This window comes from Mandrillus leucophaeus, unplaced genomic scaffold (assembly GCF_000951045.1).
Source record: "Mandrillus leucophaeus isolate KB7577 unplaced genomic scaffold, Mleu.le_1.0 Scaffold1296, whole genome shotgun sequence".
In the NCBI taxonomy this organism is placed as follows: Eukaryota; Metazoa; Chordata; class Mammalia; order Primates; family Cercopithecidae; genus Mandrillus; species Mandrillus leucophaeus.
Genome location: NW_012101250.1, coordinates 512,489 through 583,464, shown reverse-complemented (window position 1 = coordinate 583,464; position 70,976 = coordinate 512,489). Strand labels below are relative to the sequence as shown.

Genomic DNA, 70,976 nt, shown 5'->3' with positions numbered 1-70,976 from the left:
AACTGCCCTCAAACCTTTAAACAGGAAGTTTTCTCTTTCTCACATGCTCCTGGTGCTTTTCCTGGGCCCTCTCTGCGTTCCTATTCCTATCTCTCATCAGTGTCTACCACCTAAACCCACTGATGTATCTCCCAGTGCCCACACTCCCTACTCTATGCTCTGTCACGCTGCAATCCCTCTCTCATCCTTTGTCTCACTGACCCCTTATCTTTCTCCCACATACCCATTTCTTTCTTCACAACTTCAGCCTTTGTCCTTTACAGATACTCCTAAATACACAAACACACTCTCTCTCTCTCTCTCTCTCTCTCTCTTTCTCACACACACACACACACAAACACACACCTGCCAATCCCTCCCTCTGCCACCACCAATGCTCTTAAACTCACCTACTATATCACAATATCAGCTGAAGGATTGAGAAAATGGTAGGGAAGAGTTGAAAAAAAAATATCACTTTGCTTATTCTGAGGAAAGAAGAATGAAAAGAAAAGAGAAAGCTGGAGACTGTTCGTGTTGGCGTGAGGAGGTGTCACTGTTCCTACCCTGTACAGGACCCTTATATCTGCAGACTGAGAAGCTACTTGCTTCCTTCTTCTGGAGGCAGGTGTCAGAGTCACCCCTGGGATCATTGAGCATGGGGTCAATGAACAAAAGGAGACATAAAAACATTTCCCCTAGTGCCAATAGGGAACAATAACTCTAGGGATAATTAGTAGCTCCAGACAGAAAGCACATAAAGTATTAGAAGACACAGCATAGAGCAGTGACAGAGATCTCAACAATAAAATAACATTTAACAGTTAACATTTGTTGATCGATTACTACATCCCTGTCACTACATTAAGTTTTTAACATAAATTATCTCATTTAATTATCAGAACAACCCAATGAGAAAAGGCACTATTATTATATATCCATTTTGCAGATGAGAAAATGGAGGCTTAGAAAGACTAAGTAGCTGATAAGGAGAAAAGACAAAAGCCCTCAAGTGAACATGTCAAAGTGTTCTGACTCAGTCTGAAAACACTCATTAATTCCTCAGAAGGTCTAATTTTGGAGGGGTAATCTTGAAGCAACCCTACAGGGTCAATCACTGAAGATAAGTTCAAGAAAAAGCAGAATAAATGGAAGATTGATTAAAAGTTTTGCACCATTCAAAGCAAAATTTATAAGCACATAAAAAGATGCTCAATGTCACTAATTATCAGGGAAGTGCAAATCAAAATCACAATGTGATATCACCTCACACCCATTAGGATGGCTACCATAAAAAATCTAAAATTTAAATTTTAAAACAGAAAATAAGTTTTTGCCAGGATGTGCAGACACTGGAGCCCAGTGCACTGTTGATGGGAATGTAAAATGATACAATCACTGTGGGAAACAGAATAGTGGTTCCTCAAAAACTTAAAAATACAATTACCATATGATTTAGCAATTCTACTTCTGGGGATATATTCAAAAGAATTGAAAACCAAGTCCTGAAAAGATAATTGTACAACCATGTTCACAGCAGCATTTTTCATAATCGCTAAAACACAGAGGCAACTATGTCCATCAACAGATGAATAGGTAAGCAAAATATGATATATACCTGCAATGGAATATTATTCAGCTTTAAAAGGGACAGAAATTCTGACATATGCAACAATATGGATGAGCCTTGAAGACATTGAAGACATTGAGAGTAGCCAGTCACAAAAAGACAATTGGAATCATACAATTCCACTTACATGAGCTACTTGCAGTAGTCAAAATCATTGAGACAGAAAGTAAAATGGTGGTTGTCAGGGGCTTAGGGAAGAGGGTATGGGGAGTCATTGCTTAGTAGGTATAGAGTTTTAGTTTTACAAGATGAAAAGAGCTCTGGAAATAGATTGTGGTGATGGTTGCACAATATAGATGTACTTAATCTCACTGAACTGTACAGTTAAAAATGGTCAGCATGGTAAATTTTACAATATGTATATTTTACCATAATAAAAAACTGAAGAAAAAAGCAAATTTACCTTCTATGAGCATTTAATTAAAGTACTCCAACACTGTTGGGAGGAAAATAATTCTTCTCAAATCATCTTGTAACTTTTGGAGCAATGAAATAGCTAGGAATCCAACAATGGGGGAAACGGGGTGGAATACCAGTGTTAGATATCTACCAAAAAAAAAAAAAAGTTTTGTACACGAATGTTATAGTGGTTTTATTTATAGTAACCAATAATTGGGGAAAAAAAATGTTCACCAACAGGAGAATGGACAAATCAACTGTGATATATTATTCAGCAATTAAAATGAACAAACTACTAAAACATGTAACAATACAGACTAAACTCAAGATCTTTATGTCAAGTGAGAGAACCCAGATACAAAAGTCTACATGCTGTAGGATTGCATTATATGAGGTTCTGCAACAGATAAAACCTAGTCTACAGTGTAGAAATAAGAATAGCAATTGTCTCTGGGGGTAGGAAGAACCAGAGGACATTTCTTTGATGAAAATATTCTACCTTCTGAGGTGAGTGTAAGTTACATAGGTGTCTGCAATTGTCTAAAGGACTTTTGAGGGTATTAGTAAAGAATAAACAGCAATGGAAAGAATAGAAATATGAGTAAATTCTTCCCATCAGTTCTTTATAATATATGCAATAATTAGAACAAATTATAAACCATCTGATACTAAAGACAATGATATTTAAAAGTGGGAAGAGTAAAGGAACTTAAAGTAAGGTTTCCACAAAAGTTGTAAAATATCGATACTAGCAGACTGTGATGAGTCACATATGTATATTTTAATACACAAAGCAATCACCAAGAAAACTATAAAAAGCAATCCACTGAAAAACACTATAAATCAGGCGTCCTGTGGCCTGCTAGGAGCCAGGCCGTACAGAAGGAGGTGGGCAGCAGGCAAGTGAGCATTACCGCCTGAGCTCCGCCTCCTGTCAGATCCGCCGCGGTTACAGTCTCATAGGAGCCTGAACCTTATTGAGAACTGAGCATGCGAGAGACCTAGGTTGCGTGCTCTTTATGAGAATCTAGTGCCTAATGATCTAAGGTGAAAGTTTCATCCCGAAACCATCCGCCCTCCCCCATCTGTGGAAAAAATTGTCTTCCACAAAACTGGCCCCTGGTGTCAAGGTGCTATAAATAAATCAAGACAAAATCCTAAAAATGTTCAAGTAACCCACAGAAATGGAAGAAAACAAATAGAGGAATAAGACACAGCAGAAACAAAGAGAAAACAATAAAATGGCAGGTAAACCATAACATATTAATAATTGCCGTAATTGTAATGGTCTAAATACACCAATTAAAAGCAGATTGGCAAAGTGGAAAAATAAAACGTGATCCAACTATATGATGTTTACAAGAATTAACTTCAAATTCAATGACATAGATAGGTTGAAAATACAAGTTTGCAAAAAAAAAAAAAATGTATCACGCAAGTATTTATCCAAAAAGAAAGCAAGAACGCTAATATTTCAGATAAAGTGGACTTTAGGGCAAAGAAAATTACTAGTGATAAAGTCACACATTACAAAATGATAAAGTAATCAATTCACTATGAAGATATAATCCCAAGTATGTAGGCTTCAAACAACAGAGTCTCAAAACATTTTCAGAAGCAAAAACTGAAACAACTGAAAGGAGAAATAGACAAATCCACAATTAAAATTTGGGACCTCAAAAGCCCCCTTGCAGTTGAAGTTCTATCTCAGCAACTCCTAACAGAACTACAAGACAGAATGTCAATAAGGATACAGAACTACCAAAAAGTGAAATTACACAGGCTATGTTCCTGACAATACTGGAATCAAACTGGAAATCAATAACAGAGGGAGAATAAGAAAGTCTCTAACTAATTGGAAATTAAATAGTAGACTTCTAAATAAAGTATGGGTCAAAAAAACTCATAAAATAGTTTTTTAAAAAAACAGAACTGAATGGAAATGAAAATATAAAATATAAAAATGGGTGGAATGTGGCTAAAGAAATGCTAAAAGAGATTTTTAGCACTACGTGCCTACTTTAGAAAAAAGAAAAGGCCTCAAATCAATAATTGAAGTTCCTATCCCAAGAAACTAGGGGAGAAAGAGAAAAATAAGCCCAAAACAAACAAAAAGAAGAAAGTAATAAAATTAAGAGCAGAAATTAAAGAAAGTGAAAAATAAAAAAATAGAAAAAAATCAATAAAAGTAAAAGCTGGCTCTTCAAAACATCATTATAATTAATAAGCCATCTAGCAAGACTGACAAAGATAAAGAGAAGATACAAATCATCAATATGAGGAATAAAGCAGGGGAAATCTCACCGTAGATTCTAGTATTACCACAGAAAATAAGGAAATAATATGAACAACTTTATGCTCACATATTTGGCTGTTTAGAAAAAATAGACCAATTTATCAAAACCCACAAATTTTCTTTAAACTCAAGACAAAACAGATAATCTAAGAATAGTCTCATAACTATTTTTAGAATGGAATCTTTAATTAATAAAAAAAGAAATCTCCAGGCCCGGATGGTTTCACTGAAGAATTCTACTAAACTTTAAAGAATTAACACCAATTATTACATAATTATTTCCAGAAAATAGAAGACTAAGAAACACTTCTCAAGCAGCCAACATTGCCCCGAACCAAAATCAAACGAAGACCATACAGAAAACAACCGTCAAAACAATATTAGCAAATTTAATCCAACAATGTATTTAAAAAATCATATGCTACAACCAAGTGAGATTTTTTTCCAGGTTTGTAAAGTTGGTTCAACATTCAACAACCAATCAGTGTAATCCACCATATGAATAAGCTCAAGAAGAAAAACCATAAAATCATATCCATTGAAGCAGGAAAATCTGTTGTCAAAACCCAATATCCATTCATAACTAAAACTCTTAGCAATGTAGAAACAGAGAACTACCACAACTTGATAAAGAGCATTGACAAAAAACCTGCAGCTAACATCATACTAGTGGTAAGAACGGAATGCTGTTTCTGTAAGGTCAGGAACATGACAAAGATATCCACTCATCAGTCTTGTTCAACATCATACTGGAATTTCTGGCCACTTCAATAAGATAAGAAAAAGAAATAAAAGGCATACAGATGGGAACTGTCGGTAGGAATGTAAATGGTATACCCACTCATAAAATAGTTTGAGTATCTTAGCTCAGACTGCTGTAACAAAAATATCACAGACTGGGTGACTTTAACATTTATTTTACTTCTGAAGATTGGGAAATCTAAGATGAAGGCACCAGCAGATTTAGTGTCTAATAAGCAGCTTCCTGGTTCATAGCTAGCTGTCTTCTCACTGTTTCATCATATGGCAGAAGGGATAAGGGAGCTCTCTGGGGTCTCTTTTACAAGGGTGCTAATCCCATTCATGAGAGTTCTGTTCTCATGACATAAACACCTCCCAAAGGCCCATTGCCAAATACCATTGCATTGGGAATTAGGTTTTAACATATAAACTTGGGGTGACATAAACATTTGGTCTATAGCAGGCAGTTTCTTATAAAACTAAACATCTAAATATGCTACTATATATGGCCCAGCAATTGTACCTTTGGGCATTTATCTCAGAAAAATAAAAATTATGTTCCCACAGAAAACTCATATATAACAGTTCACTGAAGATTTATTGCTATTAGCCAAAAACTGGAAACACCCTGGATATCCTTCAACAGATGAACAGTTAAACAAACTGAGGCACATTTATACAATAAAATACCACTTGGCCAGGCACGGTGGCTCACGCCTGTAATCCCAGGACTTTGAGAGGCCAAGGTGGGTGGATCACCTAGGTCATGAGTTCAAGACCAGCCTGGCCAGTATGGTGAAATCCCATCTCTATTAAAACTACAAAATTAGCTGGGTGTAGTGGCACATGCATGTAATCTCAGCTACTTGGGAGACTGAGGCAGGAGACTCGCTTGAACCTGGGAGGTAGAAGTTGCAGTAAGCTGAGATCATGCCACTGCGCTCCAGCATGGGCAACAAGAGTGAAAACTCTGTCTCAAAAAAAAAAAAAAAAGAAAGAAAGAAAATACCACTCGGTAGTAAAATGAATGAATATACCAAGTCAAAAAAAAAAAAATCTAGAAGGTAACATACTGTATGATTTCATTTATATAACAATCTTCAAATGACAAAATTATAGAAATGAACAAAAAGAAAAGAGTAGTGGTTTCTAGGGGTTATCACTGGGAGTGAAGGAGGGAAGGAATGAGGTGGATATGCCTATAAAAGGGCAAAAGGAGGAACCTTTGCAGTGCTGCAGCTATTCTGTATCTTGATTGTACCACTGTCACCATACTGGTTGTGGATACTGTACTATAGTTTTGTAAGGTATTATTATTGGGGGAAATTAGACAAATATTACCTGAAATCTCTCTGTATTGTTTCTTACAACTGCATGTGAATATATAGTAACTTATAATAAAAAAGGTATGTGTATATGAATTTGGCTACAGTCATGCACTACATAATGACATTTCAATCAGACAGATTACGTATACAATCATGGTTCCATAAGATTATAGTGTCATATTTTTGCTTTACCTTTTCTATGTTTAGAGACTTACCATTGTGTTACCACTACCTGCTATGTTTAGAACAGTAACATGCTATACAGGTGTGTACCTTTGGAGCAATAGGCTATACCCTACAGCCTAGGTGTGTAGTAGGCTATATCACCTAGATTTATGTAAGTACACTCTATGATGTTCACAAAACAGCTAAATCACCTAATGATGCATTTCTTAGAACATATCCACATCACTAAACAACACATAACTGTATTTAAAAAGAACAGCTGTATCTATTGACCTAAAGAATGTATGCAATATGTTATTGTTAAATATTTAAGTGTAGTACTCAGTATAAAGTAGGTGCTCATTATTTATTGAATGACTAAAAGGAAATTATGGAAAATATATATTATTTGATTCCAAAATTATAAAAATAAAAAAATAAAAATATTTATGTTCATATAAGTACAGATGAGCATGGAGAAAGGTGTGAAAAGATGCATAAGAAGATGTTAACAAAAATTAACTTAGTAGTAAAGGAGAGGTTGGAAAGAGGAGGACAGGATGAAGAGATTATTAAAATTTTCTTTACATATCTTTATATTTTGGTTGTAGTAAATACTTGTAAAATTTGTATTTTCATAGACAATAAATAATACTTTTAAACATATTTAAATGATTTGGAAAAAAGCAAACAACCTAATAAAATGAAAAGCAAAAAATATGAATGGCATGAATATGACTGTAGGATGAGTTGAGCACAGTGATGGTCAAATGTAACAAAATTTGCAAAATGAGGTAAATGAAGTTCTTCAAGGATGTTGTGGTGAGGGCCCAAGGAAAGAAAAGAGTTGAGAGGTTTGATGACAACAGATGAAGCACAAGAAACAAGCATCAAAATGAAGAAGAAAACTCTGTGATGACATGTTGGCCAGAACTAAAGAGTCTATGGAGTCCATATTCAGGCTCCATAGACTACAAAAAAAACTCTATAATATTACCTTCTCCACACAAAAATGAAGAAGGATGGGCTAGGAACACATACACAAAGGTGGTTGGCCAATACGGGAAGTGGCAGTGACACATTGCAGACTTAAGTAATGTGAAAATGGACAAAACTGACATTTACAATAAATTCTCAGCCCTGGCCAGTGACACACTTGGAGTACAAGAACATCTACAGAGTGGCTTACATTGCTGTGAGTACACAAGAGAAGTGAGAGGAGAAAAAGGATGCTGGCCAGGAAATTACAGAACATTTCACTGACTCTCTAGGTAAGCTGGAAATCACAGTTGCAGACCTTTGGCAGGGAGGTTTGTATGATATAGAATTCACATTAGCAACTACAGAGGGGAGGCAGAAAGTCCTAGCTGTATCATGGACAAAAAGCTATAATGGAAAAGATAAGGAAGACAATTATTTGGGTGGATGCAAGAATATTCAAATAAAGTCAGAGGTCAGGAGAAAAGCCGTCTTATTTCCCTGCAGATTGTAGGCAAAGCAATGTGGCTGCTCCTTCAATCCTAAAGGGTGCATTGTCTAGGGAAGGGAGGGGGAAATGCAGACTGAGGAGAAATGAAATTACCATGAGAAAAAGGTAAAAAACAACCTGATTTAGTTTTATGAAGCTTGTATAACCCTGATGCTACATAATCATTAAGAAAACTTGTTTTGAACTCACACTGACCTAAATTCAAATTAAGATACATTAGAAGTTTTGTGATCTGAAGTAAGCCACCTATGCCTCAGCTATTTCATCTGTAAAATGGAAATAATAATAGTGTCTACCTCATAGGGATATTATATTGAGTGAGCCGATACGCATAGAGTGCCTGGCCCAGTGCCTCACTCACAGTAAGTGTTCAACACATCATAAACTGGGAGGCAGTACTAAGTGTTGTCAAGGTCTACACACTATAAAAAGAAAAAATATAATACCGTCTTTACACCGAGGATAAGAAAAAATAAATAATATGCAAAAATCACATGTCCTTGATGTACTTTCAGCTAAAATTAAAATGTTCTGTAAGACAAATGAAATTATACATAAAATTAAAAGGCAACAAACTGGAAGGTGATATTTCCAACATAAAACAAAATGTTAGCATCTAGAATACATAGAGAATTTCTACAAATAAATACAGGGGAGAGGAATACTAAATGACTAACAAATATATGAAAAAATATGTTAAAATGAGATAATATTTCTAATTAATTCAATTCACCTGAGCACCAGAACAAAAAAAAAAAAAACAGAGAAAAATAAAAATAAATCAGATTTATAAAAACATGAGTCCGATAATACAGTGTTTTCAAGGATGTTATAAAAACCAAGATCTTTCATAAAATTGCTAGTGGGAATACAAACTAGAACAACTATTTTGAAGAGCAATTTGATAATATCTGCTAAAGATAAAAATGTACATGCCTTATGACCTAGCCATTCCAATTCTAGATATATGCTCAAGAGAAGGTATCACATATGTGAAAATGGAGACATGTATAAAGATATCCATAGCAGTGTACATAGCAAGATAACCAGAAACAATTTGAACTCTATCAATGATAACTATTTGGCATAATCATATGCTATAAAACTACGTACCAATTCAAAGGGATAATAAAGATCTGTTTATTCACATAAAAAGAACTCAAAAACTTAACTTGCTGTATACAGTAGTAAATAATTTATGTAAACACTTAAAAGCACCAAGTATTACAGCAAAAGCATTAAAAGCTGAATCAGAAGAGTACACTCTGAATTCATGATAATTATTGTTTTTAAGGTGAGAGAATGAGACACTACAGGGGATTAAAAAGATACATTTTTACCTGTAATTGTTAATGTCTTTATTAAAAAGGAATTGAAAGCAAGTAGGAAAAAGCGTTAATAACTGTCAATTCTGGGTATGTTGATACATGTGCATGTTCTTATTCTTTATACTTTTATATCTATTTGTCATTTCTCAAAAGTATGACAAAAAATAAAATACAAAAAAGCACATTATAGACCAGAGGATCAGTCATGAGGTTGCTGCAGTATTCCACAATAAGGTTGTGAGGTGTAAAATAGGTTATATTACATTGGAGACAGAGAGGAGTCAGATACACAGCTCTTAAGGAGACAGGTCTTATTGGCTGTTTGAATGTTTAGTTGGCTCAGGCTTCTGTAACAAAATACCATAGACTGGGTGGCTTAAACAACAGACATTTCTTTCTCACAGTTCTGAAGGCCAGCAAGCCCGGGATCAAGCTGCCAACAGAGTAGGCTCCTAGTGAGGACTCTCTTACTGCTTACAGTGTGCTGTCTTCTCACTGTGTCCTCACAGTGTGTCTCTCTCTTCCCCTTCTAATAAAGACACTAATCCCATTCATGAGGGTCCCACCCTCATGACCTCATCTAACCCTAATTACCTCCTGAAGGTCTCATCTGCAAATACCGTAACCTTGGGGGTTGTGGCTGGAACACGTGAATTTAGTAGGGGGACACCAACATAACAAATGTAATGATAAGAGAGGCTGTTTACCCATCTGCAGTACTTTGCTTGATATGTAATGAGTTCTGAACAATGATTGCTGAATTCTGTGAATGACATTTATACTTTTCGTGGTTGTAAAGAGTCACCCATGCAATGTGAATTCAGAGGGAGGGGGATAATCATGGGAAAAGATAAAAGTGTTATCTATTACCTCAGAGAACAACATCAAGGAATTAATTTCTTGAGCAATAACCTCAACCCAATCTCAACAAGGTGAGTCACTTCAAAAGCCCTCCTCTAAATGCTAGAGAACACTTACAGGGAACTACTTGTCTTCTATTTTTAAAAGTCATTGGAAGACCATCCCAGCAGCGTTCTCCTCAGCCATTACTGGTCAGAGAGGCTTAGTCAAAAAACATCTCTTGAAGGAATACAACGATTTGCTAAGTTAAGAGAGTTTCAGGGTCCTAACCCAATTTTACAGGTATAGCTTTGCCTTGGAAACAAAGATGGCAACTGTGACCTCGGCATTCATAGAGTCACTTCTATATATGGTCAAAGTTAGTGTCAGTCCCAGAATCTCTGGATTCTGGGTAGAGGAAGGAATAAGCCTATTGCAGAAGAAGGAGACGTGGATAAGGAGCGTAGACAAGATTAAAAGAGATTTAATTAAAAACTAGATGTGATCTATTCCATATCCCTACCATAACCTGACTTCTGGAAGATCCTATTATGATGGAGAGGGAAAACATTTCCCTTCTCAAATCTACAACCTCAATGCAAGCACATCTACTATCCTCCTAGGAACTGAGGATGCCCAATGCTCCAGAGCTTTATGGAATACTAAAGATCTGCTCATGGAAGGGCTGGGAAGCATGAAGTAGAGGAGGAAAACTAATGCTAGAAGAATGGGCATAGTGGTTCCACGACTCCTTCCACATCTCCATAGGCTAGGGCAAACCTGATCTTACAGGATCTCTCTACCTCTCCTGAAACTGAGTGAAGGAAGCCTGGGCTACTGTGGTGCCATTAGTCACAAAAGGATCTCATACTGACCCAGGAATTGGGATTTGACAATTGAGTTTGCTTTAGTAGGTTTCTAGAAGAGGATTTAGTGCTGTATGACACCACGAGAACCCAAGATTTCTGATCTGTAATCTATCATGTAAAGTGATAAGCTACTTATATGTGTTCTTGCTCATGGATCATTTTAAATGGAAAACAATAGAACAGGCCCACATGGAGCCAGCTGTTATCTAAGAACACTATTCTATAGATGTTGGTGGTAGTTGCATTAGTCAAAAATGTAAGAAAATCAGAGTCAGTCTCCAGACAGAACCCTCCTATCCTATTTTCCATGTCAGTCTAACAGCAACTAAGAAATCCAAAGAGCCTCCCTTCTCCCCACCCCACCCAACTCCTCACAGAGAGCTGACACCCTGCTCTGGGGGTGTCAGCTCTTGCATATAGCCCCCACAAAGTCACAGGTGTCAAATCCCCTCCTCTAATGGTCAATGTCACAGGAAAAGACCAGACAGTTGGTTCCCAAGGTGTGCTTAGACAGCTTCTGTAAGTATGAACTGGAGCTTGGGAGACTAACCAAGGAATCTTCTAAAGACGAAGTCAATGATATCTCCCAGCGTATCTTGGATTACTGGAGAATAGGAAATACATAACACAGTAGATTTCCAAGAACCTAATGACTTCAAATTTGGACTTGTTGGGCTTATGGATTCTGTAATTTATCTTATGAACAATCTTTGCACAAAGAGCAAGTGTCCAAGACAGCCAAAACTTTTATTAGTGTTCTCTTGAGGCCAAGAGCACTTTTTCCTAACCCTCTCCTTCACGGCTCTTAACCCACCACTCCCACCTGCTCAGTACTCCTCTCCTCCCTGAATTGGTGACAGCTCACCATTTACTACCAAATAATTACAGCTCTTTGTACATCTCTCCATTCAGCAATCCTAGGATCACCTGCCAATCCCAAAATCTCCTGAACTCCTTCTTGCAGGAATGGGTGCATTTTGCTCCAACTATTCTAAAAATTCCTACTCATGTTCTAAACCTCAGCAACAATTTTTGAAGTAGTGGCTAAGAGCAAGTATGCTAGAGCCAGACTGAGTTAGTCTCCTAACTCTGCTGTCTACTAGCTATATGACCTTGACCAAGTTAATGCCTATCTCTTAGTTTCTTTTGTAAAATGGAAGAAAGAATTGTGCCCACCTCAGATGACTGTTGTGAGGTTAGGGCTTAGAGCAGTGCATGCACCCAGGAAACTCCACAAAACTTTTAACCATTACTGTGATTCAGAGATTTCCCTGACTCCCCCCGGAAGAGTGAAAGTCTTCTTTCTCTGTGCTGCCATCGTATCTGGTGTTGACTTGAGTTAAGGCAATTACCTTAACAACCCTTCAACAACTGTTTAGATCACTGTGTCCATTAGACTGTGAACTCCTTGAGAGCAGCATGGTCTTGTTATTGCCACTGTATCCTCACATGACACAAGGCCAGGCAGAAAATAGATTCAACTAGTTCTTCTATAATGCTAGTTTTGAAATACAAATAGTTCAAAGACAATTGACATATGTATTAGGGAACTGAGAATAATGTGAATTTCATGTTTTCTTGCATGTAACTCCACTTTCAAGAAAGTAGGTGAACACAGAAAACTGAACGCAGCTGAACTGAACTGAGTAAGAAAGCTCAACATGCACACATGCATATACCTCAAACATCGATCAGCTACTTCAGTTCACCACTTGTGTTATGAGCCACACCCATTCACATCTGGTATTACAACTTTCTGACCAATTTCATTTCATTTTATTTATTTTTTAGAGACAGGATCTCACTCTATCACCCAGGCTGGAGTACATGGCATGATTATAGCTCACTGTAGCCTTGAACTCCTGGGATCAAGTGATCCTCCTGCCTCAGCCTCTCGAGTAGGTAGAATTACCGGTGCATGCCACCATGGCTGGCTACTTTTTTGTAGAGATGGGCTCTCACTGTGTTGCATGGACTGGTCTAGAACTCCTGGGCTCATGATGCTCCTGTCTTGGCCTCCCAAAGACAGGAGGGATTACAGGTGTGAGCCGCTGTGCCCAGCCCATCAGTGTTGTGCCCCTACCTTCATTTTTCCAATAGGTCCTGTGGTCTTTATTGCATAACTTTACATAGTGTGATGAGTTTAACAATATGTCTCCTTATAATAAAAAGAACTGTATTCAACCGACTTGTGGTTGATGGTAAATAACTCTTTTTCTTCGTGGATACCTAAGACTCCTGAAACTGTAGGAACCCCTATTCATCAGCAAAAGCTGTTTGGACTAGCAGTCTGTCCCACAATTAAAAGCAATATATATTTATTCATAGCTAACTACATGCCAGACTTGTGGTGAGCAGTAGAGACACTGTGGCTAATAAAAAGCAACATCTGCAACTCTTTTGGTCTAGTGGGAGACAAGAATTGAGAGACAAGAAATTACAACAGATTGGGCTAGATGCTATTAAAGAATAAAGCAACGAATTTTCTCCAGGAAGGAAAGACCTCCCTGAGAAAGTGTTCCTTTCCCAGATCTTTCCACCCGATAGTCTCTTTCCTGGCTTGCCCCCATTTCTGCCTCCTTACTGTACTTCCTGAGTCACCAGCCCATCAGCACTGAGCAGAGAGATACAAAAAGAGTTAATGTGGCACAGGTGGGAGGGAGAAAGGCCCTGAGGGAAGCAGGTAGAACAGCCACATAAAGAGCCCCACAGGCACTGATTAAAGCAAAAAGAAGCTGCCAACACACAGTGCTTGAGATCTTTCCCAGTCAAGCCTTCTGCTGGTAATTTCTTCCTCATTCATTTATCCATTCAACATGTATTAAGCTTCTTGGGTGGGCTAGATCCTGGGAGAAGTCAATCTACTCGTGCTGCCTCCTCCAATGTCAGAGATGCTTCTTCCTCAGATGGCTGCTACTCTGAGTTGAGTGCCATTTTCTCCATGTCACCTCCTCTCCCTCTGGCATGCCAGGAATGAGACTCTAGTGGGACCCACTTTCGTATCGTGAAGAAGGAAAGGAAACGGAGAAGAAAAGTCCTGCTTCATACTGCCATCTCTCTCTCTGTTGCTCCCCAGCCCCAACTTCAACTCTCCAGCTGGTGTTCAGCATCAAGTTCAGAACGTAAGCACCCTGCACCCCAAAAACCTAGCAAGTTTTCCCTTGCCACACCAAGCTCCCAGATTCACTCCAGATTCCATCTGCCTCCCACTACGGTTTCTCCCTTTCTTTCTACTCTGCCTCCTCTCTTCCAGGATGGTTGGTGCAGAGAATGGGCAATTGCTCAGAGCTGGGCAAACCTTAATATCACTGTACCCACCAGCTCTATACAGCTGAAGAAGCTGAGGTCCAGAGGTCTTGCCCAAGGATACACAGGCAGGGACAGGACAGTCGGAAGCCTGATTCCCCACCCTGCCCACAGCACTGGCTTTCTCCTCATAGAGACTGAGACTGACTCTATTTGGACCCTGAGGAAGAAAAGTATTCATCTCCGCTCCACCCTCTGCTGACATCCAGTTAGAAGGCTCTCTCTGGCTATCTATACCAGCCACTGCAGCAGGCAGCCTCTTCCTCACTACCCCTTCCTCCCACTACAATACGTATAAACTTTTAGGAGCAAAGGATTCTCCTATCTAAGATAGAATTTCGACTTTAATTATCCATCCAAACCCCCACTAACCAAAAGTTATAACCCTGTGATCCTCCCAGCCCTGCACTACTCCTACACATATGCCATGGATGGGTTTGTGCCACTGTGACACCCCCAAAATCTCTCCCCTTGTCTTTCCTATCAGGAGTCATGCCCCCCATGAGCCCTCAAGTTGTGCCCACCACAGAATGACAGAAACTCTACAACTCAATTTCACCTTCCCACACCCAACCGTCTTCATACTGACTGGCTTTCCAGGGCTAGGAAGTGCCCAGACTTGGCTGACACTGGTCTTTGGGCCCATTTATCTGCTGGCTCTGCTGGGCAATGGAGCACTGTTGGCAGTGGTGTGGATAGACTCCACACTACACCAGCCCATGTTTCTACTCTTGGCCATGCCAGCAGCCACAGACCTGGGCTTAGCCACATCTATAGCCCCAGGGTTACTGGCTGTGCTGTGGCTTGGGCCCCGATCTGTGCCATATGCTGTGTGCCTGGTCCAGATGTTCTTTGTACATGCACTGACTGCCATGGAATCAGGTGTGCTTTTGGCCATGGCCGGTGATTGTGCTGTGGCAATAGGGTGTCCACTGCACTACCCTGTCCTGGTCACCAAAGCCCATGTGGGTTATGCAGCCTTGGCACTGGCACTGAAAGCTGTGGCTATTGTTGTACCTTTCCCACTGCTGGTGGCAAAGTTTGAGCACTTCCAAGCCAAGACCATAGGCCATACCTATTGTGCACACATGGCGGTGGTAGAACTGGTGGTGGGTAACACACGGGTCAGCAATTTATATGGTCTGGCACTTTCACTGGCCATCTCAGGTATGGATATTCTGGGTATCACTGGCTCCTATGGACTCACTGCCCATGCTGTGCTGCAGCTGCCTACCCGGGAGGCCTGTGCCAAGGCCTTTGGTACATGTAGTTCTCACATCTGTGTCATTCTGGCCTTCTACATACCTGGTCTCTTCTCCTACCTCACACACCGCTTTGGTCATCACACCGTCCCAAAGCCTGTGCACATCCTTCTCTCCAACATCTACTTGCTGCTGCCACCTGCCCTCAACCTCCTCATCTATGGGGCCCGCACCAAGCAGATCAGGAACCAACTCCTGGACACCTTCACATTCAGAAAAAGCCCGTTGTAATGTCCAGTGGTAACAATGGAGCCTAAGAGTGGAGGTGAGGGGACACTCGGAGGGGAGTCTGGGGGTGTGAATTATGTTATCTTCATCCCACTGTCTGCATATGACTGTTACCATCATTTAACAGGTAATTGTTGTGGAGTCCCTACTATGTGCAACACTGGCATCTGTAAACTTTGACTTAAACATGTATTCTGCTTGGGAGGAGGCAGGAGGTAGAGGTCAGGGGGCTACACTACCATGCAGGAAAAATCAGTGAAGGATCATAATAAACAAGATCTAACTTAACTCCCCTTCCTGCTCGCCACCTCCATTATTTCAGTCTAAGTCTTCCCATGCTCCCACACAAAAGCTCCTCTATAGATCTCAAACTTGATGGATGTGCTTGGCACTGCCGCAGATGGTGGCGCTGTCCCTGGAGTCAAGTGCTTGGGTACCTGTCTGAAATCACAGCCCTCTCTACTCCTGGAGCCAGATTGTGTTTTCAGACTGCCCTCAGGAAACGAGGTATTATACAGGCTAGTCTCCCACCTTCTGATAATCTAAATAATGTGCCCTGTGGTACCAATTTGGCCACTTCAAATTCAAAGAATCCTCTTTTGGTCTCATCTGTAATCACTATTCTTCCTTACCCCAACTCCCACCAAAGCCCCCAAAATTAACAGCTAGAACTTCTTCCCCTTTGACTGCAGCTTCAGAGGTCAGGGGTCCACTGAAAGAAATGTTGATATCCCAGAAAATCACTGCAGCCGCATCATCTGATTGCCTGAGGCTGCATTACTACGGTTTCTTGTCAATCTGCCCTTTTGTGCACCCTCAACAAGAAGGTACAATCCCCAAATAAAATCCCCATCGGCACCCCCATTTGTCTTCGCCAACATCATTAGAAGCACATGACGTTAGTGCAATATGATAAATGAAACATTTCGCACTTCTGTACCTGCCAGAGCAAGAACAGGAAGTGTGGCGGTGTTGCCCAACAGGGGATTCATTTTCAGCTAAGACACCACACTGGAAGGGACATTGCATAACAAAAGGTCTTTAATACCATCATGGAGTTCAGCATAGGTATAATATAATAAGTATAATATGGCAGGGAGTCAGTGTTATGAGATCAGAAAAAGCTGCAGACTGCAAAGGCAAACCCAAGCTCTCCAGGAAAACTATCATAACCACAGGTATTGGAGTTAGACATGAAAACCTGAAGCGAAGAGCAACCCAGTCCGCTCAGCACAGATAGCTGGACCAAGCTGGACCACGGAACACCACACAGATAAGGAAGCTGCAGATCAGAAAAAGATGATGCCATCTCCGGTGCCACACTGGGTCTTACCAGGTCATCAATAACAAGGACTAAAGAGTCCAGAAGCTCTGTATGATTTTCAGAGGCATCATCACACTGCACATAACTAGATACAGAGGAAATCTACAGTCAACCTAAGTGTGGGCTCATTCATTCTCAAGACTAATTTTTTTTCATGAGGTTCTGAGTTTAAACGGCCTCCAAGCAATGATTTTGCAGATAACTGTGACACAATTCTAATCCTAATGAGTCACAAGTCTTGAAGATGTTCATATCCTTCTCTTACTCTAAATTCCCCTTTATTGCAGTGAGCTGTGATCACACCACTGCACTCCAGCCTGGTGACAATGAGACCCTGTCTCATAAATAAATAAGTTCCCCCTTAATAAATCTATCCTAAGAAAATAATTGACATGTGAACAAGCATATATGCAGTAAGATATTTATTGATTATAAATAAATATGTGTGATAATCCTGTGTCTCACATATATACAGGTATACGATTTTTTGCCTTTCCCCTCTGATACACGAAAGGGAAATCATCTGCAGCCAACATTCATAAACAATGAATTCTGTCACCCTCCCACTACATGAAGACTCTCTTCTAAGGCACCTTCAACTCCTGGTTGTGCACAACTTTTCAAGGTAGCTGGTTCCAGAGCTGTACGTTGTCCATTGTAGCGACTTTCTTCCTTCAAGCTAAAAATCCACTCCCTTGGACATTTGTATCTTGTTCCAAATTGAGATTGCATACATACCTGCCATATGATAGTTTCAAGAGTTTTACCACACTCTCATTCCTCATGACAACCTGAGAATTAATTATAAGCCCACAATCCCTCATCCATAATTCCAAAATTAAAAAAAAAAACTCTGAAGAAACAATATTTTTTATAACTTTGGCCCAAAACCTGACACCTCAACCATCATGATCCTATTTATAATCTTTATTTATCTTATTTAGTGTGAATATTCATACATCTAACTTCAGAAGTGTTGATGTGTTTGATTATAGGGCACTGTCCTGAATCCCACCAGGGTATTCCTTAATACAGGACATATATATATATATATATTATATTCCTTTTCTATAATCTGAAAAAAACTGAATTCCAAAATATCTGTCCCTAAAAGTTTCAAATAAGGTATGAGGGGTCTGTGTGATTATCCTTGAAGTCTGAGAGACATGAAGAGACTTGTTAAGGCTCTTTATCACTCTAAAGTCTTTGCTGTCAATACTATTCTATACTGCCCTACAGGTTCATACTGAGAACCTCATGTTCTCTGGATAAAAAGATCCATCTGTTCGTTACCCTCATGCTCTCCATTCAGATCACTCTCAGATACCCTACAGATGATCTGTCTCTCACGCCACACCAGAGGCAAATCCTATAAGCAGGACATGGCCCAAAGAGCCCAGCCCTTAGGCTCACCATCTCCATCCAGGACCCAGTTGCCATCCATTTTCCTTCAGTAACTTTTAGACTCAGTCTTTCTGAGTCAAAAGGAAAGACCGACCGACTTAGTGTTGGGGTAGATCAGTAGGGAATTTAGGGATCTTAGGGAATCATGACAATCAGGCAGCAGAAGAATGTATGGGCTTCTGACTGAGGAGTAATCAGACAGAAGTTTTCACTCCCAATTTCCCCTCTGAGCCCCTCTCGCAAAAGTCCTAAAGAGATACTCCTCGTCCTTTTTTTTTTTTTTTTTTTGTATAAATTCAAAGGGTACAAGGGCAATTTTGTTATATGCAGACTGCACGGTGGTAAAGTCACCACAGTCCACCATCCCTGCACCAATCTCATTCCTCTCCTTCTCATTCTGGAATCCCCTTGGGATCTGGATGTACACCATTCTCTATCAGTCACTCTCACTGTCTCTATATCGCTACATCTCTGTCTCCTTGCACCATTTGTCAGTTTTATCCCATATCTATGTCTCTTGTTCTTGTGTATGTCTCTCTCTTGCTCTATCTCCACCTGCCTCACTCAGAATTCTTTCCTGGAGAGAACAGAGGTGCAGCTATACTACACCAGGTGACCTCTTTTTGTCAACCATAATCAAAATGTGCTAAAGGGGCATTAGAAGGAAGGGATTTGGTTTCACTTGTCTTAACAAGAAACTTGGGGTTTCTGATTTGGCTCATCATGGCTCCTCTTATCCTGCCCATTTCCTTTTCACTAAACCACTTAGTACTTTCCATCTGGCACTCACTCCTCCCACCACACACTAAAGTGAGCCAAAGGAATGTGTTAGTTAAAGATTCAGTCCAGCAGACTTTTACCTGAATCCTAGATCCTCTATAAACTCATCATATGCTTTGAAATAATTATTTAACTTCTCTGAGCCTATTTCTTTACTTGTAAAATGAGATAACAGTAGTAACTACTTCAAGAGGATACCAAATGGATTAACTAATATAATGAATTCAAAGTATTTGGCACAGCCCCCAGCACAAAAGAGCTCAACATTAATATTTGGTATAATTCCTCTCCTGGAAATATTTGATATTAATTTCTCTTGGAAAATAGGACCACACCCACTGTAAAACCTTTGCTCAAAGACCCAGCACCCATATCCATAGCTCTATCTAAGGAGACCTGCCCTCCCGAGGCCAGTTACATCTCCTTTAGGAAAACTTTCCTAACACTCTTTCCCACCACTGCAGGACCTTTGCCTATGCCCCGACTCATACCACCTCAGCCAGCTCAGATGACAGCCAACTTTGTGGGACTGCTCTACAGAGCTATGCAGGGCTGGGCTAGGCAAGGATACCACCTACACAAAAGAGGTCTTCCTGGGCACAAAGGAGACTCTCCAGAAGGACTCAAGAGAAAGGACTCCTTGAACAGATAAGGTATGGAGTAGAAAAGTAACTACAGGAAAGGCTCTCTAGAATGGTTCTTCTTCAGCAAAACACAGTTGAGATCTCTGGGCAAAGATGCAAAGGAGATAACATATAGCTAATATTCCAGCTTTTATCTAGCTACTAGGCACAAATCAGACTAGGACATGGAGTGGAGCACGAAGAAATTTTTCCTCAAATTTACCTGCGTAATTCTGCCTTCCTGAAGATTCTCTCGTTACTAAGGCAACATTATCCCAATTACATTCTTACCCTCCACATTGTCACACTGCTGAGCACAGCAACCTCCTACACATTTTCCTGGTTTTCACTGCAATTGTAACCCACCCATTAATAATGGTTTTCAACCTAAGTTATGCATTATAATTGCCTGAAGAGCTTTTAGAAATTGTGATACCCAGGCACACCCCAGACCAATTAAATCAGAATCTCTGGCACCAGTAATTGATCCAGGCACCAGTAATTTTTAAGCTCCCAGGCAATTCCAAAGTGCAGCCAAGGTTGGGAACCACTGCTTGGTTCTCAGTATAAGTCCTGATCTACATAGTCATGCATTGCTTAACAACAGGGTATGTTCTGAGAAATGCATCCTTACGCAATTTTATCATTGCACAAACATCATAGAGTGTGCTTACACAAACCTAGATGGTATAGCCTACTACACACCTAGGCTGTAGGCTCTAAGGTATAGCCAATTGCTCTTGGGCTACAAATCTGTACAACATGTTACTGTAGTGAATACCATAAGAAATTGTAACACAATGGTATTTGTGTATCAAAACATACCTAAACATAGAAAAAGTAAAGTAAAAACACGACAATATACACTTATGGTGTCAGACCACTGTCAGTCACATATCACTTTCCAAAACATTGTTATGTGGCTCATGATTGTACTTCTCCCATGTCCTTTAGGACCCCAATCCAACCTCACAGAGAAGCATCTGCAGCTAAGATAGTAAATTGCTTCAGAGATGCTGCTGAAGGGAGGAGAGACCTGATCCTGTTTCCTTAAAGAACTCAGACCAAGAACTACACACACACATACACATATACAAACACACCCTAACAGACACCTGCATTTTCTTTCCCTAATGCAGGAGGATGGGTAAGTGACTCAAGAGTATGAATTACACGCTGCAGTGAAGCTAGGAAAGTCACTGTCCTCCCCCTATCCAAGGCACAATTATCTAGCAGGACCTCTATGATGTCATGCAATGGCTTAGAGTCCAAGACCTCAGGTCTCACCTCCCTGGGCCACCTGGGGTTCCTGCAGCAGCCACTGCCCGGCCCAATCCCTTCCATACTCCACCATGTTGGTGGGTACCCCCCACCTGCTGACATTGGATGAAGCTGATGCCACCTGGACCCTCATCAAGGATAAGGTAGGTGAAGTAAGGAGGCTAAAGAGGAAGTAACAAAGTATGACCTCCATGGGTCTGAGCAGCTTGTGAGTAGGAAGGGGTGGGAAGTCTGAAGACAATAATAACCAACATTTACTCAGTGCTTCCATATGTGCCAAGCACTGCAGTAAAGTTATTGGCATGGACTGCCCCCATTTAATGACAACTGTAAAAATAGTAAAAACGTTCACTGAAAAGCAGTGTATAGGGAATTATGAACAAAGAGGAGACACGCTAAGTCAGGGGTGAGACAGGAGATCACGAAGGCTTCCTGGAAAGAGTGACATTCTAGCTAGGCAAGCAGGAGTTATTCACACAAAGAGGGAGAGGAGAACCTGACAAATAAAAGGTACTTAATAAATATCTGAATTAATGAGAAGGGGGGTGGTGAGTATATAATAATTTAATAGTAATTAAATGTAGAGCATTTGTAAAAACAAGGAGAGGAAAAATAATAATTCATATTTGAGAACTCCTAATAATCTTCTAGAGCAGAGTTCAAAGAAGCAGTAGTAAAAATAAAGCCAAAGAGATATAAGGGCTAATCTTAGAACCTGGACTTCCTACAGAACCAGCTTCCTACAGAATCTGAATTTTATCTGAAACTCTTTCACAGATCTCCTCCACCTTAACTTCCACAAAATAAGAAATTTGGATTTCGAGGCAGATTTTTATATTTTAAGGAGCAGGACAATCTCAGCTGTATCTGGGTTGCAGGTATCCAAAAATCCTACCAAATCACTTTTCAGTTGCAGGTTGGATGGCAGGAAATTTCAGATCAGATAATTTAGAATCAGATTCTGACTATGTGATTTGAAGGAAGGTGAATTTATAACATTCATAGAAGTCAGCCTACCAGGCTTAAAAAAAAAAAAAAAAATCTTAAAGCAGTGCCTACCACACTCAAAGAAGATTTAATGGCATGCTGCTTCCATTCCAAATAGGGTAGCTGCTTACCACAAAGGCCAGCTTCCCAGGGAAGCAAAATCAGGAGAACTCAAGGTCTTCCCAAGTATTAGAGCAACTGGTTTCAGCAGTGTAGAAGGTTGGTCCTGGACTAGATCAAGCAGAATTAGACTGAAAACAAACAGAGTCTCCCACTATTAGAAAGCTATGCCATCTCTGAGTATCAAAAAACTCATTATCCTATTTAAACTGAAAATTGTCAGGAAAATCGGAGTAGAGATATGCAGGATAAATCACTGGCATTATGGGGCAAATTCAAGGATTAGGTCACCTTTAAGTGACCTGGTTTCCTGTGTCCAAAACCACTGACAGTTTACTGAACATATGGTAAAACATTTGGCTAAACAGAATGTGGCTCAAGAACTCCACATTCAGAATTCGATGGAACCAAGGGACATCTAGGAAAACAATATTCCACCATCACTTTCCTGGGATGCCCCTGGAAAACCTAAATTTGTGGGCCTAAGGTCCATACAATTTCTATCCAGAAGCAAAAGTTCTGTAGGAGCACACAGTAGTCTTAAATAGTGATTCTACCAAGAACACAGTCTCCCTAACAAAGAACTGCTGAGCTCCTTATTTTTCCTATTTTAGGATAACCACTGGAGCTGTCAAGGTCAGGGAGAGTTAGAATTAGGCAACTTAATGCCTGTCAGCATATAGGAAGAGCATATGGGGAATAAAGAGCCTCCAGGTAAACCGAGATTCACCCTTTTAGCAGAAACTTGGATAATAAGCACCAGGTATTTTAAATGTCACACTCCTATCAGAGGGGGCTCTTCAACAGACACTCCCATTTATCTTACTTGTGCAGGATCCTTGACACCAAAGGAGCAGTTACGGTGAGATTCTGATGTCATGCTTGGTGCATCTGATTTCATGGTCATGGCGCAAGCATTGCATCCAAAAATGTCAACCCACCAGTGTTCTGCTCTCTCCCCTGGAAACCCCACTGGTCCTTCTCAGAGCCCCATCCAAAAGGAAGCATTCCAGTGAAGCAAAGGAGAAGGAATAATGGGAAACTCTCCCATGCAGACCACAAAAGAACATCAGTTATTCCTTTGGCCAGGTGACAAGACAGTAGTCTACAAGCTACCTCAGCTTATCCAAGGTGCAGATGCAACTCCATAGTTAGCTACCTTTCTCTTATGCTAGGAGGCAGTACTTCCAAAACAGCTTTGTAGCAAAAAGTAGATCAGCCTTAAGGAGCCACTGGTGAATTCTACCAGAAGGCCAACAAAGAGGGCAATGCCATCAGTACGGGCATAGCCATGCGGAATTTGGGCCTGGAGGTAGGGAGTAGAGTACAGCACTGTAAGCACTGGGCTCAAATATACGAGATGCCCTAAGAGGAAACTCTGTGTGCCCTTGCTCCCTAGTAGAGCAGAGAACCAGAAACGTCAGCCACAAAATCCTGAATGGGTTGAAACCATACTTAAGTACAATTACTAGACAGGCTCTTATGTTTCCCAGTTAGTCATGAAAAATAAACTTTCCAGGGTTACCAACCCCAAAAAGGCCATGACAAAACAACAACAAAACACACACACACACACACACACAATTAATTAAAATCCCTGAAAGCATACTTTAACTAACATTATAAATATGAGGCCTCAAATTCCCTATAAAAACTACCCCTTGCAGCTAGGGTAGAAGGTATATACTATGAGGTAACAGACATGGTAAAAGAATGGACATTCCGAATCTATTTCTATGTAACCTACTATTGACATCACCCATGTAACCAGTCACCTAAGAAGAATCCTTGAAGATTTTTTTTTTCTTTTTTGCTTGAGACTCTGTTGAGTGCAGTGGTGCCATCTCGGCTCATTGCAACCTCCGCCTCCCAGGTTCAAGCAATTCTCCTGCCTCAGTATCACAAGTAGCTGGGATTACAGGTGTGTGCCACTATGCCCGGCTAATTTTTCTATTTTTAGTAGAAACAGGGTTTCACCATGTTAGTCAGAATGATCTCCAACTCCTGACCTCAGGTGATCCACCTGTCTCGGCCTCCCAAAGTGCTGGGATTATAGGCATGAGCCAGCGTGCACCGCCGAGGATTCTTTTTTCCATATCTCCTAAGTGACCAAGTTCTACTAATTCTATAACCTAAATATCTCTAGTATCTTCCCCCTCTATTTTAGTTCAGGACCTTATCATGCCTTGCCTGGAGTATTGCCATACTCTTAGCTCATCTATCACCCTTATTTTATGCCTTCCTATTAAAAATTAGCTTTCTGGCCAGGCGCGGTAGCTCACACCTGTAATCTCAACACTTTGGGAGGCCGAGGCAGGTGGACTGCCTGAGCTCAGGAGTTCAAAACCAGCCTAGGCAACAGAGTGAAACCCCATCACTACTAAAAATACAAAAAATAAGCCAGGTGTGGTGGTGGGTGCCTGTAGTTCCAACTACTCAAGAGGCTGAGCCAGGACAATCACTTGAGCACAGGAGGCAGAGGTTTCAGTGAGCCAAGATCGCACCACTGCACTCCAGCCTAGGCAACAAAGGAGACTCAATTAAAAAAAAAAAAATAGCTTTCAAAAACACCTATCTGATCCTGTTCCTCCTACCCAGAGCCCTTCAAGCAGCTTCCCACTGCCTTCAGGGCAATTCACTTGACACACACACAAGCCTTTCATAATCTAGTTCCTGTGTGCCTTTCCCTCTTCATACCATACACACAAGCATTATAAAATTATGTGTTCCTAAATGTTCCCCCCTTGGTTTATAAATTCAGGTTTTCTCACTGGCTGACTCTTATGCCTGAATTGACCATTCTCCTACCTAGATAATTCCTTCAAAACTCAAGTATCACCATCTAGAAACCTTCCTTGATCCTCTTTCTATGAAAGGTAAAGACTGTTCAATCACTTCTTGTCTCCTTCACATCTTGCTCTCTATTAATATTTTACATAGCTGTTTACATTTTTGTCTTCTCCATTAGACTAAACTATATCAGGACAAAGACAAAGTCTCATTCTTTTATGTTTTCCCATTACCTAGATAGTTTGACATGTAGACATTCAAAGTTTTGCTGCAGGAGAGCTGGGAGATAAGCAGAAAGCACAAATCTGAACACTATAGAGATGTAACTGAACAGTGAACACTGGGGGTCAATTTAAAGTAGGCAACCAGTTAACTTCTGACCCTAAGTCCCTGACCTATAAACTGGCCACCTGCAGGTCATCGAGGAGCACTTTGGGCCCAATGCAGTAGCAGTCCCTTTCCTGTCAGATGCAGTCTGCTATGACCTACTGGGTGTGCTGGTAAAACAGTCCCGCCCAGCCCATACCCGCCTGGCTTTGCCAGGTCGGCAGGGTCGGAGGGCACTGAAACCAGTGGGGCCACTACCAAGCCTCCTGGAGCAGGCAGGATCTGAGGGTGCCTTCGCCCACTGCACTCGGGAATACTCACCAAATGGCCAAGCAGAGATAGCCTATGAAGAGATGCGAATGTTGGATGGGCAGCCATGCAAGATCCGCCTACAGATGGGTGGCCTGCGCAAGAAGGTTGCCTTCCTGTTGCTGCCACCAGGGCAGGTGAGCCTACAGCAGACTCTTTCCTGGCTCCGAAGCACCCACAGCATCTATGTCATCTACCAGGTCTTCTCTTGTTCCTGGCTGCAGCTGGGGCTGATGCCTACAGCCCATGAGCCCCAGCTCCTCCAGCTACATCAGTCATTACCTGTTGCCTTCTCCTGCCTCAAGTTTTCACTGCAGTCCAAGGGCGTGCTGGGACCACAGAAGCCTCTGACTAAAGACCCATTGCTCCATGGGGCCAACTGGGTCAGACTCAACCTCAGCATCATGCCACCTCTGGCCCCCACATCAGCACCTGCTGATACACCTGAAGCTGCTGATGTGCCCCCACCTGTCCCAGCTCCACCTACACCACCTCCCCAGGAAGGGCCAGAGGGCAAACCCACCAGATTCTCCTACAAGGGCCGAAACCCCTTCCGGAGGGGGCCCCAGATACTGTCAGGTACTGCTAGGGGAAAATGATGATGAGATGGATGGGAGGGACAAAGCGAAGGAGGGAGAAGGCATGAGAATTAAGTATGTGGGGAATCCATTACTCAGCACAGGGCTCTGGTGAAAGAGATGGAATGAGGGAGCCCGGGGAGGGTGAGATGGAATGAGAAGGCCCTGGTAAGGGGATTGGGATGGCACAGAGGACCAGAGGGAAAAGCTAGGGAGGAAAAAGACCAGCTATAAGTCAAGCTGTGACTATCCCCAACCCTGGCAGAGAACTGGCTCTTCAGCCCCCGCAGCCCTCCACCAGGAGCCCAGGGTGGGGGCCCCAGGGACCCCGACGGGCACTCCATGTCCCTGCCCCTGCTGCAGGGTCTATCCTCGGAGTTCGACAGCGACGACTGAAGCTGAAGCAAAAGATTCCGGGGGCAAAGCCCCCAAGATCTGGCATAGGGGTGCTGGTCTCTAATAAACATCAGCTGCTGCTCCCCCAAACCATCCTGGGCCCATGCTGCTTATTCCTTCTGGGATCCAGAGAAGAGGGAAGAGTCCCTTCACCCTCTAAGGGCATAAGGGGTACCCTGAAACCTTGGCAGCAATGTCCTCACCAAAGAGAAAATACTCCTGACCACCTCCCCCACTATATACAACCTTTTCTGGGGCCCCAGCCCCACAGAAAAAGAATGGGAAAGAAAAATGAGCACAGAATAGAGATTTCCCTTTTATACATATTGCAACAAGTTCTCCATAAAACATTCATCTGAAATAAATTAAAAAGTCCTTTTGCCACTGCCTCGAAACATAAAAAGGAGACTGTGCCCTAGCCCCAGCCCGGGCCCAGGCCACCCATGGCCCTGATTGTCCATGGAAGAAAGTTAAGGATTGAGGGGCCCATAGCCTGAGATGAGAGGGCCAGATCCTTCCTCTGAAGTCTCCAACAAGAAAGGTGAGGTGACGGCATGAGCCTGGGAGATGGCAGCCAACTCCTTGAGAAATTCAGGGAAAATGACTGCACAGTAGACAGCATTCTTGACTCGAAGAGCCTCACCTTGGCGTTCAGGGGCCCCGCCCCGGGCAGGTAGAACTGGAGTGGAAGCCCCAGGGGAGCCCCCACTTAGGCCAAGTCCTGCTCCGTCTCGCCCAGGCTGAAGGACCAATTGTGCTGCCTGCCGGGCCCTGGTTGGACTGTGTGCATGCCGCAGGAGTAACTCCCCCAAGGATGGCCTCCGGCTCTTCACTGGGAATAAACAGGGGTATCATGAAGGTGCTGGGATCAAGGAACCTCCCTTGGACTGAGAGGGGAGATTCCCCCACCCCCTAGGTTCTTGGACTTCTCCTTTAGGGTTCTGAGGAAATGGAAAAAAGGACAAAATGGACCAGAAATGAACCTCAGGTACCATTTCCTGTCCCATCCCTGAAGTTGACTCTGAGGACTAGAGTGAGGAGTTCTTTCTCACTCTAACACCAAAAATACTACCTGCCCAGCCTTTTTCCCTCTATCCAGCCTCCCCACCCAGCCAACCATCCTTCTCAGTCTTTAACTAATCAACACTTTAGCCACTTCATTCCCAGTTAAGATCCATTCCTTCTCCATGCCCTCTGACCCTGATGAATTCTCCTCTTTCCAATCACTAATCTACCACCACCAAGCTATTTCTCCTCTGTCTACAGCATGCCCTGATTTCATGCTTCCCATCACCCTTCCGAACCAGTCAACCACCTCTTTCCCAGCTTATCTGTAACACCCAATCCACATCCTCTGCTCCTACAATACCCACAGGGGCTATATATGCAATTATAGTTCAGTGACAATTTCACTTCTGTCATACTCTACTGTCCCTCCAAAATCTGCTCTTCACCATTCACCACTTCACCATTCACCAGTCCCTGTCCTGCACCAAAGCCTCTCTCCCACTGGTTGCAGTCAATTTCAAGTCAGCTTAGACTCAAGTGAGCCATTCAAAACAATGTCCTCTTGCCTCTAACATTCTGCCTAGATTTCTGGGTCTGGATCCATATCTACTATAAAGGCCTAGATTCTAATAACAATTCCCATTTCCTACATCTAATACTGGCTACAGAAATACTATACCGATCTATTAAATTTGGCATTCAGAGTCCTTCACAATCAGGCTCACACTCCTACAATTTCTTGTCAAACTCTCCACACCCATCTTGCTTTTGCATCCACATCTATCACCCTGGAACCCTCCAGGCACTTTTCATGCACCTGTAGCTCCCTCTGTCTAAATTTTCTTCTCCCTAATTTTTTCATCATTCTAGGTGAAATTTTATAATCCCCACTTCTCTAGGAAGCCTCCTCTTGATTTGTCTTCCACTGAATCCCAATTTTACTTCCCTTAACTCAACATACTTAATTTATTTCTATGTCTTCTACCTCACACACTAACCTGTGAGCTTAAGGGCTTAGACTGTGTCTTGTCTACCTTGTCTACCTGGCCCCTCTACAGTGACCCCAGCACCAGAACTGTAGAAGGAAGAAATATTTACAATACTAGACCATGAAGAAATCATGCAAAAGAACTTTACCTGAGACTTCACAGCTGTGCAGTAACTTTTGTGGTACTCTCTTCCCAACCCGTACACTTTTCTCATTAAGCCTCCTCCTCTGCTTTCAGCGTATCATTTTGCCTTCTACTTTGATTAGTAAATAAAGAATGATGTGAAATCCCTTTCTCCTCTATACTTCACAACTAACTGGCACCTGTCAGTTTCTTCTTGCTCTCTGCTCAGTTTCCTCAAAGGGAGAAAAACAAAAAGCCTTTTCCTGTCCAAAGTTAATCCTTTTCTATTGTTCTAGATCCCATTACTCCCAACACCTTTAGGACCTTCCTACTTCTGGTATTACATTCCTCTAGTCACTCTCCAGATTGTACATTCTTTGAAGGCAGACATTACATCTTGTACCTCCCTGAATTCCCTGTACCAAACACAATGCCCGGCACACATGGCAAATGTTCAAGATACTTGTTAAGCGAAAAGTCTAGATTTAAAACTTCATAACCACATTTAATTCTTCCTCCTTCCTTACACCACTCACCAAACTCTACCAACACTTCCTTCTCATTTCTGCCTCATTAAATGCTTCCCTTCCATGTCCACTATTCTAATTCAAGCCTCCCTGGTAACATCTACATATGGCAGAAGCCTCCTGATGCTTCCTGACTCTTTTCTCCTAGCTTGACTTCATCTGAGCTAACATAGTAATCTCTCCACTTCCAGCTTTAGAACTTCCAGTGGTTTTTCACTGCCTAAAACATCCCAACTTCTACTCTGAGAAATTGAGCTCCAGCCAAATCTCTCTAGCCTTACTACCAACTATTCCACCATCTTTTAAATCCCCTACTCCAACTAAACAGTCCAGGATCTCTCCTGAAAAAAAAAGATTCCCCACTCCTTTGCCTACTTAAGTCCTACCCAGCTCTCAAGGCCCATGTCAAATGTCATGTCCTTTACTAAGGTGTAATAATATCGCAACCTAGAGACTACTCTGTCCTCTTTCTTGTCCCCAAATTCTAGAGTAGTTTTTGCTAGAACTTCTCATCTGGCTCTTAATAGATAGAACTATGTTCTATCCTCTGACCAGAAGCCTGAAAACAAACATGAAGACTCAATTTTCTATAACTCACCAGGTCTTGGCACAACATTTCACTCTTAATAAGAGCTCAATTAACCTGGGTTAATAGGCTATTTAGGGAGGGCAGGTACAGGTGTGGTGGGATAGGCCTCACCTAGGGGATCAGAACGGCGCGGGGCAGGTCCTGCTGCAGGGCCCTCAGCCCAGTCCAACTTGCCACGGGCAATGAGGTACTTCTTGGCTTTGGATAGCAGTGCTGGGAAGTCCTCCTGGGAAGCCGCAAAGTTCTCAATCTTATTCTTCACAGAGCCCAGCACCTATGAAGCACACCTTCATGACATTTCTGAGCACCTCTAGACTGATACAGTCCTTTCTAGTCCCACTGGACCTGTTCCCAGCCCACCCACGGTCACTCCAGCTGCGGGCCAGGCCCACCATGGAGCCTGGACGCACCCACGCATGCATGCATCGCACACCTGCAGCAGGGACTTGACACTGGGCTGGAAGACCATGTTGGTGTTGAGCAGGAAAGAGCGGAGCAGGGGCTGGGGGTGACAGGCCAGCTGGGCCACCAGCCCCGTCAGCAGGAAGTTGACATAGACGGAGTTCTGCAGCATGTTCTCGAGTTTGGCAAAGAGCACAGCCATGAAGGGGCCTGGGTTGGGGGGGAGGTGGGCACAAGGATACAAGGCCTGAACACAATGCACGTCACACGCATTCCTCCCCAAAACAAGAGACCCCCACCAGATGAAAATTTTTTGTATGTCAGCCTCTGGGTATGTTTAAATATCCTGTGGCCACCTATTCTGGAGGAAATAAGATGGCAGACACCATATGGACCCACAAGATTCCAGATGCCAGCTTTACACACATTCAAGCTGACGAGCCAGATCTTAGGCTCTGAAGTCTGAGAGATCTGGTTTCACTGGCTTTGCCCTTTACTAGTTTGGACAGGTCAAAACTTTCCAAGCCTTATTTCCTAGTTCGTAAAATAGGAAAATATACCTACCTCATAAGGTGATGAATAGTTATCAATATAAAGCATTTAGCCTCAGATATGGCAAATTTTAAGTGTTCAATTATAATCGTAGATACAATTACATACTCTGTTTTTATAAAAGACTCACCCAAGAGGCACAATAGAAGAACAAATAGGTTGATAAAGTAACTAGGTCCAAAAAGAATTAGGTTCCACAAAAAACGGAGGATAACACTAAACCTGCTCAGAAAGAGAGCTAGAAGACGGTGTTGCAAAGACAAAGTAACTATGTAAGCCAATTTAAAGTTAGGGAAAAAAAATCTTTGGAGGACCAGAGAAGACATCAGTTTTGTCTTTCAGAAGCTGGGAACCAAGAAGGTGGAACAGAATATGTAGTAAAAGGATAGCTTAGTGCAGGGGCAGAGAAACTGACTGAGGACAGACCCTTTGGTGGGAGAGAAGGGAAGGGAAAGGATCAGTATTATCCACTGGGAAAATTGACCTCAGCTAAGCCAGATCACCAGCAGTAGGCCTCTATAGCCATCAAGTCCTTCTGATCAGTGATTTTTTTGGCGAAAGGGAGTATATCTAAGAACTGTACTATGAATTGAGACAGAAGAATGATGGAGGGCAGGATGGAGTGAATCCTGAAAAAGATCCTAAAACATTTTTCACTCCAGGGGCACATGTCTAACATTAGCTTCAAAACAACTCTAGCTTAACAGAGTCCTAAGATACCCCATAATTTTGTCCTATTCCTTTCATTTCCTGGAATTTTCTTGCCAAAAAAAAAAAAATTCGAAAAGCTCAGATAAGTGTACCAAAGGAAAACAAGACAAAAGCTTCAACTAATACTTCAAGAGTGTGGTAAAACCTGCACGTTACCGCCTGGTGGTACTGAGCTGAAAGGAATAGAGCAGAGGCTAAATAAATGGAAAGACAGATTTTTTGTAGGAGGCAAGAGGGAATTGGCACAACTCCATGGCAGAAGCCCTGGTGCTATATGAGCAGGACGACCAGCATCTCCCAGGCCCAGTCAGGACATGAACTTATCAAGGCATGACAATCTGACTATGAACCTATGAACAACTGGAAGATGAGTGTTTGCCTTAGTCAACTTAAATCTGCTATGCACCCAGAGATCCTAGTGAAAAGCTACCACTTGCTGAGTTCTCACAATGTGCCATAATTGTAGTAAATGATTTATATGCATCTATAGCAGAGATGGAAACGTAAGGTATGCATAATCCAAGGCCTGTGATCTTAGCCTTAGCCATTATTTCTCAGAGGTGGGTTTGTTTTTTGTTTGGTTTTCTGGTTTTCCTGGCCTGAGGTTTGGAATGGCGGGGCAAGCTGGCTCTCATACAAAAACAAAGAGGAGTTAGTCCAACCACTCAGATCAAGTCGAGCTCCAGGGCATCCTTGAGAGTCCAAATGAACTCCACCAGGGAGCTCAGGGACACGTTTTGTCATTTGCCTTCGAAGAGACTGCACCCCATCTGCTTAAGACAGTCTTAGTGCTAGTAGACAGTCATGGTAACCAAGAAGGTACAAGGAAGTGAACAGGAAAAACTTGAAATCAAGTTCTTCTTTAAAGAGATGGGGAGGAAGGAGCTGAGTAGGGAGGAAAATTACCAGAAGGTTAACCCTAGGCCCCAGGAGAGCTGACAGAAAACCCAATACCCAGACACACTGGAGGGAATGGCATAGAGAGTGTTTACAGGTGCCTCTCCACACAGGACAGCACATATATCTTCCATATGGTTCAGAAATATTGTTGTGATTCACCAGGAAACACCAAACACAGAATATCCTAATTACAAATCACAGGAAATGGCCAGACTAAGGAAAGAGGAGGAACATGCACATAGGACAGACATACAAGGCTCAGATATAAGTCAATACTCAAACCAGCACAAGCATGGAAGACATACAGACAGACACAGGGACACAAGTATGACATGACATGTATCTGGAAGTGATGCAAGCAGGATGGATAAGGGACTAGGCAAGTACACAGAAATGACATGGCCAAGAGGTCCAAGAAACCAGCACAAACATGTCGAGAACATGCAAAGAGTACACAGAAGGGAAGGCCTAGGCTAAGTAGCTTACCAGTGAAGGGCTGGCTTGGCAGTTGGTTGAGAGTCCGCAAAGGGCTGCTGAGGAAGGGTCCAGGGGGCTCAGGGGGACAGGTGAAGCTCTCATAGGCCTCCTCCTCCTCAAGGGGCAGTGGAGGTTCTAAGGGGGACTCTGAGCCAGTTCCCCCATTGCTCAATGCCACCTCTAGCTCCCGGAGCTCCTGCCCAAAGCCCTCCAGTCCTGCCATGCCCTCGGAGGTGCCCTCTAGCAGTTCCCCAACTCCCTCCTTTGGCACCAGACGAACCTTCTTGGCCCCCTCAGGCCATGATCCTGGCACTCCATTGAGCTGGAGAGGGGGCAGGTGACCAGGGCCCTCCCCTGCACCCCCAGCCAGCCCCTTACTCCCCAGCTCTTCCTTCTCCCCTTCCCCCACATTGTTCCTGTCCTCCTCAGGCAGTAGGCTGCGTTTCTTAGTCCGGGAGCCAAAAGGACTGGGCTCAGGAGAGGGCCGCTCGCCATCATAGGGGGCAGACCAGGTACGACAGGCTCGGACACAGCGATCCACACCACGACGTGCCTCACGCAGATACTCCAGGTAATTGTCTTCCAGCTCTCCAGGCTCCTCTGCAGGGGTAGGCCATCGGCCAGGGCTGGAGGCTGGGGATGCAGAAAGCCCTGGTGAGCAAGGGGCTGGGCCTGGAGACTCAGAGCCACCCAGGCTCTGCTGCCGCAGGAAGAGAGCCAGACGAGATGGTGTGGAAGGCCGGGGTACTGTCACCACAGAAGAGGAGTCCACACTTGGGCTTCCAGGACCTGCAAAGGGAAAAAATACAAGAGAAATCAAGGAGACATAGGTTCAGGAGGAGAGATAAGACACCTCGGGAGACTAAGAAAGAAGACAATAGGAAGGCAGAAACACTGAACCTATTCTGACAGCTAACTCTCCAACCTCCTAATTAACCTTATCCTCATCCACCACTCCCACTCACCACCATCACCACTGAAGAAACAATGGAAACAGGAAGAGTATACGACTAGAGAGAAGAACAAGAATAGCTTTGCCCAGAAGTCCCACTCTAATTTTCTTTGGTGAGTGTTAAGGATCCTCCCTGCAAGACACCCTCATCAACCTCCCCAAAGACAGAATGTCATTCATGGCCATCTTCCTCCCCTCACCCCAGCCCATCCTTGTTACGCTCCCCCAGAACCCAGGCCATACCCGTGATGTCCTCCCTTCTCCCTGTCTCTCTGCTAGGCCCACCTCGTGCCCATGAGGCATGCTCTGGACGAGGTGGGCTGGGGGCGTGGTGCCGACAACAGCGAGGGATTAGGGAGAGAAACTTGTCAGCTGCTCGTCCATATAGGTCTACATCACGCACAGCTGGCTTCTGGCTCAGCATAACGTGGTTACATGGAACAAGATACCTGAGAAAGACAACACAAAGGGGACACAGGGTAGATCAGGAAGGAAGGACAGGGCCTAGAAGAACATCAGGCCAATGAAACTGTATGGTTAAGCCAGGCTCTAAGTGGAAACTCATGAGCAACCCCAATACAGCCCATTGCCCCAGCAATGCACAAGACTCTGAGGCTTCAGGGTCAGCCATCCCTCAGCCCTGCCCCAACAGATACCTGAGAACCAGCTGCAGCAGGACATCCTCACAGCTGAGGTTCAGGAGGGTCCTGAAGAGACTCAGAGAGACCATGCAGAGCTGGGTGGGGGAGTGGAGGGGAGGAAGGGAGTCACCATAAGAGCTCTCTGCCCTCCAAGCCATTCACCAAATGGGAACCCCCCAACCCCAAGTTGGCCAACCAACCACTCCTAGAGGAACTCCTAGAGGCCCATGCACCACGCATAGCACATAAGTCATTCAAGTATTAGCTAGATGATCACAAGATCTTTGTGAGCAAGACTTTACTGTTCATACAAATGAAGCATCTCAGACCCAATGGACTTCTACAGACTCTCTAGCTACAAATACCTGGTCAGCAGAGACTCCAGCAACACTTGAATGAAAATCCATGAGAAGAGACTCTAAGAAATACTGTGATTGAGTGAATGACTAACAGGACAACAGAAACATGGTAATTAAGTGAATGCCTGCCAGAAGGGACTGTAGCAACACAGTAACTGAATGCCTACCAATAAGAAACTAGAGGGAACCCGGAAGATTCCCAACTGGGAAGTAGGTGGGGCTGCGAATATGAAGTCTGAGTCACCTCTCTAACACTGGTGTATCTCTCAGAAGGCAGGATGAAGAACAACTCAAGGGCAGCTGACAGGAAAAGGAAAAAGTAGGTGGGTCAAGATTAAAGGAAACCTTTAATTTTAGAAAAGGAAGAAGGTTAGTTCATCTCTAACTAGGCAAAGAAAACACAAATGTAACCTCTCCCTCACTTCTCTGAATCTTCCTAGCACTATCTCTATGCTTCCCTTATAGCAAGTGTGTCAGACACCTTGAGCTCCCTGAAGGTAACAAATGGGTCTTAGTCTAGGGCACTACCTGAACTGTTTAGGCATTCATTATTTGCTAAATGACCATGAGAGAATTAAAAGTCAACCACACAACAAGAAAAACACATGATAGCAGTTTACATTTTGAACAGCATGGATGTTCAGGAGGCTATCCTAAATGACCACTTTAGCTAGCAATGAAAAAATTCAGACTCACTGAAAAGTAGTAAGTAGATAGAAAAGTGGTCCCTCAAAGATGTCCACATCCTAATCTCCAGACCCTAAAAATGTTTCACCTTATGTGGCAGAGACAACTTCGCAAATGTGATTAAGATTATGGAATTTGAGATGAGATTATCCTAGATATCCACAGATAATAGAGATCCACAGGTATCTATTATCTATGGATGAAAGGGGGCCATGAGCCAAGGAATCTGGTTGCTCTACAAGCTGAGAATGTTCTTCAGTTGTCAACCAGCAAGAAAACAGAGATCTCAATCCCACAGCTGCTAGAAAATTAATTCTGCCAATAGAAATAAGTAAGGAAATGGATCCTCCCCTAGGGCCTCCTGAAAGGAGATCAGGTCTCAGGATGGGATCAGACACAGATCCCATCCCCCCAAATTTTGATTTTAGCCTGGCAAGATCCATGTCATACGTATGACCTACAAAACTGTAAGACAATAAATCTGTTTTAAGCATTAGGTTTGATAATTGGTTATGACAGCAATAGGAAATAAACACAGGCTGGTTAGCCAAAATTAGTCACCTCAAGGCACACAGGCTATATAAATTACAAAGTCAAGCCAAAGAATCAAGCTTGAAAGGACCACAGTGGAAAGGAAAGCATCTGCATGTTCAACACGGGCATCCTGAAATTAGAAGAGATCTGTTCCTCCAAGAACCAGGAACCAAGAAGAAACATCCCAAGAACATGTAAGGCTCCTAAGACCAGGGGACCAAATGGGAGCCTAAGAGAAACAACTACTAAAAATAAATGAAAGATAGCGAGTAAGAATCAAAATTAGGATAAGTTAAGACAAAAGGAAGATGGATAGAAACAACAGATAAAACCTCAAAAAGAAAATCAACTGTCTCTAAACATGAACAGGAAAATCTGAGGCCAATCATGGCCTAATTTCAGCATAATGAGGGAAAAAAAATACTTCTGGTATCTTTGTAAAATTAAAGCTTTAATACCTATTCCCTATTGGTTCCAATAAATCTTAACCCAAGGCATCTATCATGATTACTTTTTGGAAAATTTTAAAAATACACATGCCCTGAGCCTACTCCCAAAGATTCAAGAAATCTGAGGTACAGCTCAGAAGCTGTTGTAGTTATTAGTTGCCATCTTCAAAGATTCATAGATGTTTCTAAAGTATACACTTGGTTTGTAAACACTGGTTTAATCAATCAGTCTGGAATATTTCTTATACACCCTAACTTAGCTTCAGAAACTGCACCTATACAAAACACAGCTATCCAGGAAACTGACCTGGAACTCTACTACCAAGTACCTCATTATCTCGAAGTTTTCCAGAGCCCTTAGTGATGAAAGAACTTCTATTTTAAACACATGGATCCAGGGAACTTTAACTTATAATAAAAAAAGGAAGCCAAAATGGTCCCAGAGGCAAAATAAATGCCATGAAGTCCATGGCAAAATTAATGCTTTATTCTCCTAGAAAGACTTAAGTCTTTATAACTTGGAATCTATCCACTCCCATGTTATATATATTTCTATTTGTTAATATCCAAAGTTCTTGCCATGATCTTCCAGGTCATGCATGATCTGAATTTTACTCCTCTATTTTTATCTCATTCCTTTCTTCCCCTTGCTCACTACACCTCTAGTCTTTCATTTCCTCAAACATGTTAAGCCCTTCCCCCATTTGATGTCCTTTGCATGCTGTTCCCTTTGTTTTTCTGTTCTTCTATTTGATCAGTAAGTTAACTCCTTTATAATCTTTATGTCTCAGCTCAATGTCATCTCTTCAGAGAGGTCTTCCTTGACCACCCTATTATTTCTAAGCAGGTTTTTCATAACCCTGACCACAACTTATTAATGTGTTTGCTTGTCTGTCTTCTCTACAAAGTAAGCTTCAGGAAGTCAGCAGCAACAATGTCTACCTTATTTATCATTGTATCTCCAGTACCAGCAAACAGTATGGCACACAGTGAATGTTCGATAAAAATGTTTAGAAAGAAGGAGCGAAAGTAGATAGATGCGTGGATGAGTGCTCCAAGTAATAGTTCAAAAGCAGCAAATCCAAAGAAGAAAGAAGGTAAGCATATCAGTAGCACCTGGATCATCTATCAAAGCAGACACACAACTTAAAGTGCTCTCAAGTCACCCATAGCAGGCCACAGAGTGACAAACAGTTTAAGAGAACTCAGGTCAATACTACATTACAAACACAGTACAGTAGCAAAACCTATAGTCATGATGAACAGCCAAAGTCATCCAGAAAAGGTGACTGTGTTCTAGATTCATCTATTATAAAAGCAGGGGAATAGATTAAAATATGTACCCGAAATGGTTAAAAGTTTAATGCTGTAAAGTTAATGCCACTTAATTTTGAGGTGACTGCTGGAGATAAAGGTAAAAGAAGGGCAGGAATACCCTCCCAGAACAAAGGTCAGAGAGAGAAGATGGCTCATCCAGGTAACCCAGGACAGGGGTAAGGGCCATACCCGGGAGTTGCTGCCAATACGGGCAACGAGGGTGTCGAGGATGGTGTGGGTGTCATGCCGGTGCAACAACAGGAATCGCAGGAAGGTACGGAGCAAAGCAGGCTCTGAGATACTCCGTAGGAAAAGTTCCAGATAGGCGGTACTGGCGATCATCTCCTCCACAGAGGTCTGGACAAAAAGAAGGGAAAGTCTGGAAATGTACAGCTTCCCTGCACATACAGGGCCATGCTCCCTGGATTCTAAGACAAATCAGGAGCAGACAGGGGAAAAGGGAGGAGTACTCTACCCACCACCTCCTACATTAGTCCTGGCACTGAAGTTACCACTGCAGCTTAGCCCCTTATCTGCCTTGCCACCCATGACTCTCACCTTGTGCAAGGCAGGACCCATGACAGGCACCAGGAACCCATTATGGATATAATCAACCAACTGCTTCTGCACCAGGGGGTGAGCCACCTGTAGGAGTGGAAGAGAGAACCGGGAGGGTTATGAGGCAACCACTGCCTGGAAGGGAGTAGAACAGAGCACTACAGAGAGGCACCCTACTTCCAAGATGGAAAAATGACAGAACTCCAGGGAATATATCCCTTCCTACCTCATCTCCCAAGAATGATCAAGGGCCAGACTTCCAGGAAACTCCAGTCCTACCTGAATTACTGCATTGCAGAACTCTAGAGAACTCATGAAGAGTGCAAGGGCTGGCACTCCCAGCCAGTCTTCCCGTCGCAGACAGTGCCAATCATCCCCTGGAACCTCAATCTTTCGAGGCAGTGATGAGTACAGGGCACTGAGCCCTGTGGCCAGCACCTATGAGAAGTTACCAAAGGCTCATATATAAAATATATTTATAAAATATAAAAAGTGGAATAGGGGAGCTATTAATCCAGACTTTTGATGGGAATAGGGGTATAAGTTATTACCAAAGCAAGCATTTGGCTACCCAATGTGCTGGAAACTCACCTAGAATTCACGAGCCTACGAAGAGCCTTAGTATCTGCCCTATCCATCTAAGCCCATGACTCATCCCCACTACAACTCCAGGGGGCTGCTTTCAAATCCAGGAACTATTTCCTAGAGGAACGGGCCCTGGTACATAGCCTCTCCCCCTCTCCTGGATAGGAAGGTGCTGTCCAGTATCTACATGCCACACCCTACCCTCCATGCCAGGGGGTGCTAACCGGGCAGAAGTAAGAGTGATCCGCGATGTAGCGGCCCACAGTGGGGCTCCCAGCTGACAAAGCCATGAGAAGAAGTAGGGCATCACGGGCCTGCTGGCCCAAGGTGCCCTCTCGATGCACAAAAGGGACAAGGCGAGAAAAGAGAAGAAGACGGGGAGCAGCTCCAGGCTCAGGAGGTGGCTGCAGGAAGAACTCGAGCAATGAAGGCTCCTGGGCCACACAAACACACAGCTGGCTGAGAAGTAGCACCAAGCCTTCATCCAGTGCTGGACTACTGGGCACAGGGCGGCCACAGGCATCCAGCAGAGTGAGCAGAGCCTCACGAACTGGACCATGCCGCAACAGTGGCTGGCGAGCTTCGCTCACTAGCATCTCGAATAGTTTCAGTTGCTCAGCCCGCCGTTCCTCGACCCCATCCCCAAGCTCATCCCATTGCAGTTGCCATGTCAACACACGGGTCAGCAGATCCTCGTGCAGAGCAAACTCCAGCAGGGGGCCAGGGCCTGTGGGGGTCGAAGGAACTGCACGATCCTCTGCCAGCAGTGTCAACATCTGGTAAGTGTGGTTGCGCACAGCACTGAGATCATCTGCACCCCCAGGAGCTGCCTGAGGGCCTTGCCGCTCCAGGATTCGCACCACCTAGGGAAAAAGGACAGAAGATGGAAGGAATCTAAGTTGATAAGGTGACTAAATGGGATGAGGAGAATACAGAAGGTTGGGAGAACTCAGGTGGTCAGCAGACGAAGCCCTGTGCCATACAGTCTCCTACCTGGGACCAGTGATTCTTGAAGACCATGAGGCAGGTCTCAGGGTCAGCCATGACTGGGGTTTGGAGATTGGCCCCTTGAGGTATACGGTGCCCAGGGCCCCGGGAGGCCAGTCTGCTCAGCCAATTCATCCTCTCCATGAGGCAGGCTGGGCAGGACTGGCAGCCAGAGGCCTGTACTTTGAGGATTTGCCAGCTGGAGGTTTTCTCCACTTGTGTCTCCAGTCTGCTTCATCCGGTCTGTAGGAGCCAGTAGCTGTCCATGGAGCCAGAGGTTATACCAGGCTGGAATGGCAAGCCATGAGGTCACTGGCCAGTCCAGATTTCTAAATCTAATTCAGAGAAGAGATAATGGAAGGGATAAATAGAAGCTCACTTTCCAGAACTCAGACCCACCACCCCACTGAAAACTCCACACACCTATACATACATACACACACACGCACGCACACGCACACACACACACAGTCAGCAACTGACATGTCTAAAACAGAACTCAGATTTCTTACCACCAAACCTGTTACTCCTTCAACTTTCTCCATCTCAAAAGAAAATGATACCAAAATTCACCTAAATGCTCAAGCTGAAAACATGCACATTATCCTTCTTTTTTCTTTTCTTTACTTCCAATATCCAGTTCATCAGCAAACCCTATCATCTCTACCTTCAAAATATGTCTCACTATTGCAGTAGCTTCCAATCTGGCCTCCATGATTCCTTTATTATCCTCCTGAGAGTTACCACAACAACCAGAGTGATATTTTTAAAACCTAAATTATATGACCTGTCCTCTGTTGAATACTCTCCAATAATTTCCTAACACACTACAATAGTTCAAATTCCTTATCTTGGCCTACAGGAGCCTAAATAATGTAATCTGTATAACTTCCTACCATTCTCCTTCTCACTCACACTTTAGTGACAGAGGCCTTCTTGAATACTTTTTGTTCCCTCTGCCTAGACTAGAATGTCCTTCTCCTGCTCTTCACACTGCTGTCATTGCTCATTTTTTTGTTTGTTTGTTTGTTTGTTTTCAAATGTTATCTCCCCAGAGAGGCCCTGCTTAACAATTCTATCTAAATAGCACATCTTCTCACCTTCACTCTCTAGCTTCCTAATCCTTTCTTCTTAGCAGTTTCACTCTCGGAAATGATTTATTTATTTGTCTATCTTCCACACATTAGGTAGCTTCTTGGAGGGCAGGGTTTATCTTATTGTGTCTGTTGTATCCCCAGGGCCTAGGGACTCAATAAATATTTGTTGAATGTATAAATGCTGAAGTAAATGAGTGAGTGAATGAATGAATGAATGAATGAACAACCAATCAAGAAATCCAGCCTTGATCTGACTCTAGCCCTCTGGGACTACTGAAGAAGAAACGTCTTTCTGTCTATCACAGGTGCTTCCCTAGAAACCTACCCAGTGACCCATGGGAGATGAGCAAATAGACCCTTAACTGACTGAATACTCTTAAGAGCAAGAATTCAGAGCCAACCAATACAGCAGAGCTGTTTCCCTTCCACTAAGGAAGACAGAAACATTCCCATCTCCACTCCTGCCAGACACATCCAAAACTCACTCTCAAGAAAATGTTAAGATATCCTCACAAGAAAAAGGAAAAAAGCACCAAGTAGCTATTGCAAGGAACTATGGTTCCTTCTCCTTTACAGCCACCACACCCTCATCAGTACTGTCTCTCACAAGCATAAAACCTTGAGAGGAAAGGGGTGGTTCAGTTGTCCTTCCTCTTTATACTCAACAAAGGCTGAAGGAATCCAGAGACCTGGCACCAGCCCCACATTTTGCCTTAAGGTTATATTAACAACATCTCCCTTCACCCAGATACTCTCTCACACAATTTCCAGCTCACAACTAAAGGAAGGTAGCAACTATGTTTAAGGAAAATTTCTATAGAATAGGTGAGTCTTACAAAGGGAGGGGCCAGTCCTAAAGAGCAGGTAGGGCTTACTCATTGATTAACTCAATGTACCTCCATATGGATAAAATACTGGTCACTGTTCTAAGTAAGCACTGGAAATAACAAAGATGGATAAAAACAGTTGAGGTAGCATAAACGTAAATCCAACAAATATTGTAAATAAAGGTATTTATAAAAAGGGTCATGGGGGCATGAAGGAAAGCAACTAACTCTGCCTGGGGTGCTATTAGAGGGTCCCACACAGTTAATATTGAACTTATAATGAGATACTAATTAAGTAGAGAGCAGAAGAAAAGGTTTTCTTCATATTAAAAACATTATGTACAAAACTATGGTACTGTGAAAGAACATGACAAATTCAAAGAACAGTTGCAAATTTAGTGTGCCTTAATTACAGACTATTCAGAGAAGAGAAGCACAACATTAGTTGAAGGGTAAATATGGGTGAAGGTTATAAATATCACTAAATATTATGCTAAGGAGTTTAGGTTTTACTTATTGACACCCTAGAAACAAAGGAGGTTTTTAAACATGAAAATGATAAGATCAGATTGGCCTTCAAAAATATATCAGATAACAGTATAAGGTGGAGCAGAGAGAGATGGATTGCAGTGGACAATTTATAAGAAGCTGTTTCAATAGTACATTTGAAAATAAAAAAGTAAGGCATCAACTATGGTAGTAAGAGAAATATCAGGAAAGATAAATCTGAGATTCAACTCTATCTTAATATGTTCCATGCAATACTGAAATTATTTATACCAGTAACACCTCTGCCAATCAATAGCAAGTTCCTTGACAAAATAAAAATATCATTCATTTTTCTTTGATATCGCAGTGCAAACATAGAGCCTGAACTCAAATATGCCTGCAAAAGTGAATGCTGAATTAATAATTATTACAGCAAACATATATTTACTACATGCCAGGCTCCATTCCAGCACTACACGAAGTAGCTAATTTAAACCTCATAAAAACTCATTTAAGTATTATTATCCACATTTTACATATAAGGAAATCAAACCCCAGGGAGGTTAAATAAATTGCCCAACATACCCAGCTAGTAAGTGACAGGACTAAAATGCAAATGCAGAGTATCTGCCTCCAGATTTAAATTAACCGCAAAGTAAAAGCAATAAGACCTGGCAAATAAATGGGGAATGAGAGAAGACTTTCATAGGAAGTATAGGAGATTCAGTAAAAGATAAAGCCATTAACAGACTTGAAACACGTAAGAAGGGGAACTGTGTTTTAGAAAAGAGGTTGAGTACAGTTTTGAGTATGTTAAGTTTTGAGATATCTACAGGATATTCATGATGTCCAGAAAGCAAGCAGGAATACCATACTTGAGATAATGAATAAAATCAAGACAAAAGATATAAATTCAAGAGTTAGCAGCTTATAGGCAACTATGAAACTATGGAAGTAGATGGAATTATGCAAGGAGAACAGCAGATCATGAAGGAGGTAAGGGTAAAATCCTGGGGAAAACCAGGATGTAGAAAAGTTAAAAAGGAGGAGTCTTTAAAGAAGACTTTGAAGGTAGCCAGAAATAAAAGGAGAAATTCAAGAAATGATGATCTAGACATCAAAGAAAGGAAGTTTCAAGAAACTGGAGGTTGCCCATAGTGTATAGTTCTATAGAAAGATCAAGTAGAATGAAGACTGAAAATGGCACAATCAAGTTTTTTACAAACTTAGTCAAATTAGTTGGTTAAAGTATAGGAATCGAAAAGTAAGATGTACTTTCAGGAAATTCAGTGAAATGAGAAAGGATAAAAATAGGGCAGGCCGGGCACAGTGGCTCATGCCTGTAATCCCAGCACTTTGGGAGGCCAAGGCAGGTAGATCACTTGAGGTCAGGAGTTTGAGAACAGACTGACCAACATGGTGAAACTCCGTCTCTATTTAAAAAATACAAAATTAGCTGGGTGTGGTGGTGCACACCTGTAATCCCAGCTACTGGGGAGGCTGAGGCAGGAGAATCGCTTGAACCCAGGAGGCAGTGGTTGTGGTGAGCTAAGATCACGCCATTGCACTCTAGCCTGGGCAACAAGAGTGAAACTCCGTCTCAAAAAAAAAAAAAAAAAAAAAAACCCGGGGCAATAGCTTAAAGAAGTTGTGGTAAGGGGAGTCAAGAAAAAGCATTTTGGTTTTGCTGTAGGATGGGGAATTATAAGGGTATCTGTTAAGTGAGAGAAGTAGTCTGAAGAAAGGGACAATTTATAAATAAATAAGATAGAGATAAATGACATTAAAATCAGGTATATTCAGAAAAATAGGTAAGACACCTTCTCTGAGAAAGGAAGAATAGAGTAATAAATAAAGGATGGGTGCTACTTCATGCAAATCTGAACATGAAGAAAGAGAGAAGCTAACATTCAATCCACCACCAACCCCACCCCGCCTTCCCTCCCTCACTCACCTAGAAGATTGTGGGTGGGAGAGAAGAAAATGGGTGAGAAGGTGGCAAAGTCACAGAAGCACTGCTCAGTCTTTCATACATGGTTTCTTAATAAATCATCAACACAGCCACAAAGACTAGTAGCCATCAGCAGGGATGCACTGGAACAAGTACTTATCCATCCACCCAGCTATTTATGGTATGGACTGGAAAAGTCAACAGTTGAGAAAAGTGGTAAGCACTCTCCCCTATGGCTAGCCCTTCCTACAGTTATTAGCCCTGGGATACTGCATCATCCCCTTGTTGGTTTCCTTAAACCCTACCCATATCTTTGTAAATATAGTCCCTTTATTAAATTCTTCCCAAACCCAGCTTGAGCTATCTGTCACCTGCAAACAGCCTCACTGAAAAAAGAGTATTACTGCTTATGGAACACTCTTCTCAATCGTATCTCATTTGAAGAATGAAAACAAAGACAATCAAACAAGAATAACACAGAGTAGTAGATAAAGTCTGAACTCTGGAGTCCCTCAGTGGTTTGAATCTCAGTCCACCATTTTCCAGCTGTGTGACCTTAAATAAACCATTTCACATATCTGAGCCTCAGCTTCCTCATCTATAAATTCCTAATGAAATAATTACTGCTAGTTTTAAAAATTAAATCATATAATAACTTAGGTAGCATTCCAACCATAAAGAAGATACTCTGTAAATTACATGTCCCTTTCCTCCTTCCTTCTCCTGATCCTATTTGACCCAGATGCCCATATCTCTAAGAGAAGAGATATAACCAGCTCTGATGTGTCCATCCTTATCGCCTCCCATACATACCTCAGTCAGCTGAAGAAAGGCCAAGCATTCAGTCTCAGTAAAGTCTTAACATATCCAAAACTAAACTGCCTCCAGCTTCTGGAATTTAATTCCGAACATTAACTGCTCCTAGCTTGCAATATACCTGAAGTGCCCATTATTGGTCCACCACTTGACCAACAAAGGGCACTGCTCATGGAACCAAGTAAGATTAGCCTCCAGGACCCTTCCTCACCCGCCTGCCCACCCCAGTTCTACAATGCCATTTCAAAGACCTCAAGAGAAGATGTTGGAATCAGCATCTCAGATTCCAAAAGCCAACACTTAAACTGGGCCCTCTTCACATACAAAAAAAGCTTAAAAGAAAGTCATAGTTTGGTATTCCTATCACCCACTTAGACTCTCTGCAACATTCAGAACAAGATAAAGAAGAAGTTAAAATCACCACCCTCTTATGGTGTCCTTTCCTCCCATAGCAAAGTCCAGACCAAAAAAAAAAAAACACAGCAGAACCCCCCACTCTCCAGATTTACCTTCAGGCTCAGCCACAGAGTAAAAAGGGGCAGGAGCTGATCTCTCAGACCCAAAATGGCCAAAATCAAGCACTCACCTTACAGCCCAAAATACAGTCTTACAGCCACACACAGCAAGGGTGACAACGAACCTCAGAACAGTAGATACAGGGCAGGAAGTGGCTCAGCCTCACTTATGAACCTTTGCACTGGGAGAGGCAGAGAGGAGGGAACTGGGGGAAGGGATATACCTGCAACACCTACATTGGACAGGGAGAGACCAAAATGATCTTCCAAGAACAGGTCAGTAAAATTCTGTGGTTTCTCTCTCCTTACGATGGCTCTTCCTAGGCAAGAAGGATGAATGGGCTGTTACGCTAAATACTGAAAGGTGAATGACCTGATTAAAATCTCATAGGAATACAAAGGAAAAAACAAACAAACAAACCAAAAACACCACCTACTAGGAATTTACTACAGCTCAGTTTACACATACCTTCCCTGTTTTTCCATCCCTCAGACAAATGGGATGTCAGGGTATGGTCCCAACTCATTCCCTTCTCTCCCCACAGTATCGCTTCTGCTTCTTGCAGGGATCTCCTCATCTGACTCCAGCACAGCCCATCTAATTCACAAAAGTGAACCTCTATTCTACAGTGACTCCTCTTTACAGCAATGAATCCTCATGTCACACACAGTTATTTCTACCTTGACAAAGATGTCAAAAAGGAGGTGAAACTGAACTAGATCCTAAAGGATAAGGAAAGTTAGCTGGGCAGAGAAGAAAAGGCATTCCTAGTAGAGGAAGCAGCTACTACAAAGATTTCAAGGCTCATAAAAGCAGCACGGTTTTAGGGAACTCTGAACAATTTCTTCAAACTAGAACACAGACTAGGGAGTGACAGATGAGACTGGAGAGGTGAGCTGAAGCTAAATGATGCCATATTAAGAAATTTGGATGTTGTACTACAGGACACAAAGAGCCAAAAGTTTTTAAGCAGAGGAGTTCAGTGATCAGATGTATATTTTCAGAAAAATCATTCTAGGGATGGACTAGAAAAGAGCAAGTTTTAAGACAAAAAATTGTTTTAAAAAAATCACGAGGTGAGGGGGAGCTAAACTAAAGCTTTAACAGTGAAGATGTAGCAATGGAGATATAGAGAAGAGAGATAACACAGAGGGAAATGTATTAAGATTTTAGCAAATGATTGAATGCAGGGAGTAAAAGAGCAGGAAGTATGAAAGATGACAATGTAGTCCTTGCCTGGACTGAGATGGGGATATGAGTGCAAAGGCGGCCTTTTGGGGCAAAGACTATGAATTCTGTTTTGGACGTGTTAATTTCGAGATACCTGTGGTGAGATGGGGCCTCACTCTGTCACTCAGACTGGAGTGCAGTGGCATGACCTCATCTCACTACAACCTCTGCCACCCAGGCTCAAGCAATCCTCCCACCTCAGCCTCCAAAGTAGCCAGGACCACAAGTATGTGCAACCACACCTGGCTAATTTTTGGTGGGTTTTTTTTCGTGGTGGTTTTGTTGTTATTGTTGTTGTTGTTGTTGTTTTGGTAGAGGCAGGGTTTCAAAATGTTGCCCAGGTTGCTCTCAAACTCCTGAGGTCAAGTGATCCGCCTGCCTCAGCCTCCCAAAGTGCTAGAATTACAGGCATGAGCCACCAAGCCCGGCCTATTATGATATATTTTCACATTTCACATTCTCTCTCTAAACTGAAATTATGTTTTCATGTGTCTAACTCTCCCAACTAGACTGAAAATCCCTTGAGTGCTCAGATGACCATGTTTTATTCATCTTGTTATCCCATAATATGTGAGCATCACAAGCACAAACTATGTGTTCAAGAAGTATTTGTTGAATGAATAAATGAATTCATTCTCCTAGTACTTAGTAGAGTGTCTGGCACAGAGCAGACATGGAATAAATGACTAACACAGTACCCTAAACATGTTTCTATCTCTACATTATCATCCTCGTGTATGTTTCGTCCTCTCAGACCTACCACTCACTATATGACACAAATCAAAATCCATTATACTTAATGCACTACTATTTCAACAGAGTTTGGTATAGCAAACAACAAGCTTACCAAATCCAGTGCTTTCTCCATTATAACCAAGAATTTAGACAGTCCCTAAGAGCCATCTGATATTTGATTTGATTCATCCTATCACTATCATGATATGATCCACTATCAAGATGTGATCCAGGTATTATATATACCTGTTCCAATGTCCATAACCTTCATCCCTATGTCACCCTCACAGTCCCTTTTCTGTCTTTTGGAAATTGAACAATTACAAATCATTAAAAAATCCTCCCACATCACCTTCAGTGTCTATTATAAATTTTCTTTACCAAAGTCTCTCTCTCGCCCAGACAAAATTCTGGGTTCAGCTTTCCCACTGTATCCCTATATGACCTCTGCTTATTGAATTTAATTTCTCATCTATAAAATGAAAGTTCCTGTCTTTGTCTACTTTACAAGGTATCTATATAAATCAGTATAATAAAATTTGAAATCCCTATGTAAAGCATGAATGTTGTTCAGATGTCAAGTTACACAGAACCATTGTAAAAATGTATGCTTCCTCAACCTAATACAACAGCCACACCATCATCACTTTAAATTTCTGAAGTTCATAAAGCTATAGAAATAATTTTTTAAATTAAAAATTGGGTTGTCACTTTTTATTTACGTAAATTAGATCTTTTTTTAACCCACCATCTACTGTTACCATTACTGCATCAATGAAAGAGCACTTCAACACCAAAAGAATATGAATGAAAATCTCTGATAATAAATTTATCTTATAACTAACCATGCTGTCTTTGTTTCTCTCCCTCCATCTTGGAGAGATGATAATTTTATCATGTACAGGGTCCTTGGTCCAGTGTTTAGGAATCACTACTCTAAACTCTGAACTATAAGTTCTGACTGTCTGGGCAAGTTGCCAAGTGTTCTACCAATATGGAGGCCTGTTTGCCCTCCAGAAAGAAGCAATGAGAATATACCACAGGATAGAGGAGTCGGCTCTGAAGCTGACTCTGGAAAATAATGGGGACTGAGGCTGTCTAATTCTCGGAGAATGGTTTCGCCCTGTCCAATGTAGAGTTAAGGAAAGACTTAACTCTTCCTGAGTGTGGAAAGAATCAGGATGTCCCAACCCCATGACAGACTAGCAGTAGAGAGGAAAATTTAGTAATATGAAAGCGGCCGTTATCACTGAATGCCAACACAACTTTCCAGAATTTCATGTGTATTTGGGTTGGTGGGGAGAAGAGGACCTAAAAGAATGCTCGTAAGATGAACCCAATTACAGGGTGTGGAGATGAAGAGATGAATTTTCAGGTGGTTGAAATGTTCAGTATCTTGAGAGTGATGATGGGTTTCACAGATGTTTACACATGTCAAAACTCATCAAACATACATTTTAAATATAATATATGCTAGCTTTTTAAAACATTCAACTGTAAGAAAGGACAGCAAGGCCACCCTGTTCGGAACCCTAAATACAGTGCTGTATAGGGCAAACTATATGACCTCCATAAAAGTAGAATTAGCAACTGAATATGGTCAGTCCAATCAAAGACCCACAGTTAAGCACAGGTAAGGAGCAGCAGTCGAATAAGGTTGTCCAGAAGCAGGTAGAGAGAAAACACAAGCTGTCACAGCGCAAAACCCTTCATGAGAGGGCCCATCTTCAACTATGCAGTCCAGAGGAGGAAGTCGAAGGAACTGAAGTTTCAGTGATTACTCTGTTGAAGACTGAGCCTCAAATATTATTTTCATTACCATAGTACTATTGCCCAACACACCTTCATTTTCTTGTCCTCCAGAATATGGAAAGTCCATGGGAGCAGAGGAGTCAGGTGCACAACACTTCCATCCAAGCTGCCCTACTTTGCCTAAACTATTGCTCTTACTGAACATGAGAGTCCATCGAAGGAGGCCTCAGAATCAACCTCTCACCTTTATCCAAGTCTCACAGCCCTAATTCCCTCCATCCATGCCCCGCCTTTAACTCCCTCACCAATTTGCCGCCACCCTGCAGGCTCCCAGCTGCGCCTTTGACTCTCCCTCTCCTCGCGCAGGCCTTACCCCCTCACACTAGTCCCAGAGTATCCTTCAACTCAGCCCTCAGTGGCCCCAGCCTTAGTAAACCGCGTTCAGGAGTCCCTTCAACTTGGCACCTCCGAAAGCAGCCAGCCTCTCACAGCCCCTCATTTGTCCACTCACCTGTAAGCTCTCATCTTCCTTCTCTTATCTGAGCCACTCACACCCGGACCCTCACCACCTGCCAACACCTCACAACCAGTACAGTAACCAAACCCGGTACTGTCTTTTCCCAGTCTCTCATCCTTCCAAGCGCCTGCCTCTCCAGGCCCTCTGGCCCATGCGTACTGTTCACTCACGGAACGCCGAACCTGGCCGGGCCCGCTTGTTGCGGCAGTGTTAGGTGAGTTCAGACCGCCGCCATCGCTTCTCAGGCGCACCAACCGCGCCCCGCCCCACGCCACACGCAGTCCGCGCCCCCGCGCACCACACGTAACCGCCTGGGGACGCACGACTGGGCAATGGCGTGCCAGCTCATTGGCTGAGCCCGACCAAACCCGAGCAAGGACGCTTGTTTCCTGGCAACGGCTGAACGCAGGGGCGGGATCGCCGACGGCTATCCGAGGGAGGAGCACCGCCTCTCCTCTTGGTTCCGCCCCTTCGTACGTAAATCCCGCCCCTCAGAGGGACTCCGGCGTGTCATAGGGGAAGGCCTCAGGGAAGGTGGAGGCCCGCAGAGCGGAGGCGGAGCCCGGGAAGGAAAGATCGAACCAGAGGGCAGAAGGCGGGACCTAAGGAGAGACGCGACTTTTACAGGCAGGGAAAGATCAGAAGAGCGGGGCTTGAGAGAGATGGAGCCGGAAGAAAGACGAGAAAGGGGTGGGGCCACGGATTCCGGGCGACGCGTGGAGTGGAAGAGTGGGTGTGAGGGGCGTGGCTATCACGAAAAGACAGGAGGAATCAGTAGGTGGGCCCGGCCTGTTGTAAAGCGAGGCCTGGAGAGGGCTGACTGCGGGCACTCTAGTTCATTTTGCTGCATCGTCGTGCATAGCTTGGTCTCTAGTACCCCAGCGATGACTGCCCCTGGCTCGCCCAACACCTTTGTGCTGTGCTGCTCCGTGACCCCTTGAGCACTTAGTCAAGGAACACGGAATAAGTACCTGCATGCCCAGCTGGATTCCAGATCAGTTAGAACCGGTCTCTGCTCTCCGGGACCTCAGAGAATTGCAACGTAGTGTAATAAGTGCATTACTACGGGGGCCATCTAGAAGCAGCACTTAGCATGATTTGTATGTATAGAGGATGAGAGGAAGGTATGATGAAGGAGCTTAAAGAAGATTTCCAGGAGGAGATGGTGTCTAAGCCGAGTCTTGGGAAACAAGCAAGAGTAAGATAAACTAAAATAGAAAAATAGAAGTTTCAGATAAAGTATGTAGTTTCAAAAGTATTTTACCGGCTGGGCGCGGTGGCTCACGCCTGTAATCCCAGCACTTTAGGAGGCCGAGGCTGGCGGATCACGAGGTCAAGAGTTCGAGACCAGCCTGACCAACATAGTGAAACCCCGTCTCTACTGAAAATACAAAAGTTAGCTGGGCGTAGTGACGTGCTCCTGTAATCCCAGCTACTTGGGAGGCTGGGGCAGGAGAATCGCTTGAACCCGGGAGGCGGAGGTTGCAGTGAGCCGATATGGCACCACAGCATTCCAGCCTGGGCAACAGGGTGAGACTCCGTCTCCAAAAAAAAAAAAAAAAAGTATTTTGCCAATGTTAAATACCTGGTTTTTATCATTGTGCTATAGTTATATAAGATCATAACGTTAGGGGAACATGGATAAGGAATTTATAAGAACCCTGTATTATTTTTGCAACTTTTCTGTAAGCCTAAAATTAGTTCAAATAAAAAGTATTTAAAAAGAAATCGAAGTTTCAGACCAAAGGGTCAACATATACCAGAGAAAGGAAGAATGGACAGCATGTGGGAGGTGCTATAAGAACTGCAGTCAGTACAGTGTGTCTGGAGCCTAGGCAACATGTGAGGAAACATTGTGAGATGAGGCTGAAGACATGGACTGGAGAACTTTATAAACCATGTTAAGGAATTTAGATTTTATTTTTGGGATGATAGCTATAAAGAATTTTATACATAGATTGATAGTGAGGGGGACTTTGCAAAAGACCAAACAAGCTGATAAGGCCCAAACTAGAGTAGCAGAAACGCAGAGAAGTGGACATGTGGACTTCTAGAAGGTAGATCACCATGGTTTGATGATTGGGTGGATAGAAGAGGAAAATAAGAGGAAGAATTAAAAACTAATGCTTAGTTTACATAAATTCAAAAACAGGTAAAACTAAACTGTGATATCAGAATTCAGGTAGTGATTATTCTTGGAAAAACATTGACTGAAAGGGGCAGAGTGGGGCTCCTGAGGCACTGGTGATATTCTGTTTCTTGACCTGAGTGCTTGGTTATATGGGTGTGTTCACTTTGTGAAAATGTATTAAGCTGTACACTTAAGGATTATACACCTTTCTCTGTGTTTGTTTGTTCTGGTTACTATGCTCTGTGACAAACCAACCCAAACTTAGTGTCATAAAAACAATAGCCATTTTACTATGTACACAAATTCTGGGAATTTGGACAAGATGCAACAGGAATGGCTTGTCTCTATTCCATGATATCTGGGGCCTTATCTGTAAAGCTTGAACATCTAGGGGTGATTTGAGGCTGGTGACTGGAAGCATCTGGAGGCTTCTTCAGTCACACATCTAATTTCTGGGCTGGGATAATGAAAAAGCGAAAGTCAGTGGGGAAACTGTCAAACAGAACTTCTCACAATATGATGGGTAGGTTCCAAGAGGGAACATCCTGAGAGGGAGCTACCAGACAAGAAGCATTCCAAGAGAACCAGAGGGAAGCTGCATGGCCTTTTATGATCTGGCCTTAGAAGTCATACAACATCACTCCTGCTATACTCTATTGGTTGAAACTATCACAAGGGATTGGTGTCGAAGAATTTGTGAACATTTTTTTTAACTGCCACAATGTTATACAGTAATAATAATAAATGCTGTCATAGGTTTTTTGCTGAAAGGGCATAGATAGGAATTCTAGAAGAAAAAGTGGAGGAAGATAATGAGCTCAGTTATAGACCCAATGGGTTGAAGGTGACTGCGGGATATCCAAGTAGGAACATCCAGTGAGCAGTTAGTCATATAGAAAACCGCAGCTCAGGGAGAGTTCTCAGGAGCCACTGTATGGGAAAGCAAGTCTGTGGGTGACTGACATCAACCAGACAGCGTTAGGAGGATGGCAAAAATGGAAAGCCTAGAACAGAATCCAAGAAAAAAAAAAAAACACCGTCATAGAAGGAATAGACAGAGGAGCTTATGAAAGACACTAAAAATAAATAAACAGAAAACTAAGACATTATGGCATCACAAAGGATTTTATTCATTTTGTTGCATTATTTTGAATATTGTCTTTTTATTTTAACAAGCATAATACTTTTCAAAAAGAAATTAAGAAGCCATGGGAAAAGAGAGTTTTACAAAAATTAATTAGGGACGACAGGTTTTTCTTCTAAGAAACACTCCAAAAACACAAACCTGATTTTATCACTGAACTGTGCAAAACTCTTCACAGGTTCTCTGTAGCCATTAGGTAAAATCCAAGCTTTATAACATGGCTGACAGAACTCTTCCTGAGCTGGCCTCTGTCTATCATTCAACCTCATCTCTCACCGCTACCCGCTAGGCCATCTTAAAAAAGCCAATTGATGTTTGCCCAGTCACCCATGCTTTTTGATATCTCTATGCCTTTGCCCACTTTGTGCACTCTGCCTCTAGTGCTCTTCACCCTCCCATCTCTGTACCCAACTCCTATTCATCCTGTAGAACCCAGGCTCTATGGGTTCATGGATACTTCATGGATACTATAATAACCTTCTGTATATCCACCTAACAGAGTACTCATCAGTAGCCTGGCAATGACTGCTGCTGTTTAATTACCTAATGTGTAATTACCTGCTGGCCTGACTATTTCACCTAGCAGACTGTGAGCTTCTGGAGAGGTGAGAGTGTGTCTTATTCGTCTCCAATTGCTAGTACTTAGCACAATATTGGCCTGGCACACAGAACACCTGCCTATGGGTGTTATGATTTTGACTTGTTGACTGAGAAAGATGATAGCAGTGAAAGGAACATCAGGTTGAGGGAGAACTTATAGTGTTTTGTTTGTTTTGATGTAGGAGATATTTAAGCAGGTTCACAAAAAGAGAAAAGTTGAAAGATTAGGGACCATAAAATACATGGAGTAGTTGGTAGGATGAGGTACTAGAAGTAACAAGAAGGAAATGAACACAAAAGAACCATAGGATGGCCCCATCGCACTATCTATGATAGTGGTGTGATGGGGGAAGATGTAGGTGGAGGTAGATATGGGTGGGATGTAGGTTACAAAAATAGAGCTCACTTCTCATGTGAGAGACAGCTCTTTGTCCCTGGAGAATAGTTTAGCACCTGACATAGATGAGCCATTCAGTTATAATTGTTAAATAAATAAATAGTGAGGCCCAAACAGAGAATGTACAAAGATAAAACAGAGTGTTTGATCCTACACTAAAACTCAGGTCTTCTGACCCAGAGGACACCTATGTAGCTCAGTTGCTGTGGAAAGAGGGGAAGAGGAAAACAGAGACAAGACCCAGGCTTCCCTCTGAGGCATGCACCCCCACCTTCTCCAGGGATCTTATTAGAGGTGTTTAGCTGGGCAGGCAGAGTGCTAGAGCTAGACCGTCTCCACCCCTTCAGTAGCGCTAGCTCTGGCTGTGTTGCTAAGAGCCTCAAAGACAAAGAAGTCACAGCAGGAGCCCAAGGGCAGCCTCCTTCAGGCAGTCAGGCACTAGCCCCCAACTCCCAAGTCCCCTACAGGCAGAGAGGGTGTGAATATCTCACACCCCAGCACCAGACCACAGAACTATGAGCCAGGACACCAAAGTGAAGACAACAGAGTCCAGTCCCCCAGCCCCATCCAAGACCAGGTGAGAAGTCCTGGTCCCTTCTGTGGGATCTCTCCTCATTCCTCTTGGTACCCCAGTCACAACTACAACTTTGAATACCTGGTGAATAAATGAAGCAAGACTTTCCTTCTTACAGGAAGTCGCCGCCTGTCCTGGACCCATCTGGGGATTACTACTACTGGTGGCTGAACACAATGGTCTTTCCAGTCATGTATAACCTCATCATCCTCGTGTGCAGGTGTGGCAGGGGTGCTAAGGGAGGGGCTGGAAGCCAAAAAGAGGACTAAAGAGAGGCCAAGGAGAAGGGCAGACCCTTGGTGGGGCAGGGAGGAGGAGCAACTTCCATGGGAGGGTCTGCGACAGAGGGTTGAGGGCCTTAGGGAGATGCCTCACACACAGAGGGTGCCCTTAATCCGATCATGATTAACCCTGCCCTGCAGAGCCTGCTTCCCGGACTTGCAGCACGGTTATCTGGTGGCCTGGTTGGTGCTAGACTACACGAGTGACCTGCTGTACCTACTAGACATTGTGGTGCGCTTCCACACAGGTCAGTGAGCTTCTAGGAATGACCGTTTGTTCCACGTTCCCTTCCTAAAGATAGCCACTTAAGAAGTAACAAGAAAGGCACCCCCCGCCATGCTAGCACCTTCGCGTGCCTCTAGGCCTGAGAGTATCCCAGTGCTCACCCCAGAAACCCCAGAGCAGAGTTATACCCGGCTCCACCCTGTCCTTCAGACAGTCTCCCTGGCCTGCCCTGGGCAGCTCATGCTCAGTCCAAGCTTGACTACAGCAGGTCCCCTTCCTACCCGCCACCTCTCCCCAGGATTCTTGGAACAGGGCATCCTGGTGGTGGACAAGGGTAGGATCTCGAGTCGCTACGTTCGCACCTGGAGTTTCTTGTTGGACCTGGCTTCCCTGATGCCCACAGACGTGGTCTACGTGCGGCTGGGCCCGCACACACCCACCCTGAGGCTGAACCGCTTTCTCCGCGCACCCCGCCTCTTCGAGGCCTTCGACCGCACAGAGACCCGCACAGCTTACCCAAATGCCTTTCGCATTGCCAAACTGATGCTTTACATTTTTGTCGTCATCCATTGGAACAGCTGCCTATACTTCGCCCTATCCCGGTATCTGGGCTTCGGGCGTGACACATGGGTGTACCCGGACCCCGCGCAGCCTGGCTTTGAGCGCCTGCGGCGCCAGTACCTCTACAGCTTTTACTTCTCCACGCTAATCCTGACTACAGTGGGCGATACACCGCCGCCAGCCCGGGAGGAGGAGTACTTCTTCATGGTGGGCGACTTCCTGCTGGCCGTCATGGGTTTCGCCACCATCATGGGTAGCATGAGTTCTGTCATCTACAACATGAACACTGCAGATGCAGCTTTCTACCCAGATCATGCGCTGGTGAAGAAGTACATGAAGCTGCAGCACGTCAACCACAAGCTGGAACGGCGAGTTATTGACTGGTGAGAAGGCGGGGTTCCCGACCAGGACAGGGACCAGTGTATGTGATGGAACCTGAGGGAGGTAACTGGGTACTTAGTGCCTAGTGAGCCAGGCAAGGTAATCAAAATGTAGCATTCAGCCGTGGGTTTGCTGGGTGGGGCTTGGAAAGAGGAAACTTCTTTCAACTGAGGGAATCAGGACTTGGGAGAGGGAGTGGGTAAGAGACTGAAAGGGAGAGGAGCTCGTACCCAAAAAAGGATAATATGGAGAGCATGGAATGGGAACTGCCACTGCCTGGTAGGGCTCAGAAGGCTCTGGAAGGAGTGGGTGAAGAAAGGCAATCCCCCTGAGAATGGTCAGCAACAAGATCATTGACTACCTATGGTGATACATACTGTGGACTGAACAAAAGGAAGTGTCACAAAGTTGGGGAAGGAGAGCAGAGGGTCTCCAGAGAGGAGGGGGACCTTGGTGGCTGAGGTAGCTAAGGGTAGGGGTGGAACAAGACATCACTGATTGGTGAGTAGGGTAGAGCCTGACAGGAGGAGGTGAAGGGTTATGCAAAGTGGTAGAGGTGTCTATGCCCTGGAAAACAGATGATCCAACTGTCAGGTACTCCCACGACCCCTGTTAGATCTCAGTATGGTGAGATTCTTCACTGGAGCTGAGCTGAGCCCTGATGGAAGGGGTGGAGACAGACATACAAAGGGCTGGTAAGGAAATGGCACTGTCCTTACTCTCAGGTATCAGCACCTGCAGATCAACAAGAAGATAACCAATGAGGTAGCCATCTTACAGCACTTGCCTGAGCGGCTGCGGGCAGAAGTGGCTGTGTCTGTGCACCTGACTATTCTGAGCCAGGTGCAGATCTTTCAGAACTGTGAGGCCAGCCTGCTGGAGGAGCTGGTGCTGAAGCTGCAGCCCCAGACCTACTCACCAGGCGAATATGTATGCCGCAAAGGGGACATTGGCCGAGAGATGTACATCATCCGAGAGGGTCAACTGGCCGTGGTGGCAGATGATGGTATCACACAGTATGCTGTGCTCGGTGCAGGACTCTACTTTGGGGAGATCAGCATCATCAACATTAAAGGTGGGTATCCCAGTATTTGTTCCAGGGATGAGGACAGGGTGGGGGGAGGGGGGAACAACAGAGCCCACTGCTGGGACCAGATAGTACTTCAGGCCTAAACTTCTGATTGAGGAAACCTGGCCCTTCTCTGAGTCACTAGACGGCTCAGGAGAAAACCAACACATAGAGGATCCATTCCCTGAGAAGCTGAGCCAAGACCAGTGAACAGGGTGGGTTCGTGGAAGAGAGAGTAGACTTGCTCTCTGGATATTCACCTGAAGCACCAATAGACTAGTGAACAGTGATAAAGATAATAATAATAATAACAGCTAATATTTATTACCTGCTTACTGCATGCCCTGTTCTAAGTGCTTCACATCATATTAACTCGTTAAATTCCTGCAACAGTTCTATAAGATAAGTACTATTCTTATCCCAATTTTAAAGATAAGGAAATCAAACTCAGTGAAGTTGGGTAATTTGCCCAAGGTTTCACAGGTATACACATGTGGGATGAATGGAAAGAACAACCTTTTTACAGACAAGTGGAAAGAGAAAGGTAGAAGAGAAGAAGTTCCCATTTACTGACCATCACCTCTAGGCCAAGCCAGGTACTACCTACTGGCTTACTTTTTCCTCTCATCAGCCCTGTGCAGTAGGAATTGTTATGCCTAATCACAGGTATTAGGCATGAGGTCGTGCAAGCAGGAAATCCTACAAATGGGGTGAGCACACTGTCACAGACTGAGAGGCTGGATGTGCTCTGGCTCTCTCAGCATGAGAATTCTACCCTCAGGGATTCTGAAAGCCTCACATCTGTCCTCCAATGATCCCCTCAGGCTCCACATCCTGTATGTGGTAAGATGCTGTCTGTTTGACTTTGGACAAGTCATTTCCCTATTTAGGCCTCAGTTTAATCACCTATCCAATGAGGATAATAATAAAAACCCAGAGTTACCTGTGAGAATAAACGAGCTATGTGAGTGAGACATCCAGTGCAATGCTTGGCATACAGCAAGTGTTCAACAAATAGTAGCTCCCTTTCCCTTGTCCAACGTCCTTCTAGCTCTAAGACTTTGCAATAATCAGCCTCACCTATTTTCCCACCCATTCTCCACCAACATCTTTCTAAACTGCAGAGGATATCACACAGCTCCCTGCTTAAAATATTTCAATAGTTTCCTACTGCCCTCAGCATAAGGCCTGAACTTCATGTCATGGCTTATGAGACCCAGCGTGACCTAGATCTCCCCTCTCTCTACCGTCCCCACACTCTGCACTTCTCCCACTCTGAGCTGCTTACTATTTTATGCATCCAACTGACTCTTTTCTACCCACTTCCCTCTGTTCCTGCTCCTCCTTCTGGCTAGATTGCCCTACCCCGACTTGTCCTCCTCCCCCTAGTTACTTCCTACTCAGTTCAGGTGTATTAGACTGTTCTTGCATTTCTGTAAAGAAATATCTGAAACTGGATAATTTATAAAGAAAAGAGGTTTAATTGACTCACAGTTCTGCAGGATTTACAGGAAGCATGGTGCTGACATTTGCTCAGTTTCTAGGGAGGTTTCAAGAAGCTTATAATTGTGGCAGAAGGCAAAGGGGGAGCAGGCATGTCACATGGTGAGAGCAGGAGCAAGGGTTGGTGGAGGTGCCACACTTTCAAACAACCAAAACAACCAGATCTCGTGACTCACTATCTCAAGGATAGCATCAAGCCATGAAGGATCTGCCCCCATAATCCAATCACCTCCCACCAGGTCCCACCTCCAACAATGGGGATTACATTTCACATGAGATTTGGGCAGGGACAAATATTCAAATTATATCTTAGGACATCCTTTCCTCCAGACTTCCCTAAATTCCTTGCCTTATAGTTTGGTAGGGGTTCTTTGCCTGCCTTTCCACAACACCTGATGAATATGTCTGCACTGCACCAGCCATACTGTTATGCAACTATTCCAATATAAGTGTATCTCCTCTAGACTGAATTATTTGAGGCAGGTCACTGATACCCACCCAGCACAGAGCCTGATCCCCAGTATTTTACTAAATGAAAGAATTAATGAGGCAGAAGGAGAGGCTCAGAAGCACAAATATGGAGGTCAAGGCCCTGGTTCAGGAGTGAAATGCCACCTTCTCACCCTCCTGCTAACTATCCTCCATCTGCCCATGGGCCACAGGGAATATGTCTGGGAACCGCCGCACAGCCAACATCAAGAGCATAGGTTATTCAGACCTATTCTGCCTGAGCAAGGAGGACCTGCGGGAGGTGCTGAGCGAGTATCCACAGGCACAGACCGTCATGGAAGGGAAGGGACGTGAGATCCTGCTGAAAATGAACAAGTTGGACGTGAATGCTGAGGCAGCTGAGATCGCCCTGCAGGAGGCCACAGAGTCCCGGCTACGAGGCCTAGACCAGCAGCTGGATGATCTACAGACGAAGTTTGCTCGCCTCCTGGCTGAGCTGGAGTCCAGCGCACTTAAGATTGCTTACCGCGTTGAGCGGCTGGAGTGGCAGACTCGAGAGTGGCCGATGCCTGAGGACCTGGCTGAGGCTGATGACGAGGGTGAGCCTGGGGAGGGAACTTCCAAAGATGAAGAGGGCAGGGCCACGCAGGAGGGACCCCCAGGTCCAGAGTGACCCCATACCTATCCCCAGGATTCCCACCTCCTAGTGAATCCAGTTGTAGTAAAGCCTAATTGCTGCAACTCTGTCATCCTGTCTGTGGGATCACAGACACAGGAGCAAATTGGTCTGTAGATGCCCAGTTAGAGGCATAGGAGTATAGTGTACATTCAGCCCCCACTTACCAATACACACATACACACAGTTGCTCATAGACCTGTTGGCCCCAAGACTGTGCATTCCATCTAAAATGCTCTGGAATTTCCATTCTCAGAGCACACAGCACACATGCTTTCTCACAAGCACTGATGTATCTTACACCTACATAATATATACACATTCAGTCATGCACCTCCTAAACACACATATGCTGGCAGTCATACACCAATAGACACAGATGCCCTTCACAGGTGTGCACACACTTGTGAAAACACAAAAGCACACCCTGGGCCCTCTAGGTCTAAGATGTCTTTTGAATGTTTCTCATATGGGCGATTCACAAGTATACCCTGAAAGTTGCACTTCAATAAAGTATTTGCCTCCTCCCTAAGCATTTATGGGGCTGGAAAGAAAAGGCAAAGTCAATGGTGGGCCGGGATGGATTCTCTCTGAATTCTGAACTCTGAAGCCTGAATTCTGAGTCTCAGAGGTGATGAGCATGAACTGTGTAGTATCTAGTGGGTTAGAGTCAGAGGTGAGGTACCTTAAGAATAGAGAATCAATATTCAGCCTAGGCAAAGCAGGCTCTCACATCACACTGCTGTAAGAGTGCCCATGCACACTGGCCTTTGCATCCCACACCAGAGCATATGTTCTCGATTTATAAGCTCTGAGAGGTTTCATCTAGTTAAATGGGCCAGAGCAGATACTTCTTCTTTTTCTTCCCTCTGGCCAGCCCTGGAGCCTAGATCCAGGGCTTCCCTGTGTTCAGGGCTGATTCCAAGAGAAGAATAGTTCCATTCTCCCAACAGAAAGAGGGTGAATAGTTCCAACAGGACCATTCACCTGGCCCAGCCATACCATGACAGTTGTTGGAACTGGTGTTGGTGCTGGTGGAAATCCAGCCCTTCTTCTTTGCACAGTATTCCAAAACATAGGGGAGAGTAGAGACTAGGTTCAGTGGAATATTACGGTCAGAGGCAATTAGAGATGAGGGTGTTGGGAATTTTGGAGTTGACTCTGGTATACTTGGAAGGAGGTCTGTACTTGGGGCAGGAAAGGTATCATAGGGTCTATGGGGAGGAGTCTGAAGTCACATCTGAATCAGATTCACCCTGAGTCACCATTGCAGCTCCTCCAGGGCCTGGCCAGTCTTGAGGTCTGAGCTGTGCCAGGTGGTAGTTTAAAATATATCCAGGATTTAACCTATAGATATAACTGAGTGATGTATCTGTACTCTCAGGAGAGATTATGAGGTAATCACCTTTAAATCATATTAAAATAAAATCAAAAATAAAATATATATATATTAAAATATATAGTTTTTTTGTGATATGTCTTCTGCACGAAATATAAGATCCACAAGGCCAACACTGGGTTTTTCTTGTTCATCTCTGTGTCCCCAGGGATGTGCCTGATACCTAGTAAGTACCCAGATATATATTTGGTAAGAAGAGAGAGTTGAAGCAGACAGAGGATAAATGTTGGAGGAAGATGTGTGTCAATTTCTTGAGAGGTTTTTCTGTCATCTCTGCCCTCCTATCGTCTTGAACTAGAATGGATGGGTACATCGTAAGGGCCATTTGGGTGGCATCTGATGGATTTAAGGAGTTGAGAACAAGTTTTTCACTGACATATTACAATGTGCACACCTGTCCCCAGTAAAGGCTCTCTTAGAACAGTTGGCCTCTGCCATGCCATCTAATTCTGGTCTATAGCACTAGCAGGGTGATAACTGGTTATCTGGCATTTTGTGGTGGCAGAAACAAAACTCTCAAAGGGCCAGCTATCCATTTTGCTCGGCCTCTGCTATTCCAGGATGAGGAGATCAGAATCTTCATGGTGGAGCCACCGTATCATAAGACACCTTGAATAGCATCAGTTGCTTTCTGAGGTCCTCTAGTTGTGGAATTGGTTTTTTCACCCTGTTGAAGACAGTATTTGGGTAATTTGGGACAGGCTGAGTAGAATTAGGTCAGGATGTACAGAAGTGAACACAATTTTAAGTTCCTGGAATAACCAAGAAATAAAATAAATTCTTTTAGTCCAAAGAATGTTAACTAATGTGTATCAAGCACTAGGCAATACACTTATAAATGTGGCCAAAAATTTTATTAAAATTTTCATTTGGATTTTGTTGATTTTATCCCTCCTCCCATCATAAGAAAGGACCTAAATCTTTGTCCCTTAAAAGTTAAAGCTTTTTGAATTACAGGATCAGAAGCAGAAATTAACAGAAACTTTTTGCCAGAGATTTTGTGGGGGTCTTGGGGTTTTCTTTGTTTTGTTTTGTTTTTGAGATAGGTCTCACTCTGTTGCTCAGGCTGTAGTGCAGTGGTGCCATCTTGGCTCATTGCAACCTCTACCTCCCTGACTCAAGCAATCCTCCCACGACAGCCTCCTAAGTGGCTGGGACCACAGGTGTGCACCACCACGCCTGATTAATTTTTGTATTTTTTGCAGAGATAGCGTTTTGCCATGTTGCCCAGGCTGGTCTCAAGCTCCTGGACTCAAGAGATCTGCCTGACTCTGCTTCTCAAAGTGCTGGGATTAGAGGTGTGGGCCACCACGCTCAGCCAAGATTTTGTTTTTGAAAAATAGGGCTCCTAGGATTTCACAAATGATGTAGTTAGAGGTAAATTGTACCCAGTTGTCTGTGAGAACTTAAGAAGAGTTTAAGAAGCAGAAGTTTCTTCTGCGGTGGGGAGATTCCCTAAGACAAGGGAAAGGAATGAGATTCTTGAGAGTTTTGTTGTTGTTGTTGTTGTTGTTGTTTTGTGTTTTTGTGGGGTTTTTTGTTTGTTTGTTTTGTGTGTGTGTGCACGTTGGTTTTTTTTTTTTTTTTCTGCTGCTATAACATATTACCACAAATTTAGCAGCTTAAAACAGTACCCATTTATTCTCACAGTTCTGTAAGTTAGAAATACAAGCACAGTGTCAGTCAACTAGACCTCTGTTCGGGGCCTCCCAACGCTGAAATCAAGGTTTCAGTTGGACTAGGCTGTTACCTGGAGACTGTAGGGAAGAATCTGCCTCCAAGTTCATTCAAGTTGTTAGCAGAATTCCATTGACTGTAGGACAAAGATCTCTGATTCCTTGACACATGGCCCCTTCATCTTCAAGTCAACAAAGGCATATTAAATCTTCCTCATTCTTCAAATCTCTCATTTCCCCCTTCTACTACCAGGCTGAGAAAGATCTCTCCTTTTTAGGGTTCATCCGATTAGAGTAGGTTCACCTAAATAATCCAGAATAATCTCCGTATTTTAAGATCAACTGATTATTAACTAACTTAATTACATTCTCAATGTCCCTTTTCCATAATCCTGGGAATAACATCAGAGGGCAAAATAATAGAAGTCAGAATTCCACCACAGGATTTCTAAGGAAAAAAGCAGCCTAGACTCCATTTTCTATGAGAGCCCAAAATAGGGAACACTAAGAGTTGAGTCTTTGGAAATAACTGGAGAATGATCACTATGCCAGAACAGGTACTGGAGACTCAGAGCAGCACCCCTAGAAGTGTGCAGGCTTGAACAAGGCACATACCAGCATTACCCCAGAAGTGTGCAAGCTTGAACAAGGCACATACCAGCATTATCAGCATGCTCCAAAGACCAGAGGCCCTGCCCCAGATGTTCTGTTCAACATAAAAGCCCCAGAGACTTTTGTAAGGCCCTAAATTGGGAAAGAGAGTGAGAAGAAAGCCCAAAACACAACTGAGATTAAATCTCCCATATAGTGAAAACAGTATGAAGATTCCTTAAAGAACTGAAAGTGGAACTATCGTTTGATCCAGCAATCTCACTACTGGGTATCTACCCAAAGGAAAATAAGTCATTATATGAAAAAGACACATGCACACACATGTTTGTAGCAGCACAATTCACAATTGCAAAGATATGGAACCAACCTAGATGCCCATCAACCAATAAGTGGATAAAGAAAATGTGGTATGTAAGGCCAGGCAAGGTGGCTTACAGCTGTAATCCCAACTCTTTGGGAGGTGGAGGTGGACAGATTACTTGAGACCAGGAGTGTGAGACCAGCTTGGCCAACATGGTGAAACCCCATCTCTACTAAAAATAAAAAAAAAATAGCTGGGCATGGTGGCACACCTGTAATCCAAGATACTTGGGAGGCTGAGGTAAGAGAATAGCTTGAACCTGGGAGGTGGAGGTTGCAGTGAGCCAAGATCACACCACTGCACTCCAGCCTGGGCGACAGAGGGAGACTCTGTTAAAAAAAAAAAAAAAAAAACAGAGAGAGAGAGAGAGAGAAAGAAAGAAAGAAAGAAAGAAAGAAAGAAAGAAAGAAAGAAAGAAAGAAAGAAAGAAAGAAAGAAAGAAAATGTGGTATGTATACACTATGGAAGATTACTCAGCCATAAAAAGGAATGAAATAATGTCTTTGGCAGCTTGGATGGAGCTGAAGACCATTATTCTAAATGAAATAACTCAGGAATAGAAAACTAAATATTGCATGTTCTCACAAGTGGAAGCTAAACTATGAGGATGCATAAAAGTGATATAATCAATTTTGGGGACTCAAGGGGAAGTTTGGAGGGGGTAAGGGATAAAAGACTATATGTCGGATACAGTGTACACTGCTCAGGTGACGAGTGCACTAAAATCTCAGAAATCACCACTAAGGAACTTAACCATGTAACCAAAAACCTCTTGTACCCCCAAAACTATTGAAATTAAATGATAGGTAGGTAGATAGATAGATAGATAGATAGATAGATAGATAGATAGATAGATAGATAGATCTTTCATAAAGTAAGTATTTAAAAGTTTAGATGAGAATTATCTGATTTAGAAAATCAAATGTCTAATTTTTTACACACTATTGTGGAATAATTCACAAACTGCTCTACATGTGTTATCTGATTTGGTTCTTAAAACAGTGTGAGGAAATTTAAATTATTATATTAATACTATGATGATGATGATGATGATGCTCATCTTTCCAGATCAGGAATCTGAAGCCCACAGAGCCACTAAAGATATTAGATCTGATTTATTGAGAAGTTTCTTTATGCCAGATCCTGGGTTAAGTGCATTGTCTCAATCCTTACAACTGTATGAGAAAGATGTCATTGTTACCCCATTTTGAAATTAGGAAAGCAAGATTCTGGGATTAGATAACTTGCCCAATATCACAGGGTCCCTAAGTCACAAGGAATGAAGCCCAGGTCTGTCATATTGTTTCTTTTAGCGAAATAAGGAAAGGAATCACCTGATTTGAGGCCAGGGCCAAGCGAGCTCTTCCCTGCTTGAGAATGACTGTCAGGGGTAGTAACTGCAGTAACCAGGGGGAAGAAGCCAGCTGTGCCAGGGAAAGCTTGTGAGTCACTGGCAAGGCTGCCTGCCAGCAAAGATAAAGGACCATCAGCTACTCTGGATAAGAGCTCCCAATTCCAGCCGCAGGGTCTGCACAAAATACAGCTGTGAGAGGAGGGCAGGAGTTGGAGAGTCACTGCTAGATTTCTATAGAGGTGTCAAGACTGTTCTAGGACCTTCCTTCTGAGAGCCCCAGTGCTTCAGGCTTAGCTCTGTTCCCTCCTACAGGACCTGGGGCCTCACTTACTTCTTTCCTTGGGTCATGACCCTTAGGAAACCGCAGTCTGGCTAAGATTTGGGATGTAGACTCCTCCTTGGTGTTCCCAGTTAGCTACACTCCCACAGAATCTTCTTAGACCCACCACACCCCACCCTTTCTTTCTTGGGGTTTGGCTGCTAGCCTCATAAGACAGATGGAAATAAAGTATCAAGCTTGGGAGGAAATCAGATTCCTAGGGAAAGGGGCCTTTCAATCCAGTGGAGTGTTTACTCCTGGTGCAAACACTAGGAGTCAGAAGCAGGAGGCAGGGTGAGAGGATTCTAGTTTGGGCTAAGTTGGAGTTTGGCTTGAGGCTAGGATCAGAGGATGTGGTCAAGCTGGGTTAGAGCTGGGATCAGAGCCATGACCCAAGTCAGGGCAAATGTTAGGCTGGCCTTAAAGTACAACATATAGAAAACAGCATGCATTAGGTGCCAACCAGACTTGTATTTTAGTTCTGAAACATCACTTCCTAGCTGGGGGACTCTCAGCCTCTTCCTCAAAATCTTTCAGGGTTGTTTAGAGAAATGCTGAAGATTTAAAAATCTAAACAAGATAATGAATGTAAACTGCCTACTAGTGCCTAGAAGGTGATAATTTCATAATAATTAACAGTAGCTATGACTATTACTCGTGTCCCTCTAGCAGTTACTGTGTCTTTGAGGGCCCTGGGCACAGGTTGTCCTGCTCTATTTGTTCCAGGCATCTGGCAGGGCCTCCAGGTTACTACGCAGGCAATACCAGGTCTGGCCAGCAGAGAGCAGAAGGCACTTCCTCCTTCCTTCCTTCCAGCTCCCTCCCAGATTTTAGGATTGCAATGCCTCAAAAACCTTGGAGAATTTCTCAGGGAGAAATGGAATCTTAGGGACAGGCAACAATGTTGGGGAATTATGATCTCAACTGCTCTTGTTTAAGCTTTTGTCACAATGACTGAAATATACCAGTGGTAATGCTGAGAGATGTTACTGAAGAGGATGTACTAATCAGAGCCTAAAGCAGCCCTGTCGCAGGCAGCACCACTGAATGAATGACTGGGAACATTCAGACTGCCCTCCCCACAGACTGAAAAGTCTTTGTGCTTCTCACTGCTAGCTCACATGAACCCTCTCTGTGTCTGTCTCCACCTTTTCAGTTCCCATACCTTGGCCTGTTGTCCTCAGCCTTTTCTTCACCAGTATGTCCAACAGACAGGGTCCCAGAGGCTATTAGCTTATATGCGTTCATGGAAGCCTTCTCTCAGAATGATCTTCTGTTGGCTCTTTTAACCTTTGAGTGAGGCCCTGACCTGGGAGATCTAGGCCTCTCTTGGCCTACCCGTGAGGGTCTACATCTGAAGTCAAGTATCCAGCCAGAGTCAGCCCCTGAATGGGTGCCTCTGCTCTTCCCCAACACAAGCCCCAAGCATCTGAAAGGCCAGTCCTTGTCCTGGTTTCTTTTGTCTGCTCAATAGCCCTGCCTGCTCTGGCTGTAGCCCATCTGCCTTCTCAGCTGGCTCCCTCTGTTTAATCATCCCAAGAGAAGGGCCTCCTGCATGGGCAGGGAATGTGTGGGCAGGAGCTCAGCACAGAAGAAAGTCTGCACATCATAGAAATGCAGAGAACAGAAGGCCTTGAAAGATATGAGGAGAAGGTGGCCTAATCAGACACAGAGGGAGGGCTGAGCCAATGGAGAAAAGGGCAAGCTGGGCACCCCAAAGACTGAACTGTAGCTGATTTCTCTCCTAGCACCAGACCCTAGCTGTATGTGTGTGCGTCAGAACCAGGAGTGCTGGAGGCAGAGCCTATTACATGACCCTCACACTACTGGGAATGTAAACACTGGGTTTCCTGGTTAAAAGCACTGATATTTTGTGGACCTTGCAAGCTACCTAGAATAAGCAGTACCTTATAAAGCAGCTTATCTGGCACTGTGCACTATGTTCTGCTCTCTTCAATTGTTTCCCATGAATATTTACTGAATTTTTATTTAAATGTTCCCCTCTTATCTCAGTTATGATATAGAGTATTCAAAGAAGGATCATGTGCCCACATTTGGGCCAATGGGGCAGTACCATGGGAGATTGAGACTTCCCAAAAGGGAAAGTAAATTGTTCTAGCTACAAGAGTCAAGCTAGGTGGCCCAAAATCCCCTTCTAAAAAACCAAAACCAAAACTAAAACCAAATAACGAACAACCTGGGCAGGTGAAGGCTTGAGTTAGAAAGACAGAGTCCCTCAGGACTGAGCCCAAGCCTACTTCAGGACCTCTTGCATGTGCTTCCTTGACCTCTTAGTTTTCTGACTTGTTCCTGGACAAGGGTCCAAGTCTCTTTCATATGGCTTTGTCCATATTGGCTTTGCAATTCCCTCCTTACTCTGATCTAAAGCATCCCTATTTTCCTGCCCTGAGATATCTCATTCTCTCCAAAATGCTGGCTTATCTCTAGCAAAGGAAGTATAGATGTAATTTCATGATTTCGAGAAATGAGTTCTACCTTTTTAGCACTGCATTTTCATTCCTTTCCCCTCCATCCTCTGTCCCCCCTCCCTTCTTCACTATAGCTATTTCTTGTTTTTTATTTTCCCTTTTACAAAACATCTTGAAATCAATCTACACGTGCCATCTCCTAGCCCTCACCTTCCATACCCATCTGCATTTACTTAGAGGGGAGAATATGAGCAAGATACAAAGATAATGAAAACATGGCATCCACAAGGAAAATATAAGATATTTGAGGCTCCTCAAGCCAAGTATGACCATCCAGCTAGAGCCAGTGTTTGGGTGTGAGAGTAAAGAAAAGATAGAAAGTAAGTAATGACAGTAATATGGCGAGAAGTCTGAGAAACTGTTGGAGAAAGGGGCATGTATTAGTCAGCTCAGGCTGCCAAAACAAGACACCACAGACTAGATGACTTAAACAACAGAAATTATTTTCTTACAGTTCTAGAGCCTAGAAAACCTAGATCAAGGTACCAACACATTCAATTTCTGGTGAGGGCCGCCTACAGACAGCATCCTCACATGGTCTTTCCTCTCTGTGTGGCTTGCAGGGGGAAGGGGTGGGAGGGGATGAGGGAAATGGTGGATGGGAAGATATCTGGTATCTCTTCCCCGTCTTATAATGACAACAGTTCTAGCCCCACCCTTATAACCTTATTTAACTTTAATTACCTCTTTAAAGGCCCTATCTCCAAATGCAGTAACAAGGGCAGGAGCCAGACCCTTGGAATATGATTTTTTCTTCTCCATGTCCAGCTGAGATTTTATGACTCATTATTTCACACTTGTCCCTTAATTTTGCCATTCCATTCATCTGGTAAAATTCCAACTTTGGATGAACTGAACCATGAACATTCTCCTTGCTTGCGTCCAACCAGCCGAGCTCTGCTGAGAAGTTGATCCCACTAGAAATTCGTAGTCATCAACCCTTAAGTGAGCCCTCAGTATTTTCCTATTATCTCACTACATTCCTCAGGTCTCCTTTCCCTTCTCCCATTATATATTGTTTTCTTAAACCATCTTGACTACTAAAAATTTTCATCACACACACACACATGCACACACGCGCACACGCACGCACACACACACACACACCACTCTCTGATAACCAGATCTCCAACCTCATAGCAAAAATAAAAACTATCAGACAGCAGCTCCCTACCAAACCTACAAACAACTGTCTTGTTAAGATGTAGGTTAGGTTGCCATGACAGTAGAGAAAAAAATTGTAAGAACTTAAGACTGTAGTTTCGTTTTCATGCAGAAGAACCAGGGACGATAAAATGGATTGAGAGTATAGGAGACCCAGACTCCTTCCATTTTGTCATTCTGCCATCCCTAATATGTTACCCTTACTACAGGATTGAAGGTGGCTTGCTTTCCTATTTACATTCCTATTGCCCTCCCATAGGGGCAGAGAGGAAGAGAAGGTCCATTTCTCTCCTTTAAGGCCTTGATGTGGAAGCTGCATATATCACTTCTACCTACAGATACTACCTAGTCATAATGTGCATTTTTTGAACTTAGCTGTGAAAAGGTCTAGGAAATGTAGCTGTTATTTTGTTGGCCATAGCTTATTTTCATCTATAATCATCTTCTACTAATTTCCTCTTACAGTTGAGTCTCTACTGCAATCAAAAGCTAGGATCCTCCACTTCCACTCTGGATTGCATACATCCCTGACTCCTCAGGAACCTTGCATTATTAATTAACCATTCTCTCTCTCCTGTATCTTCAGTCTTTTTATGTATTGGAGTAATTCCATCTGCCAAAAAAAAAATGAAAGAGAAAGAAAGAGAGAGAGAAAGAGAAAGAAAGAAAGTTAGTTCAAGTCCTCCCATCTTAAAAAAAAAAAAAATCTTTCATTTGACATCCTCCTGCAGCTCTATCCCCTTTCCTTAATAACTACATTTCTTAAAAACTTACCTAAAGTCATTTACTCCCCTCCCTCCCGTCACATTCAGTTTTCAGTACACCTACCCTGCCTTCTGCCTCAACAACCTCACTAAAATGGCTCTAAGGTTGCCAAAGATCTCCAGGTCACTAATTTTGGACCACTTTTCTCATTCCTCATTTTGCTTACCCAGGAGCAGCATTTGAATGAGTTCACCAGTTTCTTTTTGCACCTCTTCTTTTTTAGCTTTTATGATGCTTCACTCTCTGGGTTTCCTCCTGTCCCTCTGTCTACTCTTTCTTGATGTATTTTGCAGGCTCATCTTTCTCTATCCAGTCTTTAAATAATGACCTCTAAAAGTCTGACTTGATACTTCACTTGTTCTTATTCTACACACTCTAATTCTGTGGTTTGCATTACTTCCTATACAATCTGTATATTTAGCTTCCTAATGGAATTCTACTTAGATATCTAATAGACTTCTGAAACTTAATATGTCCAAAACAGAACAGATTTAATGGTGGGAGTTTCTCTCTGCTAGTTACTATTTTCTCTATGAAGTTGGAGTCTAGGTTCAGAGTGAATAATGCTGTGTGTGTGTGTGTGTGTGTGTGTGTGTGTGTGTGTGTGTCAGGGTGGGAGAAGAAATCAGAGATTTTATGAGACAAGAAAATTTGAAAACAATATTGTGTAAAATGAGAGAAAGAAGGTAATCAGAGAAATCTAGTAAGACATCTACTCATTCTAAGCAGCACAGTATGAACAATTGAATTCTGATTTCCAAAATCCCTGACTTTGAATTCTGGCTCTT

At 43.3% G+C, this 70,976-nt stretch overlaps 4 protein-coding genes across 6 annotated transcripts; 3 read left to right on the top strand and 1 right to left on the bottom strand.

Moving 5' to 3' along the window:
- Positions 1-14,828: 14,828 nt before the first annotated feature.
- LOC105533919 (olfactory receptor 52W1) lies at positions 14,829-15,929 on the top strand. Its single transcript, XM_011972526.1, has one exon. It carries the CDS (start codon positions 14,901-14,903, stop codon positions 15,861-15,863), a length of 963 nt encoding a protein of 320 aa, XP_011827916.1. The 5' UTR covers positions 14,829-14,900; the 3' UTR covers positions 15,864-15,929.
- Positions 15,930-21,275: 5,346 nt separating this feature from the next.
- LOC105533918 (chromosome unknown open reading frame, human C11orf42) lies at positions 21,276-26,869 on the top strand. Its single transcript, XM_011972525.1, has 3 exons — positions 21,276-21,415; positions 25,586-26,384; positions 26,649-26,869. The coding sequence occupies exons 1-3, from the start codon at positions 21,344-21,346 to the stop codon at positions 26,777-26,779; spliced, it is 1,002 nt and encodes a 333-aa protein (XP_011827915.1). The 5' UTR covers positions 21,276-21,343; the 3' UTR covers positions 26,780-26,869.
- Positions 26,870-27,075: 206 nt separating this feature from the next.
- Positions 27,076-50,383, bottom strand: FAM160A2 (family with sequence similarity 160, member A2). 3 transcript variants are annotated; one of them, XM_011972523.1, is made up of 13 exons: positions 50,216-50,328; positions 48,938-48,941; positions 40,133-40,455; positions 39,364-40,002; positions 38,834-38,992; positions 38,555-38,641; positions 38,186-38,353; positions 34,666-34,745; positions 34,253-34,458; positions 33,067-33,846; positions 30,449-30,627; positions 30,127-30,289; positions 27,083-27,611 (listed from the first exon to the last, which is right to left on the bottom strand). In XM_011972523.1, exons 3-13 carry the CDS (start codon positions 40,268-40,270, stop codon positions 27,250-27,252), a joined length of 2,961 nt encoding a protein of 986 aa, XP_011827913.1. In that variant the 5' UTR covers positions 40,271-40,455; positions 48,938-48,941; positions 50,216-50,328; the 3' UTR covers positions 27,083-27,249. The 3 variants fall into 3 exon arrangements, with proteins under 3 accessions (XP_011827914.1, XP_011827912.1, XP_011827913.1); XM_011972524.1 differs by lacking the exon at positions 48,938-48,941 and having other exon boundaries at positions 27,076-27,611; positions 34,295-34,458; positions 40,133-40,461; positions 50,216-50,383; XM_011972522.1 differs by lacking the exon at positions 48,938-48,941 and having other exon boundaries at positions 27,082-27,611; positions 40,133-40,461; positions 50,216-50,383.
- A 90-nt stretch (positions 50,384-50,473) lies between these two features.
- CNGA4 (cyclic nucleotide gated channel alpha 4) lies at positions 50,474-60,112 on the top strand. Its single transcript, XM_011972521.1, has 7 exons — positions 50,474-50,529; positions 54,676-54,905; positions 55,021-55,122; positions 55,325-55,431; positions 55,708-56,353; positions 57,077-57,426; positions 59,586-60,112. Exons 2-7 carry the CDS (start codon positions 54,844-54,846, stop codon positions 60,044-60,046), a joined length of 1,728 nt encoding a protein of 575 aa, XP_011827911.1. The 5' UTR covers positions 50,474-50,529; positions 54,676-54,843; the 3' UTR covers positions 60,047-60,112.
- Positions 60,113-70,976: the final 10,864 nt, after the last annotated feature.

What these genes read in the sequence shown, in the direction of transcription:
- LOC105533919 (XM_011972526.1), top strand. Translation starts at nt 14,901, where the DNA reads ATGACAGAAACTCTACAACTCAATTTCACCTTCCCACACCCAACCGTC.
- FAM160A2 (XM_011972522.1), bottom strand. Translation starts at nt 40,270, where the DNA reads ATGGAGAGGATGAATTGGCTGAGCAGACTGGCCTCCCGGGGCCCTGGG. An exon ending in ATCACTCTTACTTCTGCCCG is followed by an intron (nt 38,993 to 39,363) that starts GTTAGCACCCCC and finishes AACTTCTCATAG; the next exon opens with GTGCTGGCCACAGGGCTCAG. An exon ending in GTGTCAAGTCCCTGCTGCAG is followed by an intron (nt 30,290 to 30,448) that starts GTGTGCGATGCA and finishes TGTGCTTCATAG; the next exon opens with GTGCTGGGCTCTGTGAAGAA.
- LOC105533918 (XM_011972525.1), top strand. Translation starts at nt 21,344, where the DNA reads ATGTTGGTGGGTACCCCCCACCTGCTGACATTGGATGAAGCTGATGCC. An exon ending in GGACCCTCATCAAGGATAAG is followed by an intron (nt 21,416 to 25,585) that starts GTAGGTGAAGTA and finishes GGCCACCTGCAG; the next exon opens with GTCATCGAGGAGCACTTTGG. An exon ending in GGGGCCCCAGATACTGTCAG is followed by an intron (nt 26,385 to 26,648) that starts GTACTGCTAGGG and finishes CAACCCTGGCAG; the next exon opens with AGAACTGGCTCTTCAGCCCC.
- CNGA4 (XM_011972521.1), top strand. Translation starts at nt 54,844, where the DNA reads ATGAGCCAGGACACCAAAGTGAAGACAACAGAGTCCAGTCCCCCAGCC. An exon ending in GAACGGCGAGTTATTGACTG is followed by an intron (nt 56,354 to 57,076) that starts GTGAGAAGGCGG and finishes CCTTACTCTCAG; the next exon opens with GTATCAGCACCTGCAGATCA. An exon ending in CAGCATCATCAACATTAAAG is followed by an intron (nt 57,427 to 59,585) that starts GTGGGTATCCCA and finishes CATGGGCCACAG; the next exon opens with GGAATATGTCTGGGAACCGC.